The sequence below is a fragment of the Bos javanicus genome, chromosome 28 (genome assembly GCF_032452875.1).
Source record: "Bos javanicus breed banteng chromosome 28, ARS-OSU_banteng_1.0, whole genome shotgun sequence".
Lineage (NCBI taxonomy): Eukaryota > Metazoa > Chordata > Mammalia > Artiodactyla > Bovidae > Bos > Bos javanicus.
Genome location: NC_083895.1, coordinates 14645104 through 14717192, shown reverse-complemented (window position 1 = coordinate 14717192; position 72089 = coordinate 14645104). Strand labels below are relative to the sequence as shown.

The 72089-nt window shown below is 39.2% G+C and overlaps 1 protein-coding gene and 1 pseudogene across 4 annotated transcripts; both read right to left on the bottom strand.

Moving 5' to 3' along the window:
- Positions 1–16686: 16686 nt before the first annotated feature.
- Positions 16687–48805, bottom strand: BMS1 (BMS1 ribosome biogenesis factor). 4 transcript variants are annotated; one of them, XM_061404977.1, is made up of 23 exons: positions 48733–48805; positions 46970–47184; positions 45934–46124; positions 44868–44947; positions 42632–42820; positions 41875–42017; positions 41033–41154; positions 40165–40358; positions 39029–39168; positions 35225–35988; positions 34910–35011; positions 33925–34082; positions 30823–30904; positions 28906–28979; positions 28079–28255; positions 25162–25350; positions 24893–25073; positions 24636–24694; positions 21740–21862; positions 20624–20771; positions 19926–20101; positions 17757–17918; positions 16687–17225 (listed from the first exon to the last, which is right to left on the bottom strand). In XM_061404977.1, the coding sequence occupies exons 2-23, from the start codon at positions 47143–47145 to the stop codon at positions 16995–16997; spliced, it is 3861 nt and encodes a 1286-aa protein (XP_061260961.1). In that variant the 5' UTR covers positions 47146–47184; positions 48733–48805; the 3' UTR covers positions 16687–16994. The 4 variants fall into 4 exon arrangements, with proteins under 4 accessions (XP_061260961.1, XP_061260962.1, XP_061260963.1 ...); XM_061404978.1 differs by having other exon boundaries at positions 48506–48803; XM_061404979.1 differs by having other exon boundaries at positions 46970–47179; positions 48511–48803.
- Positions 48806–65197: 16392 nt separating this feature from the next.
- Positions 65198–66576, bottom strand: LOC133240352 (heterogeneous nuclear ribonucleoprotein C-like; annotated as a pseudogene).
- Positions 66577–72089: the final 5513 nt, after the last annotated feature.

Sequence of the window (72089 nt, the reverse complement as noted above, 5' to 3'; positions counted from 1 at the left end):
TCGACATTCTAGGAATCAGTGAACTGAAATGGACTGGAATGGGTGAATTTAACTCAGATAACCATTATATCTACTACTGCGGGCAGGAATCCCTCAGAAGAAATGGAGTAGCCATCATGGTCAACAAAAGATTCCGAAATGCAGTACTTGGATGCAATCTCAAAAACGACAGAATGATCTTTGTTCGTTTCCAAGGCAAACCATTCAATATCACAGTAATCCAAGTCTATGCCCCAACCAGCAATGCTGAAGAAGCTGAAGTTGAACGGTTCTATGAAGACCTACAAGACCTTTTAGAACTAACACCCAAAAAAGATGTCCTTTTCATTATAGGGGACTGGAATGCAAAAGTAGGAAGTCAAGAAACATCTGGAGTAACAGGCAAATTTGGCCTTGGAATATGGAATGAAGCAGGGCAAAGACTAATAGAGTTTTGCCAAGAAAATGCACTGGTCATAACAAACACCCTCTTCCAACAACACAAGAGAAGACTCTATACATGGACATCACCAGATGGTCAACACCGAAATCAGATTGATTATATTCTTTGCAGCCAAAGAAGGAGAAGCTCTATACAGTCAGCAAAAACAAGACCAGTAGCTGACTGTGGCTCAGACCAGAAACTCCTTATTGCCAAATTCAGACTCAAATTGAAGAAAGTAGGGAAAACCACTAGACCATTCAGGTATGACCTAAATCAAATCCCTTATGATTATACAGTGGAAGTGAGAAATAGATTGAAGGGCCTAGATCTGATAGATAGAGTGCCCGATGAACTATGGAATGAGGTTCGTGACATTCTACAGGAGACAGGGATCAAGACCATCCCCATGGAAAAGAAATGCAAAAAAGCAAAATGGCTGTCTGGGGAGGCCTTACAAACAGCTGTGAAAAGAAGAGAAGTGAAAAGCAAAGGAGAACAGGAAAGATATAAGCATCTGAATGCAGAGTTCCAAAGAATAGTAAGAAGAGATAAGAAAGCCTTCTTCAGCGATCAATGCAAAGAAATAGAGGAAATAGAGGAGTTATGACCAACAGAATGGGAAAGACTAGAGATCTCTTCAAGAAAATCAGAGATACCAAAGGAACACTTCATGCAAAGATGGGCTTGATAAAGGACAGAAATGGTATGGACCTAATAGAAGCAGAAGATATTAAGAAGAGATGGCAAGAATACACAGAAGAACTATACAAAAAAGATCTTCACGACCCAGATAATCACGATGGTGTGATCACTGACCTAGAGCCAGACATCCTGGAATGTGAAGTCAAGTGGAAAGCATCACTACAAACAAAGCTAGTGGAGGTGATAGAATTCCAGTTGAGCTATTCCAAATCCTGAAAGATGATGCTGTGAAAGTGCTGCACTCAATATGCCAGCAAATTTGGAAAACTCAGCAGTGGCCACAGGACTGGAAAAGGTCAGTTTTCATTCCAATCCCAAAGAAAGGCAATGCCAAAGAATACTCAAACTACCGCACAATTGCACTCATCTCACACGCTAGTAAAGTAATGCTCAAAATTCTCCAAGCCAGGCTTCAGCAATATGTGAACTGTGAACTTCCTGATGTTCAAGCTGGTTTTAGAAAAGGCAGAGGAACCAGAGATCAAATTGCCAACATCTGCTGGATCATGGAAAAAGCAAGAGAGTTCCAGAAAAACATCGATTTCTGCTTTATTGACTATGCCAAAGTCTTTGTGTGGATCACAATAAACTGTGGAAAATTCTAAAAGAGATGGGAATACCAGACCACCTGATCTGCCTCTTGAGAAATTTGTATGCAGGTCAGGAAGCAACAGTTAGAACTGGACATGGAACAACAGACTGGTTCCAAATAGGAAAAGGAGTACGTCAAGGCTGTATATTGTCACCCTGTTTATTTAACTTATATGCAGAGTACATCATGAGAAATGCTGGACTGGAAGAAACGCAAGCTGGAATCAAGATTGCCGGGAGAAATATCAATAACCTCAGATATGCAGATGACACCACCCTTATGGCAGAAAGTGAAGAGGAACTCAAAAGCCTCTTGATGAAAGTGAAAGTGGAGAGTGAAAAAGTTGGCTTAAAGCTCAACATTCAGAAAACGAAGATCATGGCATCCGGTCCCATCACTTCATGGGAAATAGATGGGGAAACAGTGGAAACAGTGTCTGACTTTATTTTTCTGGGCTCCAAAATCACTGCAGATGGTGACTGCAGCCAAGAAATTAAAAGACACTTACTCCTTGGAAGGAAAGTTATGACCAACCTAGATAGCATATTCAAAAGCAGAGACATTACTTTGCCAGCAAAGGTTTGTCTAGTCAAGGCTATGGTTTTTCCTGTGGTCATGTATGGATGTGAGAGTTGAACTGTGAAGAAAGCTGAGCGCCAAAGATTGATGCTTTTGAACTGTGGTGTTGGAGAAGACTCTTAAGAGTCCCTTGGACTGCAAGGAGATCCAACCAGTCCATTCTGAAGGAGATCAGCCCTGGGATTTCTTTGGAAGGAATGATACTAAAGCTGAAACTCCAGTACTTTGGCCACCTCATGCGAAGAGTTGACTCATTGGAAAAGACTCTGATGCTGGGAGGGATTGGGGGCAAGAGGAGAAGGGGACGACAGAGGATGAGATGGCTGGATGGCATCACTGACTCGATGGACGTGAGTCTCAGTGAACTCCGGGAGTTGGTGATGGACAGGGAGGCCTGGCGTGCTGTGATTCATGGGATCGCGAAGAGTCAGATACACTGAGTGGACTGATCTGATCTGAGAGCACCGTGTGGGAGTTGGTTTTCATAAACCTCATGGAAGATGTGAGTCAGTTTGGGAGAGCAGAGGATAAGCAGTGAAAGAGCAGGGCAAGACAGAGTACAAGAGAGACAGGCTGTGAGAGGGACACCCTGAAAGCCACCACAGGAAGAGGACTGCCCACTGGGGAAGAGGTATGGGGCTTCCCAGACATCCTGATATCAGAGCAGCAGCAGCCTGGGGAGACCCTGGTTCTCTCAAAGGAACCTAAGTTCTTCTCCATCCCTGCTGGGACCATGTCCACACTGTGGGCTGGCCAGGATCCCAGGCCAGGTGGGAGCCAGCTGACCAACAAGATCTATCATGAGGCAGGGGAGTGGGCAGTGTCTCAGCTGCAACAGCACAGGTGGGACTGCCCCCAACCCAAGGGAAATGCATCCCACCCGGCCACTGTGCTCACTACGCTCTGAGACAGGGGAGTGCTTACCTGGCAAGATGCAACGAGAGCAAATGAAAAGGTGCCAGTCCTGGACGACAGGCATCTGGGCCCTCTCTACTCTACCCCTTCAGCCTAAGCAGAGAAACATCCTGGATACATTAAAAGTCTCACTAGCTTGAGAGATTTCAGTAAACAAAACAAATGAGGCTATTACAAAACAAGAGAACAGATTGGAATATCTCTAATGTGCTTTTACAGAAAGATTTGAACCCAGCAGAGAACATATGTTCTTGTCAAGCTCCTGTAGAGCATTTGGAAACACTGATGCTGTGCCCGATGAGCGAGGAGCTGTCAGCATCTCTCACAGATCACATTCTGTCGCCAGGGTGCAGTACAATTACGGACAATAAGAACATTAGAAATGCATTTTGGAACCCCAATTAATTTCCACAACGGGAATTACAAAATGTTGGATCTCAATAGCCATAAGGTATTTATATAAAATATGGAGTTCAAAAAAATTGTGAAGTAGAGAGAAATCCATATCCGCAAATGAATTTGTAGTAAACAGAATAAAGGGGGGTGGGTAAGAGAAAGGCAGCTTGTGTTGAAAAGAAAATAAGAGCTAAAATGAAAAACTCTTTACAGATGGTCCCTGACTAAAAATGTTTTAACGATTTTTCAACTTCATAATATGGTGAAAGTGATACGCATTCAGTAGAACCATACTTCAGCTTTTGAGTTTTGATCTTTTCCTGGGCTAGGGAAGTGTGGTACAGTATTGTCTCGTGATGTGGAACTGAGGCTCCCAGTCAGGCACACGATCACAAGGATAAATGACTGATAACTTAGAACCATTCTGTACCCAGACAACTGTTCTGTTTTTCACTTTCAGTAAATTACATGAGCTATCAACAACTTTCTTATAAAATATGCTTTAGATGGTTTTGCCCAACTATAGCTAACCTGAGTGTCCTGAGCACATTTAAGGTAGGCCAGGCTAAGCTACAATGTTTAGTAGATTATGTGTATTAAATGCATTTTCAACTTATGATATTTTCTACTTACAATGGGTTTATCAGGATGTAACCCCATTGTAAGTGAAGAAAGATCAGTACAATAAGAGCATGATCTATCAAAACCTATAGTATATGTACAAATAAGGGGACATTTCTTAGCTTTGAGTATACATGCTTGCCTGCTAAGTCACTTCAGTCATGTCCGACTCTTTGTGACTCTATGGACTGTTGCCTGCCAGACTCCTTTGTCCATGGGACTCTCCAGACAAGAATACTGGAGTGGGTTTCCATGCCCTCCTCCAAGTGATCTTCCCTATCCAGGGATCAAACCCGTATCTCCTACAACTTCTGCATTGCAGGCAGATTCTTTACTGCTGAGCCACTGGGTAAGCCCTGAGTATCGATAGGTATTCTTAAATATAGGAAAGATATAGGCAAGCTTTAAAAAAAAAAAAAAAAAAGGCTGAAATAAGACATAAACTAATTTAATTTTAAAACAACAATAAAAGTAGATTTGATAAGTAAAACCAAAAGCCAGTTCTTTGAAAAGACCATTAAAATAGGCAGAGCTCTGAAAAATCAAAAGAAAAAGGGGAAAAAGTATGAAGCTGAAAATAAGAGGTTAAAAAAAGGGACACAACTGCAGATATGAAGGAGATGTTTTAAACCACAAGAAGATGGTAGGGACAGCTTCACTCTGATTGGTTTCAAGTGGAAGATTTTCCTGAAATATATAAATCACCAAAATAGGCCTAACAAGAGGCAGAAAACCTGAAAAGAACAATGTGGACGTGTGTGCAGGCTAGTTGGTTCAATCGTGTTCGATTCTATGAGACCCTATGGACTGTAGCCCACAAGGCTCCTCTGTTCATGGGATTCTCCAGGCAAGAACACTGGAGTGGGTTGCCATTTCCTTCTCCAGGGGATCTTCCAAACCCAGGGATCAAACTGGTGTCTCTTATTATCTCCTGCATTGGCAGGTGGGTTCATTACCAGTAGGGCCACCTGGGAAGCCCGAAAAGAACAATAAACATAACTGAAAAGGTAATGAAGGAGGGCTCCCTCAACCTCCAGAGACAAGGGATTGCTGTTACGGATGTTACCAGAACACAGGAGAGAATGGGAAGCTCCCAGTTCTCTCTACAGAATTAACAGACTGAACAAGGATCACACACACACACACACACACACACACACACACACACAGGCTGCCGTGATATAAAAGATCCTCCAGACACATACAGTAGTGAAAATAGAGAGCTTCCATGGAAGAAAATAAATATACATGAATATAAGTGTCTAAAATTAGAGATCAGGAAGATACACATCAGACAGAGTACATGGTTAACTGTGAGGCAGAGAGTTTGGAAGGAAGTTAAAGAGAAATCATTCTTTTTATGCTATTCCTATATTGTTGGAATGTTTACAATCTATGTTCATATATTACTTCAAAATAATTAAACTAAATGTAAATAAATTAGTCAAAATAAAACCAATAATCACCTGATAAATATGAAATTGAAAAGAAAAATACTTTAATAATTATTAATATTTTAAGCTAAAGAATAAAAATTAAAAATTTAGAAACATACAGAAATATTTTTTGAAAAAATAAGAGGATATTTAAAATAGAGGGTCATTTTTGTAATTAAAGAGGTAAGAATGACTCACTCAGACAGGACATAAAACCTCAAAGCCAAAAAGGAAAACACCAGATTTGATCATATCAACATTTAAAACCTCTGTACAAGGAAAGGCATCATGGACTTCTCAAAAGACAAGTGTTATACTGGAGAAAAAATATTTATAAGATTTACAAACAGCCACATGGTTTATATCCAGAATACCTGAGGAGCTTTTACAAAGTCAATATGGATCAACAGAAAAACAAGCAAAGAATATGCACAAATCACAGAAGATATGAGAATGGCTGATAAACACTTGAAGAGATGCGAAAGCCCTCTAGATATCTAATAAAAATGCAAATTTAAATGATAATGGAATATTTCTTGTACCCACCAGACTGGCAAAAATTAAAAGCATTGAGCACAAGTGTCACTGGCAGGAATCGGAAATGGGAAAATTCTGTTATTTTTCAAATATTTCCTCTTATCTGTTGATCTTTCTCTCTCCCTCTGGCACTCATATTAGTAATAGATAAATAGGAACACTTTCCCATCTCACCCCAATCCTCCCTTAACTCTCCATCTCGTTGGTTCCTCCCCGTTCGTTCATTTGTTCTTCTCCCCTTTAACCTTCCCATTAAGTTCATCATTTCTTCATTGTTTACACCCTTTATCCCCAGCTGGTTCTTCTTCATAACTGCCTCATCTAGCCTCGTCTTTCCAGTACCCTACTGAGGGTATTTATTAGTCACATGTAAATGCTTTTCCTGTCTTTTCTGTCTATCTGCTCCCTCTGGTATTCAGTTTGTGATCTTTTCCTCTTGATGTTTACTCTTCTCACATGTCTCATTTTTCCCTACAGCCATTTTTTTTCTCTTTTATTTCTGTTTGTTTTGTTTTGTCTCACTTGTTTGGTTGGGTTTTTTGTTTGTTTTTGGCTACACCATAAGACATGTAGGATCTTAGTTTCCTGACAGGGATTGAACCCACGCTCCCTTAACCACTGCTCTTGCAGTGTAGGCATGGCATCTTAACCACTGGCCCACCATGGAAGTCCAAGCCACTCACTTTCCCTGATGAAGGTCAGCCAACATAGCCGGTTGAGTACGCTTGGGAGGAGGAACCGGCAGCCTTTGCCCTAGGCCGCACCTTCCAGGTCGGTTAGGGAAGGCCGGCAGGATGCTCCTCAGGGCAGAGCACAGGGCGAGATGGGCTGGCTCAGCATCCCCTGTTTCGTTCATCCCTGCAAGGCCACTCTGGCCTTAGGGACCCTCCCTCTCTTCTAGCCTGGTTGTCGTCTTTGTCCTGGGGCTGTCAACCTGCATTGTGCCTGGGGATGGGGAGGTGCCGTGGGACAGCCAGCTGATCTGCCCAGGTGGGGTGGCACTCACTCCAGGTAGGTTCCAGGCTGCTCTGGTCTTGCCTGTGTCTGGCACAGAATCTGCTCCTCACAAGAGCAATGCTGGGCAGGCAGGGACCCCAGGGTGGTACAAGTAGGAGAGATGCTGCTCTGGCCTGGTCCTAGGTAGCTGAGCAGCAGCTTCCAAACTGGAATGTCTCCCCTCCCCCCTTACCCTGCTTGGCTCTGCCTCCTCTGGATTTGTCTTGCATTTTCACCTTTGTTCTGGGCTCTATCAGTTATTTCATTTGTGATTTCTCGAAGGTTTGGGTTCATAGACTAGAGTTAGCAGCCCATATTAATTAATCATCTAATATAGGTGTTCCTAATATAGGAACAAGAAGCAAAATTTAAAACCAAGATCTCAACATCAGATGCTTTTGCATGGATGAAGCAAATGGATGCATGCAAACATTACTGGTGGGGTTATGAACTGTTACAGCCATCCCAAGGGACAGACATTGAATGGAACACATTCCAAACACTTGAAAGATTGGGCATTCCATGACAAGATGGTATAGACTCATCTGTTCCTACTCCTTCCCTCTAAATATGACTAAATGCATTGGAAATCCCTTCAATCATAAAAGGATTTGTAAGGTGGGAAGAGGAAGGCAGACTGGCAGGAAGAAGGAGACTTGAGAGATGGCACTGTACTGAGCTCCTGGGTTTCTCCCATTGTCTTAGTCCATTTGGGCTAAATAAATGCCATTAAACTGGGTGGCTTAAACAACAGAAGCTTCTTTGTTACAGTTCTGGAGGCTGAGAAATCTGCGATCAAGGCACAGGCAGAAATAGGGGGTGGAGGGAGGAGAGACTAGACAAAGAGTTCCGAAACCTTGACACCAAAAGTACAATCCATGAAAGGAAAAGTTGATAGATTGGACCACACTTCATCAGAATTAAAATTTTTTTTTGCTCTGCAAAACATCCTGTTCAGATGATGAAAAGACAAATTACAGATGGGATAAAATACTTGCAAATTGCATACCTAACAAAGAACTTAAGATGTCTAGAATTTATTAAAAAAAATATTCTCAGAAGTCAACATTAAACAAAATTGAAAATGTACTAAAGATTTAAACAGATATTTGACCAAAGAGGCTATATAGATGGCAAATAAACACATGAACATATGGGCAACATCATTAGTCATTAAGGAAGTGCAAATTAGAACCACAATGAATTATGACTACACACCCATTAGAATGGCTTTAAAAAAGCACTAACACTAAATGCTTGCAAGAATGCAGAGAGCCAGAGTGTTCGTACATTGCTGGTGAGTCTGTAAAATGGCACCACCACTCTGGAAAATAGTTTGGAAGTTCCTTTGAAAACTAAAAACAGACTTATCATTTGGCCCAGAAAATGCAATGTTGGGCATTTTACTGGAGAAATGAAAACTTATTTTTATACAGAATCTTATGCATGTTATGTTCAGAGCAGTTTTATTTGTAATAGTAAAAAACTAGGGATTCCCTAATAGCTCAGTTGGTAAAGAATCCGCCCGCAATGCAGGGGACCTGGGTTCAATACCTGGGTTGGGAAAATCCCCTGGAGAAGGGAAAGGCTACCCACTCCAGTATTCTGTAAAGTCCATGGGGTTGCAAAGAGTCGGATATGACTGAGCGACTTGAACTTTCACTTTCACTTTTCAGAAACTATGCACATGTCCTTCAATGTGGAATGCTGAACAAACTGTAGAACATAATAAATATTATGAAATACCATGCAGCATTAAGAAGAAAGAGATTGAGCTTCCCTGGGGCTCAGTGGTAAAGAATCTGCCTGCTAATGCAGGAGACGTGGGTTTGATCCCTGGTCTGGAAAGATTCCACATGCTGTGGAGCACCTAAGCCCACGCACTGCAACTCTGAGCCCGCGTGCCTAGAACCCATGCTCTGCAATGAGAAGCCCACATATTGCAACTAGAGTAGCCCCCACTCGCTGCAGCTAGAGAAAAGTCCTGGCAGCAGTAAAGACCCAGCACAGCCAAAAATAAATAATTAAAAATGTTTTTTAAAGGATGAGACTATTGACACTTGCAACAACTTGCATGAACTCAAGGAAATTATGCTGAGTGAAATAAGCTGATTTTAAAAGGACACATATTATATGATTCCATAAAGTTGTGAAGTAACATAACTATAGAGATAGAAAACAGATTAATAGTTGTTAGAGGTTAGGGATGGGTGAGGGGTGTGTGACTTTAAAGTGGTAGCATGAGGAAGCCTTCCAGTGATGTCACAGTTATGTATGACTGTGATCATTAAAGCTACACACATGCTATCACACAGGATAACACACATAAATTAGTACATAAATGACTCATGAGATCTGAAAAACTGTGGATTTGTACCAAGGTCAGTTTTCCTGATTTTGATATTGTACTACAGTTCTGCCAGATGTTAGCACTGGAGGAAGCTGGGTAAATGCCCCAAGGAAAACTCCCTGCAAATTTTTGGGCAAATTCCTGTGAATCTATAATTATTTCAAAATAAAAAGCAATTTTTAAAGAGTAGCCTCAGAATCTTATTTATAGGAATTTGTTTTAAAGGGAAAAACAAAAGGGGACTTCAGATCAGGAAAAAACATTCAGTAAGTACATTTCACTCTTCCACAGAAATGCAAGTGTAAAAACTTGAATGGAATGCATAGAGGAGCTATTTGACATCTTGGAACGTGAAGTCAAGTGGGCCTTAGAAAGCATCACTATGAACAAAGCTAGTGGAGGTGATGGAATCCCAGCTGAGCTATTTCAAATCCTGAAAGATGATGCTGTGAAAGTGCTGCACTCAATATGCCAGCAAATTTGGAAAACTCATCAGTGGCCACAGGACTGGAAAAGGTCAGTTTTCATTCTGATCCCAAAGAAAGGCAATGCCAAAGAATGCTCAAACTACCGCACAATTGCACTCATCTCACATGCTAGTAAAGTAATGCTCAAAATTTTCCAAGCCAGGCTTCAGCAATACGTGAACCGTGATCTTCCAGATGTTCAAGCTGGTTTTAGAAAAGGCAGAGGAACCAGAGATCAAATTGCCAACATCCGCTGGATCATAGAAAAAGCAAGAGAGTTCCAGAAAAGAATCTATTTCTGCTTTATTGACTATGCCAAAGACTTTGACTGTGTGGATCACAATAAACTGTGGAAAACTCTGAAAAGAGATGGGAATACCAGACCACCTGACCTGCCTCTTGAGAAATCTGTATGTAGGTCAGGAAGCAACTGTTAGAACTGGACATGGAACAACAGACTGGTTCCAAATAGGAAAAGGAGTACGTCAAGGCTGTATACTGTCCCCTGCTTATCTAACTTATATGCAGAATACATCATGAGAAACACTGGGCTGGAAGAAGCATAAGCTGGAATCAAGATTGCCGGGAGAAATATCAATCACCTCAGATATGCAGATGACACCACCCTTATGGCAGAAAGTGAAGAGGAACTAAAAAGCCTCTTGATGAAAGTGAAAGAGGAGAGTGAAAAAGTTGGCTTAAAACTCAACATTCATAAAACGAAGATCATGGCATCTGGTCCCATCACTTCATGGCAAATAGATGGGGAAACAGTGAAAACAGTGTCAGACTTAATTTTTTTGGGCTCCAAAATCACTGCAGATGGTGACTGCAGCCAAGCTTACTCCTTGGAAGGAAAGTTATGACCAACCTAGATAGCATATTCAAAAGCAGAGACATTACTTTGCCAACAAAGGTCCGTCTAGTCAAGGCTATGGTTTTTCCAGTGGTCATGTATGGATGTGAGAGTTGGACTGTGAAGAAGGCTGAGGGCCGAAGAATTGATGCTTTTGAACTGTGATGTTGGAGAAGACTCTTGAGAGTCCCTGGACTGCAGGAAGATCCAACCAGCCCATTCTGAAGGAGATCAGCCCTGGGATTTCTTTGCAGGGAATGATGCTGAAGCTGAAACTCCAGTACTGTGGCCACCTCATGCGAAGAGCTGACTCATTGGAAAAGACTGTGATGCTGGGAGGGATTGGGGGCAGGAGGAGAAGGGGACGACAGAGGATCAGATGGCTGGATGGCATCACTGACTCGATGGACGTGAGTTTGAGTGAACTCCAGGAGTTGGTGATGGACAGGGAGGCCTGGCGTGCTGCAATTCATGGGGTCACAGAGTCGGACACGACTGAGCGACTGAATTGAACTGAAAGTCAAATAAAACAACAGCAGGAGAACTGGGACAGGAGACCATAATTCAAAGTAACACTGAGCTGGTGGTGAGTTTTACCATTTTCCCTTTCCTGGTACCTCACAGCTATCCTCACCCAAGTGAGGCAGCCTAAACCTCGAGGTGGATGTAGGCGCAAACAGAGACCACTCAAGAAAGCCTTCAGGCTGAGGAACAAGAGTCTCCTAAAACCCAGAGAGAGTGCAAGAAATCTCTCCTCTTCTCTACTCCGTTTTCTCCTGCCCAGCCCCCTGCAGCCCATAAGCACGCCCTTTTTTGATCCAGGTTGGAAGGAGTTTTGTTGGTGTTGTTTTAATCATTGTTTTCTTACTCTCTTGGTCCTTGGCTTGACTCTGGATTTGGGCACAGACGTGGTATGGAAGCTGCAGTGTTTAGACTGAGGGCTGAAAAGCAAACGGGGAAAGTACCAGGAAGTCATGGAGTGGGAAGAGTTCAGGACAGTGACCCCTCAAAGTTGTTAATGAGCTCCTGGGCTCCCTCCTGAGCTATGCACGCATAGATCTGACTCTAAGCAGCATATCATTGACTCTGAGAAGGGTCAAAGAACTAGATCAATGTCCCAGGCCCACACAGGCTATAGGTAATGCACATGTGAGACTGACCCAAATAACACTGCAAGGGCTTTGTTTGTAAATGGAACTGACACTGGCCACAACCCATAGAAGGCTGTAGCACTCTGCAGGACATGTATGCCATTAAATGCTTATTTTAGGAAAAGAGAAAAGTCTCAAATCATTCATCTAAGCTTCAATCTTAAGACATTAGGAAAAAAGAACACAATAAAATCAAAGCAAGCATAAGAAAAGAAATAATAAAGAGCAGAAACCAATGAAATTAAAAACAGGAAAAGAATAGAGAAAAATCAATGAAACCAGAAGCTCATTCTTTGAAATAAAAATTAATAAACTTCTAGGAATACTGACAAAGAACAAAAGTAGAGAAGACACAAATGACCAATATTAGGAATGAAAGAGGTGATGTCACTACAGACACAAAAGACAGTAAAAGCATAAAGAGATTCATACAGGGGGCTTCTCAGGCGGTGCTGTGGTAAAGAATCCACCTGCCAATGCAGGAGATGCGGATTTGATCCTTGGATAGGGAAGATCCCCTGGAGAAGGAAATGGCAACCCACTCCAGTATTCTTGCCTGGAGAATTCCATGGACAGCGGAGTCTGGTGGGTTACAGTCCTTGGGGTCACAAAGTCAGACACAACTGAATGAGCATACACACAAGGGACACACAAATAACTCTATACCCATAATTTTGACAATTTAGGTGAAATAAATCAATTCCATTTCATAACCTATGAAAATTCACTTAGGATGAAATAATGAGTAGTCCTATAACTATTAAATATATTAAATTCATTGTTATATAAACATTAAAATAAAATCTTTCTGGTCACAGTTCACGGCTTGCAGGATCTTAGTTCTTCAATCAGGTATTGAACCCATTTCCCCTGCCTTGGTAGCATGGAGTCTTAACTACTGGATCACTGAGGAATTCCCTCACTGACAGATTCTACCAAACATTTAAAGAAGAAATAACAATTCTACCCTCAATCCAAGAATGTAAAAGGAGAGGGAACATTTTCCAAATCATCTCATAAGGCCAGCATTATCCTGATACCATAATCAAATATACGTAAGAACTTTACAGAACCATATCCCTTACAACATTCATTCATGATAAAGATTCCCAGCTAAACCAGGCATAGAAAGGAATTTCCTCAAACTGAGAAAGTGTATCTACAATGGGACCCAAGCAAGAATGTCCACTTTCAATACTTCAATTTCACATTACCCTGAAAGTCCTAGCCACAACACATCAGTTTCACAGTTATAAAGGAAGGAATAAAAACCCTCTCTACTTGCAGAAAACACGATAGTCTAAGTATAAAATCCCAAGAAATCTGCCTTTTAAATTTTGTTAAAGATACTCTTAAGAAAATGAAAAAACAGCAGTAGATTAGAAGAAAGTATTAGCAAATCATATACGTGACAAAGGACTTCTTCCAAAATATACAAAGAACTCTCAAAATCAACAATAATGATCCAAATAAATAGTAGGCAAAAGACTTGAAAATAAAACATATCACCAGAGAGGACAGACACAGTACATGAAAGGCTAGTAAGCATATGAAAAGATGCTCCACATTATTGGTCATTAGGGAAATGCAAATTAAAACCACAGTGAGATACCACTACATATCCATTAGCTGGTGGGAATGCAAAATGGTACAACCCCTCCAGAAAACAGTTTGACAGTTCTTTTAAACCATATGACCCAGAAGTGCTTCTCCTGGGTTATTTTTTAACCCTGGAGTAATGAAAACATGTTCACACAAAAACCTCTATACAGATATTTATAGCAGCTATATTCATAATTGTCCCAAACTGGAAACCACCACAAGGCCTTTCACTGGAGAATGGATAACCAACTGTGGTCTGTCTGTACAGCTGGTAACTATTTAGTAAACAAAAAGAATACACCACTGATACACAGGACAATTGGGATGAGTCTCAAAGACATAATGCCAATTTCAAAAGATTACATACTCTGTTGTTTTACTTACATATTCTTGAAATGACAAGTTGTAGTGATGAAAAACTCATCAGCAGTTAATGGGGGTTGGAAGTGAGGAAGGCTTGGGCTACACAACATGAGGAAGTGCTCTGGAGAAGGGACTCTGGTATCTTGACAGTGGTGGTTACATGAACATATATATATAATGTGTTAAAATCTATGTAAGTGTTAAAACTCTTGGATCCTATACAACTCTTTAAAATAGGACCAGGAGAAACAAAAAATTTAAAAATCTGTTCTGTGCCAGTCATTTTGCATTAGGTCTCATTAAAGCCTCACAAACTGCAAGATTAGTTTATTACCCCCATATTACAGATAAGAAACTTGAAACTCAGAGATAACTTGGGAATTTGCCCAGTTCAGTTCAGTCACTCAGCCGTGTCTGACTCTTTGTGACCCCATGGACTGCAGCATGCCAGGCCTCCCTGTCCATCACCAACTCTCAGAGTTTACTCAAACTCATGTCCATCCAGTTGCTGATGCCATCCAACTGTCTCATCCTGTTGTCCCCTTCTCCTCCCACCTTCAACCTTTCCCAGAATCAGGGTCTTTTCAAATTAGTCAGTTCTTTGCATCAGGTGGCCAAAGTATTGGAGTTTCAGCTTCAGCATCAGTCTTTCCAATGAATATTCAGGACTGATTTCCTTTAGGATGGACTGGTTGGATCTTCTTGCAGTCCAGGGGACTCTCAAGAGTCTTCTCCAACACCACAGTTCAAAAGTATTAATTTTTCAGCGCTCAGCTTTCTTTATGGTCCAACTCTCACATCCATACATGACTACTGGAAAAAACATAGCTTTGACTAGGTTGTCTAGGTTGGTCGTAACTTTTCTTCCAAGAAGCAAGCATCTTTTAATTTCATGGCTGCAGTCACCATCTGCAGTGATTTTGGAGCACCCCCAAAATAGTCTGTCACTGTTTCCCCATCTGTTTGCCATGAAGTGATGGGACCTGATGCCATGATCTTAGTTTTCTGAATGTTGAGTTTTAAGCCAACTTTTTCACTCTCCACTTTCACTCTCATCAAGAGGCTCTTTAGTTCTTCTCCACTTTCTGTCATAAGGGTGGTGTCATCTGCATATCTGAGGTGATTGATATTTCTCCTGGCAATCTTGATTCCAGCTTATGCTTCTTCCAGCCCAGCGTTTCTCATGATGTATTCTGCATATAAGTTAGATAAGCAGGGGACAGTATACAGCCTTGACATACTCCTTTTCCTATTTGGAACCAGTCTGTTGTTCCATGTCCAGTTCTAACTGTTGCTTCCTGACCTGCATACAGATTTCTCAAGAGGCAGGTCAGGTGGTCTAGATTCCCATTTCTTAAAGAATTTTCCAGTTTATTGTGATCCACACAGTCAAAGACTTTGGTATAGTCAATAAAGCAGATGTTTTTCTGGAACTCCCTTGCTTTTTTGATGATCCAGTGGATGTTAGCAATTTGATCTCTGGTTCCTCTGGCTTTTCTAAATCCAGCTTGAACATCTGGAAGTTCACAATTCATGTACTGTTGAAGCCTGGCTTGGAGGATTTTGAGCATTACTTTACTAGTGTGTGAGATGAATGCAATCGTGTGGTAGTTTGAGGATTCTTTGGCATTGCCCTTCTTTGGGAATGGAATGAAAACTGACCTTTTCCAGTCCTGTGGCTACTGCTGAATTTTCCCAGTTTGCTGGTATATTGAGTGCAGCACTTTCACAGCATCATCTTCCAGAGTCACACCATAAAGAGTGGCAGAGCCAGGAGCCCCACCGAGCCCCTCCCTGCATCTAGCACTGTGATGGTAAAGTCTGCATGTAGCAGTCTAGGACACTGGGAAGGACAGGCTGCCCTCTTTGTTTATGTAAGTTATGTGTCTGGCTTCTGTGCACAGCCTGGCTTAGCTGGACCTGTTCAGCTTTTAGATGAGTGGATGTCTTAGCAGGATCACTTGGGCTTCTTCAGCCCTGGCCTGAACATGGGGATTGGACTTGATGATGTTCTCTGACGTATGTGGAGACGCTTAACTAATGGCAGGAAGACTGCACTGAGACCTGGCTGTTTCATCTTGATCCTTTCCTATCCCTGGATGATTCCGCTCACTCCCAGGTAGGTGGTGTTGTCTCTCAGTTATGTGCTTTAGACCTAGAGCGTTTACCAATATGAACTTCAGACAGTATACATCATCCCTGGTCTAAAACATTAAATGAGTATTTAGTGTTAACTAGCTACTATTGTCTTCCCAAGTGGCACTAGTGGTAAAGAACCTGCCTGCCAATACAGGAGACGTAAGAGATGTGGGTTTGATCCGCAAGCCAGGAAGATCCTCTGGAGGAGGGTATGGCAACCCACTCCAGTATTCTTGCCTGGAGATTCCCACGAACAGATGAGCCTTGTGGGCTACCACCCATAGGGTCACAAAGAGTTGGACACGACTGAAGTGATTGAGTATGCACAGCTAACACTAACTTGCAAAACGTGAAGACGTAAAATGTCCATTAGGATCAATGATCAAAGAACACAACATATAACAGACAAAAAACCAAAAATTACATATCCGTCTCTAGAATTTTACCTTAATGCCAAGGATTCAAGTTAACATTTTTTCCCTCCTGGAAAACGCATCATGAAGTTGCTTGAAAAAGCAATTATCAAGTATTCATCCTTAATGAAAACTACTCAGGCAAAATTAACAAGAAAATATTTTAATACTTTTGTAGCACAAAATTAAACTGAGACAGGTTAAGAGGAATGTGAGGGGATCTAGAAAACCATAAATTATGTAGCTTTATTTTGCCATAACCTAGATGTCCTATGAGCAGGATACCTAGATGTTGAGAATAAACAGGCGTCCTTTGAGCAGTCTCATTTCTCCTCTCGAAGGCACAGTCTGGGTAATGCCCCGACAAACAGGCTTGTCCAGTCCCCTGACCTGTCACTTACAATGCGAAAACATTCATCACTGCGGGTTCAAATGACAGTCTATCTGTCTGCAGCTCACTTCAACTGCTCCTCAGGCCCCTTTAGACTGGACTTCTGATTTCTTCTTTCTTTCTGACCCTGAATTCGGTAGAGCTTCTTCCTGAGGTCCTTCTGTCGCTTCAGTTTCTCTTCTTCCTCCTTCTGCTTCATTTTGAAGTGTTCTTTGTTGTGGAGATGTCGCTGCTCCTTGGCTTTCTTCATCTTCTCACTGTGTACTGTACTCAGAGCATCCAGCAGTGCAAGGATCTGACAAGGACAAAACCCACTGAGCATCAAAATATTCTTACAGTTAGAGCATGCCTTCGTTCTAAGTTTCAGGGATCTTAAACACTGCAGCTGACTGTATGAAAATGAGAATCAATTCATTATCCAAATGAATATTAATCTAGTGAAAACGGATCCTGAACTAGGGAATTATAATTTGCATGGAAATATAAGTAGGAGCATACTGACTTAGCAAAATACTTATATAACAGCCTTGACCACAAAACCACCTTTGTTAATCACTCTATGGATACTCTGTACAGCTGATAGAGTGATGTGCCAGCTGTGTGCTTCTTATTCCCCATTAAAATGCATAAGGCAGAGCATGACTAAACAAAAGAAGGGAAATGGATTCTGGCCTTTCTTCTAACTTCCAGATCTAGTGCCCTGAGTGTCTGACCCTTATCCTTTCCTCATGTAAAGTGAGAATGCAGTAAGAACGCCAAGTGTGTTACTGACAGCATGATTTTCACATCTAAATGCAAAGTACTGGAAGCCATCCATTGACAGTACCTTCCTTTCATGAGGCTCCCGTATGACGGCTGGTCTCACTCTGTCCTTTGGAGTCTTGCCTGCCTTTGCCTGGGTCTTGGGCTTGCTCTTAAATGGCAGGGCCTTCTGCAAGGCTTTTGGAATGTGCAGTGAGTTAAAATGTTTCTTTTGCCTCACAATTGGCTGAAAAAGAAAAAGAAAACAAAGACTATGACATATTTAAATTATGATCTATGCACACTTAAAATTTGCATGAAATCTTCTCAATGGATTGATTTTTCCACAAATCAATAATACCACAGTTTGCTGACCATGAGAAATGAGGACTCAATCATCCATCAAATATAAATCGCTTCTGTGAGCATGCACAGCTACAGGAAAAACAAAGGAATATATAGAATATATATAGAATACATATTTATAATTCTTCCAAGAAATCAACTGTGCAAATTTCTACAGTATGGGCAATGGGATCTTAACTGATTTGATGAAAAGATCCAACCTTTCTGTCAATGGCAAATTCAGGCCTTATCTTTGGAGCACTGAGATGGCTTTTTCTAGCCTGACAAGAATAATCTAGCTTTTCATCTTGACTATCAGCCTCTCTGGATTTAAGGACACATTTATTCCTCCAATGAAGAGCCAAAGTGCCCCCACCCCTGATTCTCATTAAGAAGTTTATTGTGTTTCTAATAAAAGGCTGATTTAAAAAAGCGAGATTTAAATGACAAATGAAGGCAAAACTCTCTCTACATTCAATTTTCAAGCTAACCAAATTCTATACTTAAATTGAGATGACAAAAATCCTTAACTGCCTCAAAAGTAGTTAGTAAGCTGACAGTTTTGCCCTAAACCTTTACTAAAGTAGACTACATAGAGAATATTTCTGCAGTATCTTTAAATTTATTGTTAAAGACATTGCCCACAATAATATTCAATATTCTCTGTTTAAAAACCAAAATATTTTAGAATGAAAGAATTCAGAGAAATATCCTTCTCAAAAATAAGTAAGCTCCACAAACTGGACAACAGGTACTGTGTCCTCAAGTATATTTTAAGAGCAATTCATGGCAACATGACTCAAATTTTATTAACTATTTTACAGAAAAACTAATGCCTGGAAAACTGTTTCTAGCAGAATGATAAACCAAAACCCTGAATTATCCACTTATTACAAAACAATTAAATATCCACGATTAACACAAACAAATCTTTTCAAATGCCTTGTTAAGCTGTGAACAAAATAATGGACATTCTCAGAGACTAAAACCTGAATGAAAATGGGAATTCAGGCAGGGACTGAGAACTTAAGATTTAAAGGGTAGGATGCGGTGGATGGGGGGAAGGTTGAAGAAGGAGGAGACATATGTATACTTAGGGTTGATTCACAATGTTGTGCAGCAGAAACCAACACAATACCGTAAAGCACTTATCCTCCAGTTTAAAAAGAAAGCAAAAAAAAAATGCATTGAGCTGTATACACTTATTATTTGTGTACCTCCTCTCTGTATGTATGTTGAAAGTGAAAGTGAAAGTCGCTCAGTTGTGTCTGACTCTTTGCGACCCCAAGGACTATAGTCCATTGAATTCTCCAGGCCAGAATACGGAAGTGGGTAGCCTTTCCCTTCTCCAGGGGATCTTCCCAACCCAGGGATCGAACCCAGGTCTCCCACGCTGCAGGCAGATTCTTTACCAGATGAGCCACAAGCGAAGCCCAAGAATACTGGAGTGGGTAGCCTATCCCTTCTCCAGTGGATCTTGTTAACCCAGGAATTGAACCTGCAATGATTTCTGCATTGCAGGCGGATTCTTTACCAACTGACCTATCAGGGAAGCTGTATGTATGTTAACACTTCAAAAAAAAGTTTATTAAAACCTTCAAAAATAACCTTCCACATTGTTTCAATGAGAATAAGTATATTAATGTTTTTAGGAGTAATATATGTGTTTAGTGCCAAGAAAAATAGTTCAAATGAGGTATATACAGTGAAAAGTTTAAGTCTCCTTTCCAATACAGAGAAAACCACTTCTACCACCTTTTCTGTGTTCCTTCCAAAATAGTCTATGAACATAAACAGATTCACTCAAGTTTAATGTTAGACTTTCTACTTGAAAATTCAAACCACAAAAAACCATTACATACAAAGCTTCTGAATGACACGCATCTACAGAACACATGCGCGACTATACCTTATAGAGAGAATCCTTGTTGGCTTTTAGTTTGATGCCATGGGCAAGCCGGAGTTGACCAGTTGTCCGCATTCCTGACCAGGTGTCTTTCTCGCCAACTGGTTTTAACAAAGATGTTACTGGGTTATAGAAGGCTGGAATGGAGACAGGATACCAAGTTCTCATGAAGACAATATCTGGAAAGAGAGTGTATTTACATTACTGTTTTGAGGAGACGATTCATATCCATGTTAGTACACACACAAAAAAACAAAATACTCCAAACTTCTCTAGCTGGTTGCATAGTATTTGAAGAGAGACTGTGCCAAGTGAACTACTTTTGAATAGTATATAAGTTCTCTGGTTGTTACTGGGCGCAGTGCGCAAGATGTTCCAAGCGGGGAGAACTACAGCTGACTCCTGTTTTTCTTTTCTTTTGATGTGTACCGTTTTAAAGTCTTAATTGAGTTTGATACAATATTACTTGTGTTTCATGTTTTGGTTTCTTGGCCATGAGGTATGTGGGATCTTAGCTAACCCACCAGGGACTGAACCCACACCCACCACATTAGAAGGCAAAGTCTCACCCACTGGACCACCAGGAAAGTCCCGACTCCTCTGTTTCTAAAGATCTAAACTCCCACCTATAATTCACACTGGCTAGAAATCAATACAGAACAGTAACATGCTGTTAAGAACACACCACAAAGGAGATTTACCACTCATCAGCAATTTATCCTCAAACGTGGCCCGGAAAGCTCCTTCTGGAGCCCGGAGCGCCTTCTTGATCTGTCCCCTTATTCCACTGACTGTTCGAATCACAGCACCTTCAAATTTGGCCACTTCCAAGGCAGAATTAAACATTCCCTATAGATATATATATAAAAATATTTAAAAAGTATATAGACACAAAGTCAGATAGATATTTTATCTCTTAGTTCATAAATATATCCTTGGTTAAAAAACAGACAATAATTCATTGAAGGGTAATAAAATAATCAAAATGTATTTCTCCTTAAAAATAGAATTACTAGGTCAACAGGAGTACAACTCTATTTTTCCTGAAATAACACTAAGACTATTGTGAGCTCATACATATGCTCATTACTGCTATCTTTGTAGAAGAAAGGAACGAATGATGTTTATTGGCTGAACTAGCCTAGATGGCCTTTGCTGTCATCTCAAGGGGCTGGACTACAGCTCATATCCTATTACTTATATGTACACAGTTCAAAAATAAAGAAAGCTAGACAAATAAATGCTGATGGTTGTATATTACCTTAAGAACATTTTATGATCATCTTAACTCTATATTTTTAATGGAAACAACCCACGAATGAAATTTTCAATAAATGTTGCTCTAACTACCCTCTCATGTTATACTTACTGCTTAACATAACATCCATTTCTCCATACCCCTGCCAATAAAGTATTTTGAGAACTGCTTTGTCTATTTTTGTACTGATCTGTTTGACAAACCCATGATTTTCCCCCTCTCTCAACACAAACCAAAAAGGTAGGAAACAAAACCTAGTGAATGAGATTACATATTTTCAATATTGGCTCTGTGACAATCTCACAGGGAAATAATAAGTAATAGCCTTAATTATTAAATATCTCTATTTTATTTCACCTTAAGATTTCTGAGCACATTTAAGTAACATAGAGAATAATATAAAGGAGTAAACTAAAAATATAAAAAACCAAGTTTAGAGAATATTTCAAATACTTTTCTGAAAGCATTAGATCTCTTAGACCTAAATGAGAAGTATTTCATGCCTCCTTTAACAATATATACATTAAAAATATTTGAATATATAAAGAGATATACAGACCTTAATGAATGAAGTGTTCTTGAAAATTTTATATGGAAAACCAGTTAGTTTTAATTTCTTTACAATTTTTATAGATTTATCCAGATCAAGGACGACTCCTGTGGCAGCTATCCGGAAATCAGGCTAAAAAGGAACCCCCAAAATTTGAATACAGGAATAATATCAACAAGAGAAAAACTACATTCTCTGTAATGCAATAAATTACTGAAGTGCAATTCACTTACAGTCACCTAAGAAAAAGAATATGTGAACATACAAACCAGTATTTTAACAAAAGTTATCTGAAATTATAATACACATAAGCCAAAACTGATGATATCTTGAGCATTTTACTCAGGGTGATTTCATAGTAATATAGTTTCACAAATATGAATAAATGAAAGGGAATATGAAAATTTGGCTACAATGGCTGAAAAATTAAATTTTTTGACATTTAGGATGGATTACATTTGCCCATTATTCTGTTTTCTTTGCTGTTAAATGAGGCCAAAAACCTGCTCTGATTGGTCAAATGAAGGCTAAACCAGCATCATTAAGTTCAGTCGCTCAGTCATGTCCGACTCTTTGCGACCTCATGAATCGCAGCACGCCAGGCCTCCCTGTCCATCACCAACTCCCAGTTTACCCAGACTCACGTCCATCAAGTTAGTGATGCCATCTAGCCATCTCATCCTCTGTCGTCCCCTTCTCCTCCTGCCCCCAATCCCTCCCAGCATCAGTCTTTTCCAATGAGTCAACTCTTCGCATGAGGTGGCCAAAGTACTGGAGTTTCAGCTTTAGAATCAGTTCTTCCAAAGAAATCCCAGGGCTGATCTCCTTCAGAATGGACTGGTTGAATCTCCTTGCAGTCCAAGGGACTCTCAAGAGTCTTCTCCAACACCACAGTTTAAAAGCATCAATTCTTCAGCGCTCAGCTTTCTTCACAGTGCAACTCTCACATCCATACATGACCACTGGAAAAACCATAGCCTTGACTAGATGGACCTTTGTTGGCAAAGTAATGTCTCTGCTTTTCAATATGCTATCAAGGTTGGTCATAACTTTTCTTCCAAGGAGTAAGCGTCTTTTAATTTCACGGCTGCAGTCACCATCTTCAGTGATTTTGGAGCCCCAAAAATAAAGCCTGACACTGTTTCCACTGTTTCCCCAACTATTTACCATGAAATGATGGGACCAGATGCCATGATCTTCGTTTTCTTAATGTTGAGCAGTAAGCCAGCTTTTTCACTCTCCACTTTCATCAAGAGGCTTTTTAGTTCCTCATTTTCTGCCATAAGGGTGGTGTCATCTGCATATCTGAGGTTATTGATATTTCTCCCAGCAATCTTGATTCCAGCTTGTGCTTCTTCCAGTCCAGCATTTCTCATGATGTACTCTGCATATAAGTTAAATAAACAGGGTGACAATATACAGCCTTGACTACTCCTTTTCCTATTTGGAACCAGTCTGTTGTTCCATGTCCAGTTCTAACTGTTGCTTCCTGACTGGCATATAGGTTTCTCAAGAGGCAGGTCAGGTGGTCTGGTATTCCTATCTCTTGAAGAATTTTCCACAGTTGATTGTGATCCACACAGTCAAAGGCTTTGGCATAGTCAATAAAGCAGAAATAGATGTTTTTCTGGAACTTTCTTGCTGTTTCTATGATCCAGCGGATGTTGGCAATTTGGTCTCTGGTTCCTCTGCCTTTTCTAAAACCAGCTTGAATATCTGGAAGTTCAGGGTTCATGTATTGCTGAAGCCTGGCTTGGAGAATTTTGAGCATTACTTTACTAGCGTGTGAGATGAGTGCAATTGTGCGGTAGTTTGAGCATTCTTTGGCATTGCCTTTCTTTGGATTGGAATGAAAACTGATCTTTTCCAGTCCTGTGGCCGCTACTGAGTTTTCCAAATTTGCTGGCATATTGAGTGCAGCACTTTCACAGCATCATCTTTCAGGATTTGAAATAGCTCAACTGGAATGCCATCACCTCCACTAGCTTTGTTCGTAGTGATGCTTTCTAAGGCCCACTTGACTTCACATTCCAGGATGTCTGGCTCTAGGTGAGTGATCACACCATCGTGATCATCTTGGTCAAGAAGATCTTTTTTTGTACAGTTCTTCTGTGTATTCCTGCCACCTCTTCTTAATATCTACTGCTTCTGTTAGGTCGATATCATTTCTGTCCTTTATCGAGCCCATCTTTGCATGAAATGTTCCCTTGGTATCTCTGATTTTCTTGAAGAGATCTCTAGTCTTTCCCATTCTGTTGTTTTCCTCTATTTCTTTGCATTGATCGCTGAGGAAGGCTTTCTTATCTCTTCTTGCTATTCTTTGGAACTCTGCATTTAGATGCTTATATCTTTCCTTTTCTCCTTTGCTTTTTGCTTCTCTTCTTTTCACAGCTATTTGTAAGGCCTCCTCAGACAGCCATTTTGCTTTTTTGCATTTCTTTTCCAGCATCATTAGGGGTAGTCTAATGTCTAGCTGGTATCCAGTGGAAGTCAGAACGCAGTAGAGTGGTTAGCTCATGGTGAGCACTGCTTAAGTAATTTTAGAAAAATATGTCCGTAAAAACATAAAAATATAAAACATTATCAGTACCATTATAATTCTACTTCCTTCTTCTCTGCTCCCACACCTTACTTATTAAAAAGACGAAGGAAAATTGAAAGTAAAGAGAAGACTGTGTTAGTCACTCAGTCATGTCCAACTCTTTGTGACCCCATAGACGATAGCCCACCAGGCTCCTCTGTCTATGGGATTTTTCCAGCAAGAATATTGGTGTGGGTTGCCATTCCCTGAAGACTATAAATACCAAAAATGAGTAATTTTCAACTTAAAGTTTCAGTACATATTCATAATCAAGACATTATTTCTCAAACACAGTCTATAAAATAAAACAACCAAGATACTTACCATACTGCCACTGACAGACTGTACTGCCAAGAACCCAGTACCCTGTGGAGTGATAGGACCTTAAAGGAAACAGAAAAAAATAAAAAACACAGTGAACCACACATTCTGGATTCTGTTTCACATATATACTCCAGCCCCAGAAAAGAGAAAAATCTTATGAATTGTGATTTCATAAAAGGAAAAAAGCAACACTACAATGATCAATCCTAAAAGGTCTAAATTAACCTATAAAGAAGTCTATTCTAATCTGTTTTTACCCCAAAAGGTTGCTCCACAATGCATGTGCTGTGGGGTATATTTTAGAAGCCTCTGTCTTCCATTGTGGTCTTCAATATAATAAAGTGGGATGGTTTGAAACCTCCTCCACCCTACAGAAAAAATGATTGGATCTCGGGACTTGAGGATTTTCTTATACCAACGGTGTTTCTTCAGACGCATCTGAGGCGAGAAGAGATTTCAGTAAGATTATTGCCTCAAGTATGACCAAAGAACCTCAGCTGTTAAGTATGCAGCAAAGGGTACCTACCTGTACATATCCAACATTGCCCTCACTATTGCCCAGACCACCCAAAATAATTGGGTAATGAGGGTCAAAGTTAAGCACAAATTCACAGGGGACATTTTCTATCTCAATTCGGACATACATCCCAGGTCGAAAACCCTCATACTGAACTCTGGCTTCATCATCTTGATCTTCAAATTCTGCTCGGTTAAGCTATATATGTGAGAGGGGGAAAAAGAAAACAATTAAAAATCCACAAGGCTGTTATCTTTACTAAATGTAAGATTAACATTAAAAAAAAAGCCAATTTCTAAATAAAGCAATCATGAACAGAATTACTTAGGCTTTATACTAGTTAAAAATAACGTATGTTTTATCTTTATAGTTTGCTGAGGATATGTCCCAACTGTCTTCTCTGGTGCTCCAAGCTATAGCACAGCAAATACAAACAACTCTGAAGGAAGCCCTTAATGTTGGTTGACACACACCCTGAACTTTTCCATCCACACATTCTCTTTTTACTCTCCAATTATTTCACAGTTCTCGTTTCATCAATCAGTATCTCCTTCCTCATCTCCATTCTCAACTGTTGACTGTCTCCTAATTCACTCAAAATTTAAGCAATCTAAAAGAACTTCCAATTAGCCCTTCTACCAGGGTTTATACCCATATTCAGCCTTGTAGCTCTGCACTATTCAATATGGTAGGAACACATGGCTATTTAAATTGAAATTAATCAAAACTAAATAAAATTTAAGTTGTCATTCACAGTAGCCATATTTCAAGAGGTCAGTATCAACATGTGGCATTCCATTATCACAGGAAGCTCTGCTAGGCAGCTGTTAAGAGACTATCCACGCCTCAATTTAATCCCAACCTTTACTTGCACCCTAGATCATGTACTCTTGTTGGACTTTATTCCAACAAATCTTGCCTGTTATTTCTCTCATCTTAAAACATTTTGACTTCACTTCCTATAACTATTGCCCCATTTCTCCACTTACCTTTGAAGCAAAATTCCACAGATGTGTTCTAAAGGCTGGTTCCAGTTATGCCACTCCTATCCTCTTAAATGCTCTAAAATTAGACTTTAACCAACACTCCATTGAAATGCTTGTCAAAGTCACTAAAGGCCTCACAATCTAGTGGTCAATTCTGTCTTCCCCCAAATTAATACATCAGCAGGATCTGAAACAATTTATCACTTCCATCTACAGTGGTTTCCAGTGTACCTCATGTCCTCTTAGAGCTCTTCTATCTCCTGAGTGCTGCTCAGTCCCCACTGCTGCTTCATCCTCTCTGCCCAGCCACACAGAGTACCTGGGGTCAGTCTCAGTCTTCTCCTTTCCTGCCCCTACACTCACTCCCCAGGTCACTCCACCCATCTCATAACTTTAAAAAGCACCCAGATGCTGAGGACAGCACATCTCAGTCCCTGGACCCCAACAGCTCTCCTCATTGACCACCTGACACCCCTCTTGTCCAAGAAGTATCTCAAACCTAACCAATCCCAACTTTATCTTCCTTGGTAGACTGACACCAGTGAAAGGCTTTTCTATCTTACTTATGACAACCCAGTCCTTATTTCCCCTTGTACATCTCACATTCAAAGTTCTTTATAAATGACCCACAATGTTCCAGGTGATTTTAAACAGAACTAGCCTTACACTTTGGAGAAGGCAATGGCACCCCACTCCAGTACTCTTGCCTGGAAAATCCCATGGACAGAGGAGCCTGGTAGGTTGCCGTCCATGGGGTTGCTAAGAGTCGGACATGACTGAGTGACTTCACTTTCACTTTTCACTTGCATCCATTGGAGAAGGAAATGGCAACCCACTCCAGTGTTCTTGCCTGGAGAATCCCAGGGACAGGGGAGCCTGGTGGGCTGCCGTCTATGGGGTCGCACAGGGTCGGACACGACTGAAGCGACTTAGCAGCAGCAGCAGCCTTACACTTCCCTAGTCACTTCTATCAAAGGTGAATACCCAGTAGGAATCACTATGTTAATGACTAACCATACTTCTTTGACTAAATAAAGGACTAGGTTGAGCAAATCCTTCAACTGCATCTTCAGAAATTGCATACTTTTAAAAATATTTATTTATATGGCTGCACTGGGTCTTAGTTGCAGCATGCAGGCTTAGTTCCCCTGTGGCATGTGGGATTTTTGATCCCTGACCAGGGAGCAAACCTGCAACCCCTGCCCTGGAAGACGGATTCTTAACCACTGGACCACCAGAAAACTCCCTAATAAATCATCATATACTTAATCTGCTTAAGACATATTAAGGTGTGCTCCAGTTTACAGGGATTCTTGGTGGCCCCATCTGTCAAAGCAAAACTTAAACACTCACCATCAACTACGTACACATCTTTGTGTCTCTAACTTTAGAGTTCATCAACTCAAACAGCCTGCTCAGCATCCCTAGACAGCAGAGAAGGACCATCTCCAGCATTCTACATCCTCCCTTTACCTCTGTATCTGACCTTACATTCAAAGTATCCTTTGAACTCTGATCAAGGAGGGTTTTCAGAAAATCTTCCCTGGAGAGCACTGGTATGTGCCTAAGCCACACAAGGCCAAGAATCACATGCCCATTCAAAATATTCAATCATCACTCCAGGGAGCAGTAATCAAAACACACTGTCTCAAATCACCACATTGTGAGATCCTCAAAAATGGAGGCCATGTCTCAGCCATTTCTGCCTCCTCAACATATAATGCTTGGTACAAAATAGATACGGATATAATTCTGGTGAACGTCTGACTGAAGACATAATTAGATGACTGCATGAATAAACACACTCATTTGCATCTCGACCTAGAAGTGCAAACAAGAGGCCCAGGTGCCGGTCACAGAGCAGAGACCTAAACAAAGTTACATATTCACATCACTACTACAACCTTGAAATGAGGCTGATAGGAACTGAGTTTTCTCACCTGTGCTTGTTTCTGCATTTCTCCTTTAAGATCATCAAAGTATGTGCTTTCTCCTTCATCATATTCTGCATCAAACATCTCCTTCAATTTTCTCTTTTTATCTAAATGCTTTTTCTTGGCACTTTCCTCTGCACTGGGATCAATTTCTTCTTTAACTTCTTCCTCCACATCTTCAATCTTAAATTTCCAGAAGAGTAAATTTTGTGAAAATTTGTGGAGACCTTTTCTTTACATATTAAATACTAAGGCAGATTTTAAGAGTTCTATTTGAGCTGCAAAAATCATAGTTATGCTCATCATGAAAACAAAATAAAACAAAGCCTTTGGCTCTAAATAACATGCACTGCAACAAGAGACATTTAGACAACTCCATTACAATGAACTGCAATTCCTTAATATGGCTGGGACTGCCAAACATGAATAAAAGTAACAGCAAGCATCCCCAACCCAAATGCTCCCAGGAACTGCTCTAAAAATACTAGGGAGAACAGGGAATTCGTTTTTTTAAAACAGCACTTAGTGTAAGAAGAGGAAAATGATGACAAATTACAGTGACCCAGGAGCTAAAACTTTCAATGACTGAAGAATCATAACAAGAAGAGATAATAAGTATCACTCAAAAAACTCAAGGAATCAAGGATAACAAATAAACCAACATTTTTTACTCTGTTCTCACCCACTTCACTTTTAGGAAGAAATTCATCCAGTCTGTAATCTACACAGATAAGCAAGATTTGTGTTTCTCAATATGGGGCCTCCTGCAGAACATACCGACCATAGATCAAGGCAGGGCCAGTGGCTGACAGCGAGCCACGGCCAAGTCATACCTGAGTATCTGGGCCTGGTTTTCCTTTGTGCACGTCCCCGGTTTCCAGGTCTTCAAAGTCACCATAGAGTTCCTCTGGGAAAAGAACATTCAAATGACTCCCCTGCGTGTGACACTCTAGCACCACCTAGCAGTAAGAGTGTTTAGTTGCTCTGCATCTCAAACTTCATTTTCATTGTTCGTATAGCTACCTACCCCTAAAGAATCCTGCATTTACACAGCCTTCTTTTTCTTGTCAAATTTTGTATTTCATCACCTATTTAGGTTAAGTAAATGAACTTAATCCACTTTTCCATATTTTACTTCAAAATCCCACTTAGCCAAGAGCTATTTTCCCAGGATTAGTGATAGATATTCTGGAGTAGAGAAGCATACAGAGGTAGCAAGCATGGCCATGTACATCAGTCTCCAAACCAAAAGTTCAAAGAGTGACTTGAAAATCCCTGTCATGATAACAACACATGTGAAGGAGTCTCAATATAAGATTAACACAGTACAACCATATGATATACCTAGGGAAAATCTTGTTGTTGTGTTATTCTTTAGTCACTAAATTGTGTCTGACTCTTCTGTGACCCCATGGACTGTAGCCCGCAAGGCTCTTCTGTCCATGGGATTTCCCAGGCAAGAATACTGGAGTGGGTTGCCATTTCCTTCTCCAGAAGATCTTCTCAACTCAGGGATCAAGACCAAATCTCCTGCATTAGCAGATGGATTCTTCACCACTGAACCACCAGGGAAAATCTCAGATTACATAAAACACAGCATTGAGAGTAACAGTAGTAACCAAAAGGATATCGAGCCCAGAAGAAGTGTTCATTCGTTCATTTTTAGAGCTCTAAGTTTAGTTATGGATCCTACCCTTAAAAGAAACAGAGAAGTTAAACTTTGGGAGGCATCATTTAGAAAGGTATCAAAATATTTTCATGTAACATAAAGGAAAAGGACCAGAAGAGATACAAAAGATGGGAAGATTTCATTTGTAATAAAAATAAAAAAGGATAAAATACTTAGGACTAATCTAAACAAGAAATGTGCTGGAACTTCATTCAAAAAATGCTGAAAGTTTTAATATGCTTTTTAAAGGACACATGGAATAACCTTATCTGATGCTTTTAAGTGCTTCACATACTAAGCACTGCTCTAAGTTCCTTAACCAACTTCTTCAACATGGCTCAATGAGAAGGTATTATCTACTGAACAAATCGACTACCATGTGTTTGGAAAGGAAGATTCAGTATCATGAAGATTTTAATTCTCTTGTTTATATAGTTACAATGAAAATAATCACCAAGGCTTTCTAATCTGGAAAAGATGGTATAGACATATTTCCTCTGTTCCTCCTGACTGTGTACAACCATCAACTCCAGAAATGATGCAAGAGCACAAGGGATAACCAAAGGAGAACTCTCAAAGGTGGAAAGACAAAGATGGGTTGGTGAGAGTCCCCAGGAGCAGAGGAATGACATAGTGGCCTGTGTCTCCCTATACCACAACCCACAGAAAAGCAACTTAATGCCAGTGTTTCCCAACTGCCAAGCAGCAAGAGAAGGCAGCCCAGACAGGCTCATTCTTGCCTCAGACTGAACTAGATCTCACCAGCAATCCAGATAAATCAGGAATCCCACTGACAGTAAGTGATGAAGGAAAGTGCTCACTTTCCCAAAGAGCTTGAATCTCCTTTCCTCCACCGAGATACAGCAGGTGCCCAGGGGTTATCAGCAAGGGGGAATTCCACTGGCCATGAGACTCTCCTCTTCCACCTTAGACACAATATGCATCCAGGCAGAACCAAGCAAAGGAGATGCCCAAAGCATTTCACAGTTGACTAGCATCTTCAACTTGACTATTAAAGACATGGACGAAAATAAGACATAGAGAAGGCAGTCTTCTCTGAAGAATACAGTACTTTACTTACCATCTTCTGCTAAGATCTTGGCTGCATCTTTATCCTCTTCCCACTTCCCAGTCACAAAGCAATCTCTGATACTGTTCATAACCTTATACAGAAAAGTCAGCACTCAGTTGACAGGCTCCAATCATTCAATAAATAACCACTTTTAGAAACAGTAGCTGACAATTTGCCTTTAAATATTTTTCAAGATACTTCTATAGATATATTCATTTTAATTCTATGGATATTTTCATTCCAAACTTTGACGTAGATAGTATAATAACAGAAATAAAAACATATATATCATAGCATTAACAGTGGATAGGGAAATACTATCTGCCTAGTGACTTCATAAGTAAACAATCAGACATTTAACAATTCATTAATCTGTACTTATCGTGGCTGTTTGAAAACCTAATTCTTCTAGCCAATACTCTAACAAAGACAAAATGTCTTGTATCAGTACAACACTGCAAAGAAGTACTGAGGCTCTCAGTCCCAGATCTGCCAGATCATCCAGTATATACATGCAGTGGATGCCAGGTGCACTTCTCAAATATAGACTAAAACTTGTACACAACTCTGTGTTTCAGAGTGCTTCCTAGGGAACCTGACCTAAGACAGCACACGGCCCTCACTGCCAAGGGCTCAAATCTTCACATAACATTTTGACCATGATTCATGTTTTTCATATATAACCCCACTCTCTAGGAGTAGCCTTGGGGGACTTCCCTGGTAGTTCAGTGGTCAAGACTCTGCACTTCTACTGCAAGGGGTACAGGTTCAATCCTTGGTCAAGTAACTAAGATCCCACATGCCACATGGAGTGGCGCCCTCCAAAAAAAAGAAAAAGTAGCCTCGAAGCTAGTATGATTACAATGGTTGCAAAAGCAAGTCTGTGCATTCACTCATCCCTTCATGTCTACACTCACTCACTAATTATTACTGAACATCTGTTCTATGCCAAGAAGCTTTGCAGGCACTGAATGACAAACTGTTCTAAGAAGATCCTTGCTGTCATGAAGCTTAACAACTGACTTATGGAAACCAGGGATCAAATAAATTTTCAAAAACAGACCCTCCATGATAAAAAACACTCAACAACTTAGACAGGAACTTCCTAAATCTGATAAAGGGCATCCTTTAAAAAACCCATAGCTAACATCATACTTAACAATGAAAGACTGAGAAAACTTTCCCTCTAAGATCAGGAGTAAGATAAGGATGTCTCCTCTCACCACTTCTATCCAACATTGTACTAGATGTTCTAGTCAGGGCCATTAGGCAAGAAATTGAAATAAAAGGAATCCAGTTCAGAAAGAATAACTATTTCTATTTGCAGGTGGTATGATTTTACAAATGGAAAACCCTGAGGAATCCACAGAAAAACTATCAGCACCGCAACCACTGAGCCCGCGTGCTCTAGAGCCTGCACACCACAACAAAGATCCCACATGCTGTAATCAAGACCAGATGCAGCCCAATAAGTAAGGATTTTTTTAAAAAAGAACACAAGGAATAAATTCAACAAAAGTGCAAAGCTGACACTCTGATAACTACAAAACATTATTGACAGAAAATATTTAAATAAATGGAAAGGCATCCTGTGTTAACACATTAGAAGACAATATTGTTAAGGTATTGATACTACCCAAAATACAGATCGAAAGCAATTCTTATCCCAGCTGGTTTCTTTGTAGAAACGGAAAAGTTGATTCTAACATACAGAAAATCCAAAGGATGCAGTAAAGAAAAAATATTCTTGAAAAAGAACGAAGTCAGGAGATTCACTTCCTAATTTCAAAACTTACAATGAAATGATAATCAAAATACTATGATACTGGCACAAGGATACATGGAATATAATTAAGAATTCACAAGTAAACCCATGTATTAAGGTCAAGTGATTTTCATCCAGGGTTTTAGGACAAGTCAATGGAAGAGAAAACAGACTTCAAAAGATGGGGCTAGGACAGCTAGATATTCACATGCAAAAGAATGAAGTTGGGCTCATCTCACACCAAATTCAAAAATTAATTCAAAATGTATCAAAGACTTAAATGTAAGAGTTAAACTATAAAACTCTAACCCAAAATCATAGGAGTCAATTTTTATGATTCTGGATTTGACAATGGTTTCCTAGATATGATACCAAACAAGAAACAACAAAAACACAGTGAGACATGTTGTCCAGAGGGTAGCTATAACATGTGGTTATTTAAATTCTAATTAAGATCAAACAAAACAAACAAAATTTTAGTTCTTCTGTCTCAGTAGCCACATTTAAAGTGCTCAATAGCCACATTTAAAGTGCTCAATAGCCACAAGTAGCCACACAGGATGGTTCTTCACAGATCATTTTATTATCCCTCTTCCATAGAGAAGAGTGGACTGTGACTAGGATGGACACATGGTGGCTACAGAGGTACTCACCCAGTCAGCCATTAAGTCAAACAATTACTTTATGTGGTTTTTCTATAATCTGTATTAAACTTTGCCCCCCCTCCAAAAAAGGATTATATAAAATAAATTAAAACAGATAACTGACAGTGACTGGCCCTCCCTGACATTTCAACTAAACTGAATGATCAAAAGAAGCCAGCCACGGAAATGTCAGAACATTCCAGAACAGAAAATAGAAGGCAAGAGGTCTAAGATGGGATTAAACCTTAAAAGTCTGAGAACTGAATGAATTCTGTGACTAGACAGTGATGAGTGGGAGATGAAAATTTACCAGTGTTATGGATATCTGTTTCCTTATAAATAGTAGAAATTCTAAATGTTAACTCAAGGATATTATACATCTCCTAGTTATAAAACACAAAATATCTCACCTGTATGAAAACCTACATGCAACACTTCAAAATAAAGATTAATAATACTATCCACACTAAGAGCTAAACATTCTCCTTTGTTCCATTAACACATGTATATGGTCTGACTAAACTCAGAACATAGTATTGCTTAGGATGCATGAAATACTCATTCCAATATCTGGAGAAATGTCCTCTGTTATGTTATAAAAATAAGCCTAATAACAGGTAGGCAATTTTGAAATTATATAATCTTTTAGAACAATTCCTGAATTCTCTGTAAGTCAAATACGCTATTCATATTCAGCCTTACCTCCTCTAAATCCCAATCATGGGGCGCCTCTACATGAAATCTGGAGCAGTCCAAAGAGTCAGCCTTGTGCTTACACTCGCTGGCAGGCTGGCTGACACGAAACAACCCTCCAAGCTCTTCTCCATTATCACCATCTTCTTCTTCGTTATCCTTTGTTACTGAAGAAATCACCATGACAGAAAGGTGAGAACAAATCTACCCACTAGAGGACCTGACACTGAGGTTCCCTCTTTGCGGTAGATATGGTGATGCCCCTAAGCACATCAGCCACAGACACAGAAAGGCCAGGAAACTTCTGCTCAGCATGTAGTCTGGAGGGAGAATACTGAGGGTTGGGGCAGGGAGGGGACGTTTAAAGACAGAGCTTTCAAATATCATAAAGAGTTTCTCTTTAAGAGCATTGAGTCTCTAATCACTAAGATTACTCAGGCAAAACTTGAACAGAAATCCTTAAACACCAACCCAATTCAAAGCTCCTAGGTCACATATACTCTTTGGCTTTGTTCTAATCATATAGTAAATAGGAACTGCAATATCAGGTTCACCACTTTGTCTTTTGCATTACTGAGTCAAGCTCTTTCCATAAAGAACATATATACAAATTAGATCAGAGAAGGGTAAAAGGAAAAAACAGAATGAGTTATACAGAGAACTCATTCTCAGAGAGCAAAAAAAACACCTTTAGAGAATTTTTTCTGATACTAAATTCTACAAAAAATTCCCATGAAGGATTTTCTACAGGGGGTACAAAATGACATAACAGAAGAGTATTCTTATCAAAAGTTTTGTTTTATGGCAAACCCGTAAATCTACTTTGTATGACTGATTTACAGTCCTCCTCAGCTGAAGATTAAAAACATCTGCCAAACATAAAATATGACACCCAGGAATATCTTATGGATGTCAAAAGTATGACAGAAATCCTCTAACCAATCTCATCTCCTTTTCAGAAAACAGTTTAAAAGATTAGAATGAGCTCTTTTACCTGTCCCATAAATAAGCTTTCGAAGGTTTGGAGTTGTTTGCTGCTGCCTCAGAAAGGCCTCAGCTGCCTTCCTGGAAAGGTCTTCCTTCCACTTGAGGGCACCTGAAAAGACAACACAGACATCCAGTTAAGTCTGTTTATCTGTCCCTATGCTTCGTGCTCATTGCTCATTCATCCTGAAAACCTTTTATGAGTTATAATATTTGAACAGTTAACAAAATCTCCAAAACAGCTGAAACTCAAATGTAGACATTCTATCTGTAGAACCCTTTCAGTGCCAAGTTTACAATGGCAGTTAAATAAATTTAAGCATACCTGAAGTTTCTGTGGAATAGTTATTTTCTTCCTTATAATCTTCTTCTTCTTTGAGTAAGTCTTCTATATCACTGGTCTCATCAATTAAGTTCCCTGATCCCAGTTTCTGACTACTGACAACTTGAGAAGGTTTTGGAAACTTTTTCCCAATAGCCTCTTCATTTTCTGAATCCTCCTCCTCTGTACTGAGAGAGGAATTTCCTTCAGGTTCATCTTCAGATGCAAATGCCTCTTCAGCTGTGCAATGACCTGAATCTGAAGTAGTGAAAGTTGCTTTTTTCCTTGTCAAAGACTTCTCCATATTCAAACTATCACTTGAATCATCAGTTTGTAACAGTTCTGGCTTACCACCTTCTCTAACAGCCTTAGATTCTAAAATATCCCTCTCTTCCTCTGCAGTGGAATCCTCTTCTTCACTGCTTTCATCAGCTTCCTCTGCTTCTTCTTCCACTGAGCTCCTCTCAAGGTCATCATCACTGTCAGCAAACGCTGGCAAATCCACCTCAAAGTCTTCTTCCGTCTCAAGTTTTTGCCGTTTTATACCTTTACCAGACATATACTGTTTATCAGTCACTTCAGCATCTTGCCCCTCTTCTGTTTCATCATCACTATAGCTATTTTCCAATCTGTCACCATCAGACATTTCATCATCTTCATCATCACTGTCTCCAGACTCATCTTCTTCTTCATCTCCAAAAATGGCTTTCCGACGCACTCGACCAGTTTTCAAATCCACCTGCTTTTCCTCTTTTGGCATCCACTGCCTATATGAACAAAAAAATGCAAAATAATTCTATTTGTACAATAATCAGCTAAGCCAGAGATGGCAGGTCAATAAATATGCAAAGAAACAGAAAAAAATGTCAAGAAATGGTTTTAATGACACAACATATAATGGAATGATTTGATAAATACTGGAATAGTTATAGTCATATGCAAACTCATGTATATTTATGTAGTACCACTCTTCAAAAGAACTCACAGAGAAAACAGAGAAATAACTTTCATTTAAAAAAAAAAAAGTCTAATTTTATAAAGAAATGGCTCAAAAGGGAAGTGGGCGCTTAATAGATCTTTTAGAAAACCCATTATTTCCAAGCTTGAAACAGATGATCCTCAGGGAAATAACTGACTCCAGGTCCAAGGTAGGGAAAGTACAAAGCAAGCCTGAAATATCCTATTAATAGAAAGCAAGATGTGCTCTGGCACTAACAGGAACATGCCAAAAGGACACAGAAGACAGACTGAAGGGGCAATAAAGGCATCACAAGCAATAATGATAGTAATCGCATAATAACAAGTAGATTTTTTATTTGGGGGGCTGCCCCCACAGGTTGAGGGATCTTAGTTTCCAAACCAGGGATCAAACCCAGGCCCCAGCAGTAAAAGCACCGAGTCCTAACCACTAGACTGCTGGGAAATTCCCCTTTGAAACCCCATTATTCAATTGTGATACTAAAATAAAAAGGTGAAAGTTCTGTGTCAAAGAATGCCAGCTAAAAAACATAGAAGCAGTAACAGATGACAAATACTGCCATTTTGAAAATACCAACACAATAATTGATAAAGAAGAATCAAGATGCCAAAATTGGGGTAAGAAATAAAAAACTATCAAGCTATTTAATGTAGCAGCATTATATAAAACTGTGAAAAAAAATCAATTAGAAAAATATTAAAAATTGTACTAAATGAAAATGGGTAAGTTAGAATACATCAATAACAAAATGATGACTATATAAAGAGAATGTATAGAAAAAGCAAGTGCTTACAATTAGATACAAGAATTCTACATGTTTTATAACTAACTGTAACTATCTTAAAGTATCCATGTACACAAGAATGATTAGAGGAATGTTCAAAAATGGTAAAAGATAATAATAATGATCATAATAGCAGGGATCTTTTAGTGATCCTTCCTAACTGTCAGGCACCATGCTAAGTAGTGCATGGGCACTACTGTGTTTAATCATCATAACTCCTATGAGATATTAGGAAACGGATTTCTCCAAACTGGCAGACACACTGAATTTAACTACCACAATATACCTGTGGTGTTGGAGAAGACTCTGAGAGTCCCTTGGACTGCAAGGAGATCCAACCAGTCCATCCTAAAGGAGATCAGTCCTGGGTGTTCATTGGAAGGACTAATGCTAAAGCTGAAACTCCAATACTTTGGCCACCTCATGTGAAGAGCTGACTCATTGGAAAAGACTCTGATGGTGGGAGGGATTGGGGGCAGGAGGAGAAGGGGACGACAGAGGAGGAGATGGCTGGATGGCATCACTGACTCGATGGACCTGAGTTTGAGTAAACTCTGGGAGTTGGTGATCGACAGGGAAGCCTGGCATGCTGCGATTCATGGGGTCACAAAGAGTCGGACATGACTGAGTGACTGAACTGAACTGAACTGAGTTAGAGGGCAGCTGACGATCTTTTTCTAAAAATGTTTTCCTGTTTTTGTATATATATATATAGTAAGTTATAAAGTAGATAATCTCAATCATTTTCAGACTAATTTTTATTAGCAGTCATAAATCACTATTACTTCAGTTCAGTTCAGTCCAGTCGCTCAGTCGTGTCTGACTCTTTGCGACCCCATGAATCGCAGCACGCCAGGCTTCTCTGTCCATCACCAACTCCCGGAGTTCACCCAAACCCACGTCTATCAAGTCAGTGATGCCATCCAGCCATCTCATCCTCTGTTGTCCCCTTCTCCTCCTGCCCCCAATCCCTCCCAGCATCACAGTCTTTTCCAATGAGTCAGCTCTTCTCATGAGGTGGCCAAAGTACTGGAGTTTCAGCTTCAGCATCATTCCCTCCAAAGAAAGCCCAGGGCTGATCTCCTTCGGAATGGGCTGGTTGGATCTCCCTGCAGTCCAAGGGACTCTCAAGAGTCTTCTCCAACACCACAGTTCAAAACCATCAATTCTTCGGCGCTCAGCCTTCTTCACAGTCCAACTCTCACATCCATACATGACCACTGGAAAAACCACAGCCTTGACTAGACGGACCTTTGTTGGCAAAGTAATATCTCTGCTTTTGAATATGCTATCTAGGTTGGTCATAACTTTCCTTCCAAGGAGTAAGCGTCTTTTAATTTCATGGCTGCAATCACCATTTTGGAGCCAAAAAAAATAAAGTCTGACACTGTTTCCATTGTTTCCCCATCTATTTCCCATGAAGTGATGGGGCCAGATACCATGATCTTAGTTTTCTGAATGTTGAGCTTTAAGCCAACTTTTTCACTCTCCACTTTCACGTTCATCAAGAGGCTTTTTAGTTCCTCTTCACTTTCTGCCTTATATACAACCAAAATACCCACTATGTATAGATATGTACAAATTCCCAACCCAGACTGAAAATAACTCACATAAGTCAGATATTAGTCCAAATTAACCCACAAGAGATATTACAACACAATCTAAGTAAAAATTTTAGAGACAAGGTATGTGATTTCTAGACAGAGACCTGAACTCTGCCTGTTATTTTGGCCAATTAAAGTCAAGTGGCTTCAAGACTCCTAAGAAATAAAAACAACCCATGGAAAAGGCTTTGTAATGTTTGAGAAGTATTCTGAGTCTGTGAAAACTGAATCCTTCATATAATTTCAAGAAAATATTTCCATGTATCGTTACATAAATGAAGAGCCCTCAGAAACAGAAGCACATACAAAGCAAAGCAGGACCAAACCACCAGGAATGATTCCCACCAAAATGTTTTATGACGGCAAAATGATGTATGATATAATCTTACATAATAAAGTTTGTTTTTTTAATATTAAGAATAGAAAAACAGCACACTTACCCTTGATTGTCTATATCCTCTGACCCCAGTGGTTTGGAATCAGAAAACAGTGTCACTCTACTTGAAGCCATCTTGGCATCAATAGTGGAATGGGTGGAAATGAGACTCTGGACCAGTTCATGAGTGGGCCTCACCTCCTCCTGTCAAGGTCACCAAGAAAGGGAAAGTGAGGAACGCACAAGGATTCTGAAGAAAAACACACTGGTTTCAATCAGTTTCTCAAAATTACCTTAAACACAGTTTCTGAGAACCTTTCTTACTGCCTCAAAGAAACAAAAAAAAGAATTTCTACAACAAAGCCTACAACTGATCTCTGTCCTCATTAAACTCTTCCAAAGTTCATGGAGTAAATAATCTAATAACCTGAATACTGTGTTGCCAATGCTACAGAAAGCAATTACAGAAAAATCTCATTTCAGAAGAGTCAAAGAAATAAAAATCTGGAGTCTAGTTTTTAAAAATATATTATCTTCTGATATAAACATTGCACTTCAAGGAATTTACTACATAACAAGATCCCTCCCAGTGACCAAAGCTGCATGTGTGAGGGCACTCACTATAGCACTCAACTGCTCAAACTAGGGGGACACTGGGACTGAGACCCATAGTCCTCCAATGATTGCTTCAGTAAACAAAGTTTATCTACACAATGAAATACAACATGGCTATGAAAAGCCTGAAGCAAATATGCGGAAAAACAGATTCACATATTCTTAGGTGCTTCCCAGAAGTTGCAAAAGCATTTACAGTCAGCATCTAACAAATACTATCTCTGTCTCTCTAACACACACATACTATGTATATGATATCTGCATATAATCATCTAGAATATAATCTAAGTAAATATGTATATGTTTAGAGAAAAACAGAAAGAAGACAATGACCAAGAGAGCTGGAGAAATGGGAAGTACAGGCACTAAACTGCTTCCAAAGCTCACACTGGGTGACATGGGATCCCTGGTGTGTCTTGGCAACAGGGATGTATGGAGAGCATGACTTTAACTTTCTGCTTGTTGTACTTACATATTCTGAACATTTACAACATGCACTGTGGCCTTTACCATAGATATGAATAAAGATAAAAAGCTTCGTTAAATAAAAGCTGACTACATTACTTCCCATGACTTCCTTCTCACCGATTCCTGGAAGCCATGGCTGCCCCCAAGGTCCACATAGACAGCATCTTTGTCATACAGCACACCACCAACTCCAGAGAGAGGTGCATACACCAACTTCTCCTTCTCATTTAAACAGCGCTTCTTCTGTTGCTCAGGCAGCGCACAAGGGTCTGGGAGGAAACTGACGTCACTCACAGCAAAATCTCCTACACCTGGAAGACAGACACAGAAAGTCGGCGTTTGCTGACAAGTGACTGGTGGCAGAAATGACACAGACAGAAGGCTTCAACCACAAGGGCGGAGCCTGACACTAGCACTGTGCCTGTCCAGCTAAACAACACCATCAAAGTAGAGGAAATGTGGTCAACTCAACACCTCTGGCGACCAATATAGACCTGAGTTACTCTTAAAACTTCAGCAAGATGGCTTTATCTTGTTTGGCCATTTTCCAGTTTTCTTGAAAACTGATTCTTTTGAACTGTGGTTCAAAAGAGAAGACTCTTGAGAGTCCCTTGGACTGCAAAGAGATCCAACCAGTCTATTCTACAGGAAATCAGTCCTGAATATTCATTGGAAGGACTGATGCTGAAGCTGAAGCTATAATATTTTGGCCTGATGTGAAGAACTGACTCACTGGAAAAGACCCTGATGCTGGGAAAGATTAAAGGCAGGAGGAAAAGGGGATGACAGAGGATGAGATGGTTGGATGGCATCACCGACTCAATGGACATGAGTTTGAACAAGCTCCAGGAGCTGGTGATGGACAGGGAGGCCTGGTGTGCTGTAGTCCATGGGGTTGCAAAGAGTTGAACATGACTGAGCCACTGAACAGAGAACTGAAGTCAGGCCAAGAGTTCTACAGATATATTTTACAGCAAAAGGATACCTGGTATGTGAACTTGGCTTTTGTTTTTCAAGTGTGCTCCCCTTAAATAACCATAAAGAGACACCTTCCGGTCACACTTGGTATTTGTTCGAATGTCTTCTGGGTTTGTCAAATCTTCCATCCTAGAAAAACAAACCCAATATTATATGTCAGAAATGAATGTCAGAGCTCTTATAACTCTCTTCACATTTCAATGATTCTCACATTCAGTAATTCACTACACATATTATTTAGAAAAGTATAGAAAATACAAAAATAAGGGAGCAGAGTTCACCATCTATCAGAGAAAAAGAAGCAACGCCTGACTATATCTCTCTTAGGCTCTACAGGATCCCCATTCCATAAGCGAGACACCAGAAATGGGAAACGACATGTACCTGGGGTTAAGGAAAAGTAGAGAACAAATCCAGAAAAACCCTATAAGGAGAAGATAAGCTTTGATCTGGGTTTTGTAGTGTGGCTTAGACTTTGGTAGGTGGAGAAAGGGTATTCCAGGTTGATAAAAAAATATGAAAAAAGCATAAAGAAAGGAGAGTGCACAGCACATCAGAGTGACCGGAGCACCACAGTCCAAAAACAGCATCACTGAGAATTAAGGCTCAAACAGCAGGACGGGGCTCACATCCTATAGCCTTCAAAATCCTCACATTTTTTTGAACATTTCATACTTTTTTTTTACTCCTGAAGCCATAGTATCTATAAGTAATGGTACAAAAACAGTAGATATTTTCCATCAACTATACTTCTCTCCATACTTTCAATAATTAAGACAAAATAAGCTAACCTTTTTTAGCTTTGAAACACATGAGTCAGGAAGGAAAAAGTTTACATTCACTTTTTACCTGTCTGCCAGGATATAAGGGTGAGAAGTTTGCCACGTAAGAGGTCTAAACTTCATAACTGTAATAAAACGGCCCAGATTGTGAATTTCTTGGTTTTGGTATTCTCCGTGTACCATTCCAGAAAGGTAAAATAGCTTCGCACCCTAAATATTACGAAAAACAAAAAATCAAATTCTTGTCAATACAGCACCAAAATAAAGGCCTTTAAAGAAGCAATTCTAAGAAAGGGAGACTTATAGCAACCCACTGTGCCAACACTTCCAGAACTTTTCTGGCTTCTCTCAGGATTCATATTGTTAGGGCTTTGTAGGGACAGAACTGCAAATATATTTAGTTTCAAGTTAAGCAGTGGCATGTGTCTGGAGTACGGTACATAAGGAACACAGGCTCCCTGGCACAGAAAAAATTCTATGACGGATGGGACACAGTGGTATGGGGGAGAGGAACGAGGGGCAGTGTGTGTGCACTGTAGTTCCTGGTCCCGCAACAAGGAAAAACTTTGGATAAATTCTCTTAAATCACAAATTCAAAATACCTAAGAGCGAGACACTGCCTGGTGCAGGAGGGATGCAGAGACAAATGACACAGAAAGAGGTCCAGAACAAAGACTATCTAAAGGCGATATTTCAGGGACTATGAACAGATATATTAAGGAAACTAAGGAGGTGATCCTGTAGAGATGCTCGTTAATCTCTCCTACTTATTCTATTTTCAAAGGATTACAGTGTTAGTATTCAATAATTAATTCTTTTCCTACCGGGTAGACTTCTGTCCAGAACCTATGTTTTAGTCGCTTCTTCGTTTTCTTCAGTTGCTTATTATGCTTGAAGGAATCCAGGTGAGTAAGAACACCCATAATTTTAGGAAAGCCATGTACTTGGCAGATGTTTAGAAATTCAAATGTTTCCATTTCAAACCCAAAGCTGGCATCTATAAGCATCAAAACCTAAAAACAGAAGACACAATTTCTTAAGGAGGCTACCCAAAATAGACCACCACCAAACTATGGCTCATGAGCCAAATCTGGCCTATCACTTGTTTTATCACTGAAGTTCTACTGGAGCGCAGGCAGGTTGATTGGTTTATATAGTCTATACTGCACTTGCACTACAACCGCCAACTCAGTGACTACAACAGAAACTGGGACCCACAAAGCCTAAGATGTCTACTGTGTCGTCCTTTATAGAAAAAGCTTGCCAATTCCTGCTCTAGACTAAATCAAATGATTATTTCAGGAATCACCGTGGTAGAGAAGAGCACTACCCTTTGTCAACTCAAGATAAATGAAGCCACTATTACTCCTTCAATGTTCATACACGTGCACACAAATCCATATACCATTGTGCCTTCACTGTGACTTCAGAGGCTCTGTGACAACCCAGAACAGAGCAATCAAATTAAGCTGGAATAAATAAATCAATAAATATTTTAAGTATCTACATAACTGGATATTTAAAGAATGAGGTTGAACTATGGTACTTATTTTACACATTCAAGGCATACTAAGTGAAAAAAAAGCAAAGCACAGACAGCATGTATGATAAACAGTATTAGCTTTAAAAGGGTTTTATGTGTGTTTATATACATATCTGGAAAGATATTGGAGGGCGACTGAGAATGAGGGGTCAGAGAAAGGAAAGCAAAAATCCTGCGCTGTGCATACCCTGTAGCAATGTGAATATCTCATCAAAGGCATGTGTGCCTTTTAAAAGCTTGTATGTATATGAAAGGCACTTTTCTTAATATGTGTATGCTTTTAAAGTTAGTATATGGTGTACATTACATAAAAGAGAAACTAATGACATGCTGAACTATTTCAATCACTTTAAGTATACAAGATTTAATAAGTTTATACTATTTTGTATTGGCAATAACACATTTTTATTAATGGTAGCATTACATATTCAAAATTTGAATGGTATTTATTTCTCTAATATTAAGATGGCATAACTGTAACACCTATATTAAATTACTTTTTATGTTTTAGGAGAGTTCCTGGGCCAAAGGATAAAATCTGCAGCTCTTTGTCCCAAATAGCTCTTCAGAGGTGCTAAACAAAAAAAATTTTTTTTTAAAAAGGTATCTGTCAACCCACACTTACTAATCAATATGGTTTAATTTTTTTTCTCTTTGGCTTTATTTTTGCTAGTTTTAAAGGTAATTAACAGAAATTAACATTTCTATAAATGCAATCAAGGCTATAAAATTTCCCTATGCTAAGTAAAACACAGATTTTTCTATTGTAAATACTCAGAAGTTGTCATGAGATTTTTTTGCCCAATATGGTAAAAAGATCCATATTTGATCATAATTTAAGAACAGAGTTTCTGATACAACCAAGAACAGAGGTTCCATCCTGAGACAAGTTGCTTAGTTTCTGGGAGCCTCAATTTCATCATATGTAAACTACAGTTAATACCTACTTACTGCAAAGGCATACTGGTGGATTAGCTGAGCTAAATTTGTAGAAACGGTTAGCACAGTGCCTAGTAAAGGTCCAAGAAGTGGTATTATTATAAACTTGTATGTATGTATGTATGTATATCTTAATGAGCTTTAAAAATATATATATTTATTTATTTGGTTGTGCCAGGTTTTAGCTGCAACACGCAAGATCTTCAGTTGCAGCATGGAGGAATCTAATTCTCTGACCAGGGATTGAATCTGAACCCCCTGCATTGGGAGCATGGAGTTTCAGCCACTGGACAACCAAGGAAGTTCCATCAATGTGCTTTTATTAGCTACGTTCATTAAACGTTTTCTCTGACCTTTCTTTGCCTTTAGATTTCCGAATATGTTTCATTACGCAAATTCTATTTTTATTATAACAATTATCATTATCATCACCAATTCAAACACATCTTTTGTATTCCTGATGATACTCATCATTCTTTCTATAATCTTAAACCTTTCTTTCCTTCAACATGGGATAAATAACCTATCTCATTGCTGTAAGTCCCCATCAGAAACCCATGCTGTCCCCAGTGACTTACCAAATCTGCTACTTTAGCCAGGTCAATCATCATGTTAATGTCACAGCCACATTCAATAATGGTGAGTCTGCGCTTTTTACCTATAAATGAAAAAATGAAAATTTTACTTTTAAAAAATCTTGGAAAAAATCTGTTAACTCTAATTGTTATTCTTTTTTAATTGCATCTGGTAAATCACCTTATACATTCACAAGAGTATATCAGAAATTCATTTTTATGGGAGAAAACTAATCAAACAAATTCCATCTTAGTTTTCTTGCTATGTTCTCTAACTTTAAAAGAGTGTCAAAAGTCCATCCTATGAATTAAGTGCTCAAACAGGTAAAATTCCAACTGGATGGGCAGATAAGTAGGCTTCATGATGGCCATGATCATGCTATTTAGAAGTGGATTAACACTTCTATCTCTATAAAAGTTTTCCCTGTTCTCATAACAGCGGAAAAAACCCTCAAACATAGTGCAACAGAAAGTTCCTGTAGCAATCATTATTTTTAAATTAAACTAAAAGAAATCAGTCATAATCATGGGAATGCCTTAAAGAAAAAGAAAAGCCTTAATCCAAATATATTATTGCTATCAGAAGAGACTTCACATTTTACCACTGTCACATGGGAATTTGTTTCATCTTCCCTCAGACTTTATAGAAAGGTCACCATTTCCCAGAGCAGATGAGTTCTCACAGGAAAAAGAAATGAAAAACTCACTTCCACAAGAATGTGGCTTCATGAGGGCAAGCAGCTGTGCCTGGTGCAAAGCAGGTACTCATTATCTGTTAAATGAAGGTGCTCACCATGACCAAGTCAGCCCACCCAGGTCAGCCAAGCCTTTCAGAGGAGCACAGCTTGCAAATCCATATAGCAGTCAGAATAAGGTATAAATCTACATTATTATTACCTTGGGGAATCTATCCTTTTCTGAAGCTACAGCCACAATAAAAGTACAAGAGCAGTAACATGAAGCGACAGTATTACTTTAACATTTACCAGTCAAGAAAGTGTTCAACAAAGACAGGCACGTTCCCTAGATGACAACACTTGCCATGCCAGTCTGTGATAGCACCTCTTACCTGACACGATTGTTACTGGGCCTCTGATCTCTGTCAGCTTCTGTCTGGTAAAGTTCCGAATGAGGCACTGAATCAAAGTGCTCTTTCCAACTTTTGGAGGCCCCATCACTACCACCACTATTGGTGGGGGCTCTAGTGGAGTTCGATCAACCACTGGAATGTGATGCTTTTTTGTCTTCAAATCCTGAGTCCTATTTGTTTTTTTAAAAAAATAAATAAATTCACTTTCAATATAGACAGCATTATTCCTAGAAGCAAAGACTTTAAAGCGAGCAGAACAGACAATATGTGAATACAATTATACATTGTTAACTTCTGGTCCCAATCCAAATAACCACTTCAGTAAATATACTTATATCAGGCTGACTTCAATAGTACAGATTTGAAAACTATACACACCTTAAATCTGTTTGCTTTATTAGTTGACTTCAATAGTTTAAAAAGAAAACAAGAGACAAACATGGAGGCAGTGTACCATAATAAATAAAAGAGGAGGCTTTGGGGTTAAATTTGGCTCTCCTACTAGAAGAATTTAATTCAATAATGTTTAACATACCTATAATAAGGACTCATTAATGAAAGCTATTTAATACTACACACTGTAACTTTATGAAAGATATCCAGAAAGTAACACAAGTGTACCCGTTATCATAGAAATTGTTTAAAATTTACAAATTCTATAAATTCTTAAGCTTTTCTCTTGGACAAAAGAAGCCAATCTGTATGCAAATGCTGGAGGCTAAGTGGCTTCCACAGGAAAGACTTCTTAAATTTCAGTAAAAGAAACACAGCTTGCACCTCCATGTCCTTCAGAGTTGGAACAGACTCATGAACTGAAATAACTGGAGAGGCTCCTACTATTTAAAAAAAATAAATGGAAGAACCACTGCTGCTGCTGCCGCTAAGTCGCTTCAGTCGTGTCCAACTCTGTGTGACCCCATAGACGGCAGCCCAGCAGGCTCCCCCATCCCTGGGATTCTCCAGGCAAGTACACTGGAGTGGGTTGCCATTTCCTTCAGATTCCAGTTAAACATACCTGTGAAAGGATCTCGCCATCCGCACAGCAGACTGGACTGCAAATGCTTTGGGGTTTCTCTTCCGGGCATCTTCCTCATCACCAAGTTGGAGATCTTGCAGATGCCGTTTCTTCTTCTTTTCAGCTTTGGGCCCACTGTTTTTCTTTCTGTGTTTCTTCTGGTCCTTAGTCTCCATAGTGGCTTTTTACCAATTCATAAGTAACTCTAACCTACACTGAGTGGGATGAAGGCAAGAGAAGCATTTTACAATCAAAAAAAGTAAAAATAAAACCCCAGAGAAACATAGTAAATTTCATTTGAATCTTTATGAAGGGATACATATTTCCCACCCCTGTTACTCAACGGGGGTGGGGAGGGGGGACTGCTTAATATTATCCCCAATTTCACTTTTTTCTATTTTGCTATAAATTGGTTACCTCTGCTTAGGTTACTTTTGTCTTAAATATCCTGTATTTTTCAACACAGTAGCTGCCAGGCACATGTAGGTATTGAGAACTAGTGAAATTGAATTTTAAATTTTATTTAACTTTACTTAATTCAACTCTAAATTTAAATAGCCACATGTGACTAGTGGTTACCCTATAAACTCAGCCTTAAAAATCAACTGGATTAATGAAATGGCTTTCATACTTACATATTTTTAAGATATTTTATTTTGAAAAATAAAATCATTTTATAATCTTCCACGACTGAGCGACTGATCTGATCTGATCTGATCATCTTCCAACATATTAGCAGTATTACTTTTAGCAACTGTTGAATATGCAACATTTCTAAGTTCTAATACATGTGTATATATATATTTAAAAAAATGGCAATATCTCCCTGCTGAGATGTGACTGACTCTGGATGTTGCCTGGATACCACATGGGTTTGCAGAAACCCTTACAATGATTTCTGAGTCCCAGGAATTCATGGCCCATAAATTAGGAACCACTAGACTGGAGAGTTTTTTTAGGAAAACAGGTCGCATACAATCTGGTGCTTGCTTGGGGGGCGGGGGGTGAGGTTACTTAATTCAATTAAGGTACTAAATTTCTTTCAGTTCAATACATATTTGCATCGGCCTATAATAAGCTAGACATTGTTCACGGAGACGACTACAGCTAAGATCTAGTGGAGGAAACCCAAACCCATGTTCTGTGATACTCTATAGGGACATCAGAAGTCTGCACAATTGTTGGCAAAGACTTCCCACAGACACTCACCAGAGGCAACAGAAAGACCACATATACCAGCATAATGTAAAAAATAAAGACAAATACCCAGAAAAACACTAGCAGGGAGTTGGGAGTGCTGGGTTCTAGGAACGCTTTGACTAAACACGTGTAGAATTTCAGAGACATTATTTTTCCTCTTTACTATGAATATATTTTGGTTCCGAACTTGTACTGATGACTTTCTCCTTCTTACGGCTGGGTGGGGCGTGGTGGCGTGGGGGTGGGGGTGATGAGAAAAGCACAATTTACAGTCAACAGATCTGGCTCAGGTCTAAGTCACTGCTAGGATTACCCAGCTATGAAACGACCTCTCACCTCACCTTGTCACCTTCCCTCCTGGTCCTGGCTCTCTTGAGTGAATTTCATTCAACACTTCTCTGGCAGGTACGAAATATGTCTGCCCGCGGAAGAGACGCTCCTCAGGAGCAGACTGTCCAGGAGAACCGAGGGAGGACCTTAACACGCGCGCGACTCGCGACTCTCTTGGAGCCCCAGCCCGGAAGACCCCACTGCCGCCGATTCCCCCAGCCCGCGGCCGTTACCGGGTTCACAACTGCTACTCTTCCTCAGGCCCGCATGGACAGCGCCGGAAGCGGAAATGTAACCTACCAGCGGACTCTAAACGCCGGCGGGAAACAAGGAGGCAAAAGAAAAAGAGCAGTGGGAGGAAGACTTTCAGAGGAAAGCCAGAAGGAAGGCTTGTGATTGGCTGAGGGCAGATGTTGCACCGACTACGCTGTGCGCTCTACCCGGAGCCCCACCCCGCCCCGGCCCACAGCCCAGTCCCACCCGCGCTGCTACGATGGGTTTGGGAGCCCCCCCTACGCACCCCATCCCGGCGTCGCACACGCTCAGGTTCGTCCCGAAGCCGTGGTGATGGTGCGACATGGTACCCGTTCCCTGGTTCGGGACAAAAGCTAGAAATGACACATTTGTCCTAGTCACACCGGAGTCACTAAGCCCATCCACTTCAAAAGCCCCAGGTACTGCATCCTCCAACTGGCCAAATGGAGTAGCACTCCACTGAGAGTCGCGCTGATTGGTCCGTGTGCACATGTTTAATTCAGGATTTTGACAGAAGTCTATACTCTTGTGTCAGTTCACCAGTATACAATGTGTACAGACCTCTCAATGGAAGTCAACTACCTTCCTACCTCACAGAGAACAGAGAACATGAAGGACTGCCATGGAGCCCGGAGGTGAATGACATAATTATGTTCACATCCCATTCGCCAGATCTCATTCACATTGTCCCATATGGATGTGAGAGAGGCTGAGAAATATAGATGAGCAATGTGTCTAGCAGCAAAGGGAAATGCATTTTTGCATATAAAAACACTGCCAGGATTCCTTCCATGTGGTTTTCTGATGTAAACTGAACGCTGACTTCGGGTGCAAGGACTTCCCACATTCATTACATGCATAAAGTTTCTTTCCCAGATACAGTTTCTATCATACCAAAGGCTCTGAATTATGGGAGGAATGTTTTGTACACCCATCTTTACATCGTATCTCTTCTGCATGTATTCTCTGATGTGTGACAAGAGTTGGTTTGTACCTGAAGGTCTTCCCACACTCTTTACCGTTATAAGGTTTCTCCCCTGAGTGAATTTTCTTATGTTTAAGGTGGGTTGAACGGTCATAGAATGATTTTCCACACTCTTCACAATCAAAGGGCTTCTCTCCTGTGTGTGTTCTCTGATGTACCTAGAGGGATGCCTTCTGGCAAAATGTTCTCCCACATTCTTGACGTTCATAGGGTTTCTCCCCTGTATGAATTCTCTGATGTTGAAAGAATTGTGGCTTTTGGCAGAAAGCTTTGCCACACTTGTTACATTCATAGGATTTCTCCCCAAACATCCTCTGATGTTTGGTAAGTGTTGACTATTTTTCTACATACAACACATTCACAAAGTTTCTCTCCTGTATGAGGTCTCTGATGTTTAAGAAGTGACTTCCCACAGAAGGTCTTCCTACATTCAGTGCATTCATATATTTTCTCCCCTGTGTGAAGTCTTTGATGTTTACCAAGGGTTGACTTCATTTAATAAATTTTCCACATTAACTATATTTGTAGGCTTCTCCCCTGAGTGTATTCTCTCGTGTACTGTGAGTTTTGACCTTATACTGAAGGATTTCTCACAGTCATCACATTTATAAGATTTTTCTCCCATGTGAGACCTCTGATGCACAGTCAAATTTGACTTTTGGGAGAAAGATTTTCCACACTCACTATATTTATAAGGCCTCTCCCCATGTGTGTTCTTTGATGTTGATGGATGGCTGAGTTCTGATAGAAGGTTTTCCCACACTTAGTACATTCTTAGGGTCTCTCTCCTGTATGAATTCTTTGATGTACAGTGAGGGCTGGCTTATGGTAAAAAGATTTCCCACTTCATTACACTGATAGGGTTTTTCTCCTGTGTGTGCCTTCTGGTGTACTGTGAGGTTTGGCTTCTGGAAGAAGACTTTTTCCACATATGTTACACTCATGGTATTTCTCACCCGTCTAAAGTGGACAACATTTCCTCTAGAAGACTGACTTATCACAGGTTTCCTTAGATGCATTGTTTATAGTGAGTCTTCCTTGAGTAAATTATCTGAAGTAACATAAGATTTGACTCATCCCTGATGGTTTTCTCACAATCATCATAATCACAGAGTTTCTCTCTAGTGTGAGTTCCCTCTTGAGTAATGAAAAGAGCATTACTTTGGAAGGCTTTAATGCACTAATTATATTCAAATAGTTGCTCCACACTGTGCCTCTCTCTTGTTGAATAAAATCCTCATTAAGATAGAAAGTGCTCCCATTTTTATTAAATTCATTATGTTTCTCCCCAGTATGAGTTTTCTCATGATTAATTTCAGGAAGTAATTTCACACATCCATTGGCATCACCAGATTTCTTTCTTGAATAGTTTCTATTATTAGTGGTTAACTCTGACTTATTTTCTAAACTGATTTCTTCTAGGTTATGTTTATTCCACATTTTTCTGGAAGGAACAGTCTATGTAAAAATAAAATGACTTTCTTAATATATTCTCTTTCTCTGTAATTACTTTTTTATTAATAATAAATGTACCTTGCCATATATGTTTATCTTGGTTTTCTTTGCTCTTTATCATGCCATCAACTTTCAACTCTTCTAAAGACAAGAAAAATTAAACATATGTTATGAATGAAAATAATTCTTAAATTGGACTAATACACAAATACACTCTATTTATCTCTTTGGTTTCAGAACCATCTTTTTGAGATAAAATTCCCAAATAAATTTTCCCATTTCCTCCACTTTTCTGAGGATTTGAGGGGAAGGGGTGACAATGAACCAACTAATCAAAGCTACTTTGGGGTAGAAAAGGGGAGAGGAAAGTTGGCAATGAATGTACATATATTTATGTGGCCCTTCACATACATACCTTTCAAAATGGATAGAAGAGGTGAAAGAAACACCAGGAATAGAGAATAAAAGGTTGAGTAAGAATGGATGAATTACCAAGAATGGAATTCACCATAAAACATGCTCAATCAGAGAATTATGCAGTAAATGTGACATTGAACACAAGCAGACAAGGATGTTGTCCCAAGAATTTATCAGAGGAATGAAAGTGTTTCAAGAAATGATCAGAGGAGGTATATTAGAGTCTGCATGCTAATTTTGTTAACCTCACTGTCATCATATAGAACTCCATCACTATATATACTCTGTCCTCCTAGGCCTGGTCCATGGCCCTATCACTTTTCCCGACTGATCTCCTTGCTTCTACTCTTGCCACTCTTCTAAACCATTTTTTGCAGTCACCTTCCTGTGTCTGTTTCCTTCAAATATGTAAATTCCCTAATAGCAAAAGACTTAGTTCATCCACTGTGGTAGCTCTTTCACTTAGAACATGATTGGAATGGATCAAATACTCAATTTAGTATTGGTTAATTAATTAACTCCTGAAAACAAAAGAAGTCCTTGATAGGAGGGAATGTGGGCAACGGAGAATGCTAGAGGAAAGAGAACTAATGAAGATAAAATACTTATTACAAGACAGAAATGAAACTCAAGGTACAGGTAATAGGGACTAAACTCCTAAAAAAGCCAAGCCAGAAAGAAAACATTTATGTGTGAGACTATATCTTGTGGTGAATTCAGGAATCTGAGGCAAGTAAGCTAAATATCCTTAGTCATTTCCAAATAGATTGAGCTTCTAAAGGATTTGTTGAAAATGCTCCAAAGATTTTTTGTTGTTGAAGCTCCAAAGATGCCTGTACCTAAAACAACCACCAAGGATCTAGCTTCCCTTGTATTACTCACGTGGGTAACACTAACTTGTAAATTCTTCCTCTGATATCCATGGTGCTTCTTGCTCTAACTTGATGATCTCCTCTGGTTTGGTAATGCAATACCCTGAGTAGAAAGTGATATAGGACATAGAGAAAGCTGTCTGACTTCAGGAATTTAGAAGAAAAACCAAGATCCAGCTTCAGGAGCTGCACAATGAAAAAATCCACTGGAATCTTTCAATGGGCAGGTGAAAACACAAACAATATTCCTGGTCCATGCAGCCACTAAGTCGTGTCTGACTCTTCGCGACACTTTTGACAGCAGCCCAGCGGGCTCCTTTGTCCATGGGATTTTCCAGCCAAGAATACTGGAGTCGGTTGCCATTTCCTCCTCCAGGGGATCTTCCTGACTCAGGGATCAAAATCACATCTCCTGCACTGGCAGGCAAATTCTTTACCATTGAGCCACCTTATATTCCTGGTATCCAAAATCAAATATCATTAAACTCTACAAATGATCCATATGTTCTGGTAACAAAGAGAGGATAGGCTGATGCTGTTACTCTGCTTGCCCAGTGAGATGAGGATGCTGTAGTTCTCTAGCATTATGTCCCTGTACAAGACCCTCTGAGCAGGTGAAGTTCACAGTCGCATCCTCAAATGAAGTTGATCCTTATAACAGGAAATATCTGATTAATCTGAAATAATCACAATTGTAAGATAGAGAAAAGACATTTAGGAACTAATTCTTCATCAAGTTCACTGTTGAGTTAATTAGAAAAAGTTTACATAAGATGTTTAGTACACTACCTGTTTTGTGTTATTTGTGGTGAGAGAAAGAAAAACATAGTGAAAATTCCCAATTAATTTATTAATTCATGTATTAATGTTGTCAGGGAGGAAGAAATTTTCCTCTTTCATTCTAGATTCTTCTGACTGGTCTAAGAATTAAATTGACATGAGAGTTTTACCTCTTCCTTTTAAATTTTGAAATCACAAAGATATAAAAAAATTACAAGAGAATACTATAAAACAGTTATGTGCCAACAAATTGGAAAATCTAGAAGAAATGGACACATTTCTAGAAACATGTAGCCTGCCAAGACTGAGTCAAGAAGAAACAGACAATTTGAACAGACCAATCACTAGAAGTGAAGTTGAATATGTAATTTTAAAACACCCTGGACAAAAAGTTCAGGACCAAGAGGCTTCACAGGGGTATTCTACCATACACCTATCTCAAACTATTACAAAAAACTGAAGAGATTTCCATGCGCAAAACTGACAGCTAGTGGGAAGTTGCTGTATAACACAGGGAGTTCAACTAGTACTCTGTGACAGCCTAGAGGGATGGGTGGGAAGGGGGATGGGAGGAAGGTTCAAGAGGGAGAGAACATATGTATACTTGCATGATGTCTATCATTCATGTTGATGATATGCTGCTGTATGACAGAAACCAACACAACATTGTTAAACAATATCTTCCAATTAAAAATAAATTCTAAAAAAATTTAAAAAAAAAGAAACTTGAGGATCAAAAATAAATAAATAAACTGAAGAGGACAGACACTTCTAAATTCATTCTATGAGGCTACCATTACCTTGATAGCAAAACCAGACAAAGACACTACAAAAAATAAAATTATATGCCAGGTTGTTTGATGAATACAAATGTAAAAATCCTCTACAAAATATTAGCAAACCAAATCCAACAATATATAAAAAGGATCATACAGTGTGACCAAGTTGGATTTATTCTAGGGTCACAAGAATGGTTCAACATTTGCAAATCAATCAATGTGATACACCACATTAACAAAAGATAATACTCTCTACGTCAAGCTTGTTTTCTGTATCTGTTAATCTGTTTCAGTTTTGCATATGCATCATTCGTATTATTTTTTAGATTCCACATATAAATGATATCATATAGTTTTGTCTTTCTCTGTCTGACTTATTTCACTAAGCAAATATTTTCTAGGTCCATCTGTGCTGTAGCAAATGGCAAAGTTTCATTCTTTTCTATGACTGCGTAACACACATCCTATTCAGTCTTCTGTTGGGCTCATGCGTTGCTTCAATGTCTTGGCTGTTAAAAATACTGCTGCTATAAACACTGGGTGCATATACCTTTTCTGAATTAGTGTTTTCATTTTTTTTCTGGGTATACAGCCAGGTGCAGAACTGCTGGATAGTATGGGAGTTCTATTTTTAGGTTTTTGAAGAAACTCCATACTGTTTTACATGATGGGTAAATTTACAATTTACAATTTACAATTCTACTAAGGGGAGAGGGAAAAGGAGAGCAACAAATTAGGGTATGGGATTATCATATACAAGGTACTATGCATAAAACAGATAAGTAACAAGTATATACTGTATAGCACAAAGACTTATAGCCATTATCTTGTAATAACTGGTAATGGAGTATAATCTGCAAAAATACTGAATCATTATTCTGTACATCTGAAACTAACACAATATTGTGAATCAATTATACTTAAATAAAAATAAAATAAATTAACATGGAACAGATTAACAAAAGAAAATCAAACAAAAATTTAATAAAATGTATACAGAGGCGAGACCCAGGAAAACTAAGTAACTTGTCAAAATGGCCCCATACCCTCACTTTAGACACCATCTTCAGCAAAAGACAAAAGAGGATGTTGGTGGCAGGGATTTGGGATTTCAAAAGGGAGGAAAGCAATTTACCTGGAGATGGAAAAGCAAACGTTTGATGAACAAATGTTTGCTGGGCTCTGCAGAGACAATGGGACACAGAGTAGGCTGGGATCTCTAGACTGCAGTTTCCCCCACCATGCCTAGACTTCATTTTTTGCAGATTCTCTGGTGGCAGCTCTACTCCAGGAACTGGCCCTGTATCTAAATTCTTTATGTAAAAAGATAGACGTCCTGAGTCTTCTGTTTCTTAAAAATAATCAGCTTAAGTTAATCCTCATACCAAAGGACACATTTTGTGGTTGCAAATTTTGCTCCCTTACACTATATACGTATAGATAAGTACACACAAACATAAAATACATTGTAGGCATGAAAGCATCCTAGTTTCTGTGGATATATAAAATACATAAAACACTGTTTCTACTCTCAGGAAGCTTAGAATCTGGTATGGATGCAAACTGGATTAACAAATAGCATAAAGTCAGGAGAGAACTGAATTTGGGTCTTTAATGATATAGAATGCCCTGGTCTGTTCAGGGCATAGATAATGTGTAATCTTGGGAACACTCCTTTACATAAGAGTTCTCCTAAGTATCTGAAGACCCACTCTGCCAGGAAAAACTTTTAAGCATCTACAAATTTTTGTTGATAGGTATGCATGAAAATCTATGTCTACACAGATTGTCCAACTTTGCATGGCTTTGATATGCACGAATTTCAGTCACCACTGTTTAGTTGAGTAACACCAGCCAAACAACAGGTCAGATTTTTAGTTATTATGAAATAGTGGAGCTCATATTTAGCACCAAGTTCCCCTTCACTAAGTTCCTCTGGCTACAGATCTCAAATGTCTCCAGTGGCAGCAAGTATCAACATTCCCACAGTCAGCTATTTCTTCTCAAACTCCATATATATTCAATTTGAATTTCACGTCTAATATAGTCACTTTGCATTTCTTTACTGCTCTTTCATCTTTGTTGGCCTTGTTGCAGTTAACTGTTCTTGCAAATGTCTTATTGCTGAGAGATAAGGAGGCAATATAACTACATGCTTTGCTGTCTGTATGATGTATGCATGAATGATTGGCAGATAGACCTTGAAGATGACATGACTGATCATTGTTCTTGATGTATGTCTGTTATTTTGTAGTGATTTGTGAACTGAAAAACAAGCAGTGAAGTTTGTACTTTATGTAATGCAAATCAGATTTCTGATAAAAGACCTGTAACTAGAAAATGTAGGCATATATCTAAAAGCAAGTAAAACAAATCAATTCAAAAAGGTGCAAAAGACTTGCATGAGACATCTCACCAGAGAAGATATACAAATGGTTAGTCATTTGTAGGGCTAACCATCATTAGTTACTGGGGAAATTCAAATTAAAACTATGAGATACCATTTCACACTCACTAGAATGACTATTATAAAAAGACAATACTAAATGGTAGTCAGGATATAGAGAAATTGGATCTCCATAAGATGAAAAAACCTAAGGATTAGACAAATCTAGATTAGAAAATTTTTGTCTAATAAAAGAAATTGGATGAAAAGGGTCATATATTTGTTTGAAACATTCAGAAAAGTCATCTATTTACAGAGACAAAAAGCAAATCAATGGTTGGCTGTGGGTGGATACTGAGAGCGTATTTACTCAAGGGAATATTTCTGGATGATAGAAATGTCCCTAATTTGGATTACAGTGATATTTGCACAACAGAAAATTTCCTGAAAATCACTGAATTGTACACTTAGTGAGTGAATGTTATGGTATGCAAATTATACCTCAATAAAGCTGTTTAAAAAGCCAGTGGAGGGACTTGCCTAGCAGTCCAGGGGCTAAGACCACGAGCTCCCAATGCGGGGGGCCTGGGTTTGATCCCTTGGGAATTAGATCCCATTTGCCACAACTGTTAGCATGACTCAACTAAAGTTCCTGCTTGCCAAAACTAAAAGAAAAAAAAAAAAAAGATCCCGGGTGCCACAACTAAGACCAGGTGCAGCCAAAAAAGGAAAAAGGCCAAAGGAAGCTTCTTCTAGGAACAATATTTTCCCTACAGATTAGTTTTTCAGGCTCTATAAGCTCACTATTAGGTGGAGAGAGCAAACACTTCAAAGGGGATTCAAACAGAAGGTATCTACTAAATACTGTTATCAGTTAAGATGACACTTTATGGTAACCCAGAAAGACAAACCCCTTAGAAGCATGTCTTTTTTTGATATCAGCTTCTTAGTAGGTGTCCTTCCTTGCAAGGGACAGGACAGTGAAGATTTCTCTCTCTCTCTCAACTAAGATGTAAATATAGTTACATATAAGAACACCAGGTAATTTATTAGGCTATTTATTTCTTGCACTAGAGCATTAAAAGAGGAAAATACAAAATAGGACTTCCTTTTTCTCAACATTCTCATATACATATCACAATATTGGCTTATATACTATAAAGTATTTCATATTACATCTTATATTAAAACTGTGATGATATGCTATTTCTTTGTAATATACTTTTCCATCTTAAGAGTCCTCTAAATGATTCTCTGATGTGAACTTTTTTGAAATCTTATTAAAGGCTAAAACATATTCAAACTGTCTACAAAGTTTTAATCATAGACTAACATTCTGATGTATAATTAGTTATACCTACTTATGGAAGTGGATTTTGAAGAATGTATTGCATTATTCTGATTCCTTCATGCTCAGTGTTTCATCTCATCCATTCTTTGACATACAATGAGTTTGATTTATGAATTTGATTTTTATTTATTTTTCTCCCAGGTGTGCTATCTGATGTACCATGGGGTTTCCCTTCTACCAAAAAAGATTTCTTACATAGATTATACTTACAGTTCTTCTTTCCTTTTGGAATTCCCTGGTATTTCAGTTCAGTTCAGTCGCTCAGTCATGTCCAACCCTTTGCAACCCCATGAATTGCAGCATGCCAGGCCTCCCTGTCCATCACCAACTCCCGGAATTCACTCAGACTCATGTCCATCGAGTCAGTGATGCCATCCAGCCATCTCATCCTCTGTCATCCCCTTCTCCTCCTGCCCCCAATCCCTCCCAGCGTCAGAGTCTTTTCCAATGAGTCAACTCTTCACATGAAGTGGCCAAAGTACTGGAGTTTCAGCTTTAGCATCATTCCTTCCAAAGAACACCCAGGGCTGATCTCCTTCAGAATGGACTGGTTGGATCTCTTTGCAGTCCAAGGGACTCTCAAGAGTCTTCTCCAACACCACAGTTCAAAAGCATCAATCCTTCCGTGCTCAGCCTTCTTCATAGTCCAACTCTCACATCCATACATGACCACAGGAAAAACCATAGCCTTGATTAGACGGACCTTTGTTAGCAAAGTAATGTCTCTGCTTTTGAATATGCTATCTAGGTTGGTCATAACTTTCCTTCCAAGGAGGGAACAAACTGGTAGAACGATGTGTCCCATTTATCATATTCACAGGGCTTCTGCCTTGTATGTGTTCCACAATGATAATTAAGACTTAATTTGTGACTGTAGGCTTTCCCACAGTCAGTACATTCATAGGGCTTCTCTCCTGTGTGTGTACTCTGATGCAGTTTGAGATTTGAATTGCTGCTGAAGGTTCTCCCACACTCACTACATTCAAAGGGTTTCTCCCCAGTGTGTGTTCTCTGATGCTCAACAAGAGAAGACTTTGACTGAATGTTTTCCCACATGCTATATATTCATAGGACTTCTCTCCTGTGTGTTTTATCTGACATCCAACGAGGTGTGAGTTACCACTAAGGTTTTCCTACATTCCGTACATTCATAACATTTCTCTTCAGTGTGTGTTCTCTGATGTATAATCAGTTTTGACTTTCCATAGAGGGTTTTCCCACATTCAGAACACACAAAGGGTCTCTCCTGTGTGTTATCTCTGATGTTCAGTCAGTGTCCACTTGTCACTGAGTTATCCCACATTCAGTACATTCATAAGGTTTCTCTCCTGTGTGTGTTCTCTGATGCACAGTAAGTGCTGACTTCACACTGAAAGTTCCAATGTTTTTGGAACATTCATAGGGATTCTTCCCTGTGTGTATCCTCTGATGTGTTGTGAAGTATGTATGTTTTTTGTTGAAGAGTCTGAAACATCGATTACATTCATAGAATTTCTCTCCTATGTGCGTTCTCTGAGTATGGGTGAGGTGAGTCTTGTTGTATAAGGCATCCTACACTCAGTGAACTCATAACGATTCTCCACTGTGTCATTGTTCTTATATTTAAAGTTTGAAATCTTAAATGCTTCTTCACATTCATTACATTCACTGGGTTCCTGTCCTGTATGAGCTCTCTGATGTTCAGTGGGCTGTGCTGTCTGAATTATGGCATTCACATTTTGAGGCTACTCGTGGGGTGTCTCCTTTGTTTGATTTATGCAATGTACAATAATGGTTGATGAGTAACTGAATGAATCACACCCAAAGGGATTCTCTCCTATATGTGTTCTCTGATTTAAATTTTTTGATACTCTGCAGGATTCCTCAGGTTCACTGCTTCCAAAGGGCTTTTGTCTATGAGTTTTCTCATATATGATGACTGAATTTTGGATGAAAGTTCTTTCATATTCATTACTTTTCCAGCATTGGATTTCTTTTAGCTATCAGAGCCTGCCTTGTAAAAATGTTTTTGAGATTCATTAAATCCAGAGTCTGGCTCCAAAGTTTGAAGATGAGCAAGGTATTCATAATGACTGTTATCCTTCCTATTTTTATTATATTCATTAAGTTCAGCAGACAATTCTCTAAGCTTGGTATTGAAAAGTGACTTTCCACATACAATACCTTCATCAATCATTTCTTAAACAGTTTCTATTACTGATCATTAATTCTGAAATATATTTCAAATTTTCTCACATGAATCACATTTATAGTGTCTTTTTCTTGAACCTACAGGATTTATACCCATAGTAAGTGTTTTTTCAACATGAAGTATTTCTCTCTTTAATCAGTGTTTTGTTTTTGATGAATATAAGCTGCCTGGATTGTTGATCGTGAATGTTCTGGCCTCTTCAGACTTTTTCTAGAACAGAGGAAGATTGAAAACATCTGATGAATTTAACATTGGTTTTGAATTGGCTTTCTAATTGTATTTAAATGTAGTTAACTTTTGGCTTCAGACATGGTTGTCCAGGAAGAAAATGTATATTCCTCTTAATTAGTTGTGTTCTATTTAATTATTGATTAATCTATCTCTCTATGTCAAAGACCCTTTTGTAGTCTTAGAAAGGGGGAGACTGGCCTGTAGTTTTCTTTTTTGTGGCATCTTTGTCAGGTTTTGGTATTAGGGTGATGGTGGCCTCATAGAATGAGTTTGGAAGTTTACATTCCTCTGCAATTTTCTGGAAGAGTTTGAGTAGGATAGGTGTTAGCTCTTCTCTAAATTTTTGGTAAAATTTAGCTGTGAAGCCATCGGGACCTGGGCTTTTGTTTGCTGGAAGATTTCTGATTACAGTTTCAATTTCTGTGCTTGTGATGGGTCTGTTAAGATTTTCTATTTCTTCCTGGTTCAGTTTTGGAAAGTTGTACTTTTCTAAGAATTTGTCCATTTCTTCCACGTTGTCCATTTTATTGGCATATAATTGCTGATAGTAGTCTCTTATGATCCTTTGTATTTCTGTGTTTGTTGTGATCTCTCCATTTTCATTTCTAATTTTATTGATTTGATTTTTCTTCCTTTGTTTCTTGATGAGTCTGGCTAATGGTTTGTCAGTATGGTACTGGTACAAAGACAGAAATATAGACCAATGGAACAAAATAGAAAGCCCAGAGATAAATCCACACACCTATGGACACCTTATCTTTGACAAAGGAGGCAAGAATATACAATGGAGAAAAGACAATCTCTTTAACAAATGGTGCTGGGAAAACTGGTCAACCACTTGTAAAAGAATGAAACCAGAACACTTTCTAACACCATACACAAAAATAAACTCAAAATGGATTAAAGATCTAAACGTAAGACCAGAAACTATAAAATTCCTAGAGGAGGACATAGACAAAACACTCTCCAACATAAGTCACAGCAGTATCCTCTATGACCCATCTCCCAGAATATTGGAAATAAAAGCAAAAATAAACAAATGGGACCTAATTAAAATTAAAAGCTTCTGCACAACAAAGGAAACTATAAGCAAGGTGAAAAGACAGCCTTCAGAATGGGAGAAAATAATAGCAAATGAAGCAACTGACAAAGGACTAATCTCAAAAATATACAAGCAACTCCTGCAGCTCAATTCCAGAAAAATAAACGACCCAATCAAAAAATGGGCCAAAGAACTAAACAGACATTTCTCCAAAGAAGACATACAGATGGCTAACAAACACATGAAAAGATGCTCAACATCAGTCATTATCAGAGAAATGCAAATCAAAACCACAATGAGGTACCATTTCACACCAGTCAGAATGGCTGCTATTCAAAAGTCTACAAGCAATAAATGCTGGAGAGGGTGTGGAGAAAAGGGGACCCTCTTACACTGTTGGTGGGAGTGCAAACTAGTACAGCCACTATGGAGAACAGTGTGGAGATTCCTTAAAAAACTGGAAATAGAACTGCCTTATGACCCAGCAATCCCACTGCTTGGCATATACACCGAGGAAACCAGAATTGAAAGAGACATGTGTACCCCAATGTTCATCGCAGCACTGTTTATAATAGCCAGGACATGGAAGCAACCTAGATGTCCATCAGCAGATGAAAGGATAAGAAAGCTGTGGTACATATACACAATAGAGTATTACTCAGCCATTAAAAAGAATACATTTGAATCAGTTCTAATGAGGTGGATGAAACTGGAGCCTATTATACAGAGTGAAGTAAGCCAGAAAGAAAAACACCAATACAGTATACTAATGCATATATATGGAATTTAGAAAGATGGTAACAATAACCCTGTATGTGAGACAGCAAAAGAGACACAGATGTATGGAACAGTATTTTGGACTCTGTGGGAGAGGGAGAGGGTGGGATGATTTGGGAGAATGGCATTGAAACATGTATAATATCATATATGAAATGAATCGCCAGTCCAGGTTCGATGCATGGGACAGGGTGCTCAGGGCTGGTGCACTGGGATGACCCAGGGGGATGGTATGGGGAGAGAGGTGGGAGGGGGGTTCAGGATGGGGAACATGTGTATACCCATGGCAGATTCATGTTGATGTATGGCAAAACCAATACAATATTGTAAAGTAATTAACCTCCAATTAAAATAAATAAATTTATATTTAAAAAAAATTAAAAAAGAGAGGGGGAGAAAACAGGCAGTTTGATACATGTCTTTGGTTTCTCCAAATGTAATCTTTAATGCTAGGTAAGAAATAAGTTGGAGAAGGCAATGTCACCCCACTCCAGTACTCTTGCCTGGAAAATCCCATGGATGGAGGAGCCTGGTGGGCTGCAGTCCATGGGGTCGCTAAGAGTCGGACCTGACTGAGCGACTTCACTTTCACTTTTCACTTTTATGCATTGGAGAAGGAAATGGCAACCCACTCCAGTGTTCTTGCCTGGAGAATCCCAGGGATGGGGGAGCCTGGTGGGCTGCCGTCTATGGGGTTGCACAGAGTCGGACACAACTGAAGCTACTTAGCAGCAGCAGCAGCAGCAAGAAATAAGTAGGCCAGGTGGTGATCCTTGCATCAAGATCAAATATTTAAGAGCTTCATTTTGAATGCTGATACAGCCATTTTGGTCTATCAGAGTGGTTTAATACTAAATCTATGCTAATAATGAATTCCTAGTTTTTCCCAAATCAATATTCTAAACTTACCTCATTTTGCAAAGAAGTCTTACTCTTGCAATAGTCATACTTCTTAACTGAATTTTACATTCTGGCTAACACATCTCTGATTTTTATTAATTTTAGGATCACAGAAAAAGGTTTATTTCTCAAGTAACTCCTCTATCAATCAGTTAATCACTGAATATATTGTTCTCTTACACATGAACATTAGGAAGGGAAAAATTAATGCACTTATCTAACAGGATTATAAACAAGTGAGAAAAAGAAACTCACAAATCAACATATGTAATTGTTAGTAGAGCTCCTAGGAGCAAATGGAAGACAAGAAAGATCAACAATAACATTTAATATGAATTAACACTTAGCTGATTTAATCCTCACAACCTTTGAGACTGGTTCTATTTCATCCCCATTTCACAAAGGGGACACTAAGGCATATAAAGATTAAGAACTCATCTAAAGTCATATAGCTAGAGCAGTAAAGAATAGTTTCTTGAAAGCAATTACAACTTGAGCTTACAATTAAAGATTTAACAAAACTACAATGACGTTACACTTACATTGGTCAGAATGGCCATCATTAAAATGTCTACAAATAACCAATGCTGGAGAGGGTATGAAGAAAAGGGAACCCTCCTACACTGTTGGTGGGAATGTAAACTGGGGCAGCCACTATGGAAAACAGTATGGAGGTTCCTCAAAAAACTAAAAAATAGAGTTGCCTTACGATCCAGCAAACCCACTCCTGGGCATATCACCAGACAAAACTATAATTGAAAGAGATACATGCACCCCTATATTTATACCAGCACTATTGACAAAGTCAAGACCAGGAAACAACCCAATTGTCCATCAACATATGAATGGAAAAAGAAGATGAATACAAATGTATACAGCCATAAAAATGAATGAAATAATGCCATTTGCAGCAACATGAATGGACCTAGAGATTATCATACTAAATGAAGTAAGTCAGACAGAGAAAAACAAATACCATATGATATTACTTATAGGTGGAATCTAAAATATGACACAAATTAACTTATCTACAAAAAAGAAACAGACTCATAGACATAGAGAACAGACTTGTGGTTACCATGGTAGAGAGGAGGTAGGGGAGGGATGGATTGGGAGTTTGGGATTATCAGATGGATACTATTGTGTATAGAACGGATAAATGACAAGTATATATCACGGGGAACTATAATCAAAGTCCTGTGATAATCTATAATGGAAAAGAATATGAAAAAGGGTGTACGTATATTATGATAATGAATCGCCATGCTATACAGCAGAAATTAACACAAGATTGTCAATCAACTATACTTCAATAACATTTTTTTTTCCTGGCTTAATAAGGACTTGTTTATTTTGAGAAAAAATGTCCCAAACATCAGGCTGTTCACAAAAATAACACACAGTATCAAATTTAGAAGACAAATCTCAAGACAATTACACTAGTTATTTTTCTAGAAGATGCATTTAACATGCCAACTCTTATTCACAAAAATACATTATTACATTTGTGTTGAAGAGCCTCACATAGCACTCTTACGTGGGGTATAACACACATACCTGTAACTCAAAGCTGCTCTCAGGGGCTACTCAACTAATGAGAAGTTAGGGAAGCAATTACTATATGAATGGAAAGAACTGTACTCCCTTTATCAGATCAGATCAGTCGCTCAGTCGTGTCTGACTATTTGCGACCCCATGAATCGCAGCATGCCAGGCCTCCCTGTCCATCACCAACTCCCAGAGTTCACTCAGACTCACGTCCATAGAGTCAGTGATGCCATCCAGCCATCTCATCCTCTGTCGTCCCCTTCTCCTCCTGCCCCCAATCCCTCCCAGCATCAGAGTCTTTTCCAATGAGTCAACTCTTCTCATGAGGTGGCCAAAGTACTGGAGTTTCAGCTTTAGCATCATTCCTTCCAAAGAAATCCCAGGGCTGATCTCCTTCAGAATGGACTGGTTGGATCTCCTTGCAGTCCAAGGGACTCTCCAGAGTCTTCTCCAACACCACAGTTCAAAAGCATCAATTCTTTGGCGCTCAGCCTTCTTCACAGTCCAACTCTCACATCCATACATGACCACAGGAAAAACCATAGCCTTGACTAGACGAACCTTTGTTGGCAAAGTAATGTCTCTGCTTTTGAACGAGACGAGAACGAGAACGAGAACGAGACAAGAGGAGTACTCCCTTTATAACAAGATATTATTTTGGAGACAGTTGATAACCATACATCCTTTTTATTGTTAGGTCATAATGAGGTATCAAAATTAAAAGCAAAAATTACATGGTAAGACAACATAACTACTAGGAGGGTTAGTAAGGTAAGACAACATAACTACTACTTCCTTTTACTTCAAAGGAAGTGAAAATGGGATTAGGCACAGGGAAATGTGAATTAATGAATATGGAAAGGACAAGGATGGGGAAAACAATGAGCATGTGCTAAAGATACTAGGGGAGAGGATCTGGTGAAAATTTTGATCTTAGACAAGCGCCTAGGTAAAGAAATAATGGGACAAGATTTCTAAAGTCTGCTATGTGCTTAAGAGTCATCCTCGCCATTGGTGCTCTGTCATCCTCTCCTTCCTCAGCCTCTTTTTCATCGTCCTTGATCAACTCCAGTTGGTCATCCCCCCAATCTTCATTATCATCATCATCCAGTAGGTTCCCCTCCTCAGCAGAATCTGACCCCTCTGCCTCCCCCTCAGACTACATCTTCACATTAGTCTCATCTTTCTTAAGGGAGTTTCTGCTCTGCTCCTCTTCTGATTTATCATTCTTCATCTCTATTCCGTGTTTGCTATGTTCCTTTTCAATTTTTTTCCAGGCTTTCCAGTAAAGAATCCACTTTTTGTTTTATCTGGGTTAATTCCTTCTTAATAGTCTGAAGGTCATCTCCTTTCAACTTTTCAGACTTAGAAGAAGCTCCCCGCTGTCTGTTCTTAGAATTGAAGCCACTTTTGCCCCTTCATGAGGTGTTTCCTGATACACGCTGGCATTTTGAGGGCACTACAGCCCAGACAATAGGAGGAGGATGAGGAACATGTGCTGGGTAACTGTACACCCTGTCCTAATAGTCCCGTTCAAAGTCATAGTCCAAGTTAAAAGATGAGCCTGATATCTCTGCTGTACATCATTTCACACCTGCTTTTTCTCGGTTCACTTTTGGCTCTGCAGCCAGATTAGTATCTAAAAACCTGGCCAGCAATCATTCTGCCATTCTCTCCTACCACAGCATCCTGGGCCTTTCTCTCATTAACATACTGAATGAAGGCAAAGCCCTTATGAACAGAGCAACCCACGATTTTGCTGTATTTTGAGAAGATTGCCTCCACACCAGATTTCTTGACCACAAAGGTATTGAGATTCCCAATGAATACATGAGAGTTCATGGAGTGAGGATCCGTCTTGTTGGTAACATTGCTGGCCATTGTCTTTGATGATAAGGTGCCTCACAAAGCTGAAAAATGTAGCTGAAGATAAAAAGAATCTCCCAGGATGGGGAAAGAAGAGATTCCATTCTGAATCGCCTACCCCTGGGTTCTACGTGGAGAAGCTGATTGCTGTTCGAGGTCAGCAACGTGGTGGCAACTGCTCAGTCTTCACCTCTTCACAAAAAAATCCAATAACATTTTTTTAAATTAAAGATTTAAGGTTTCTTATGAGGCAAAATAAACTTTAATAAAAGATCTATATATGTTTCAGGATATTTAAGAATATGGATCTAGATGAAATTAAGCCTAAGTTTAGGACAAATAGAGAAAAGTAAAATTTGATTAGGAAACACAGGGCCATAATGATAGTCCTTATAAAAAACAGAATTATAAATTTGGAAATTATAGTACATATAGACTTATCTTCTTAGGCTAGTATCAACATATATTTTACAATTTTGGTACCAGATCTGTCAAATGCAATAAGAATCCAGATATGTGATAATATGGTTCTGGTTCTAGTTAAAACTCATGACAACTGAGCACACTAAAGGAACTTAGGCATAATAATAACAGATAACCGATACTGAGAGAAAATTTATAAGAAAGAATGATAGAGATGGCAGTTTAAGATGACTCCATACATGCTAACAGGAAAAAAAGGAGGACCTTGGGCATGTTACTTAGTCTCTTTGGACTTCAGTGTGTTAATCCAGTAAAATAGTAAGCCTATTTATACTGTTATATCATGGGGTAATTGTGGGAAGTAGATGAATTAATATACATAACCTGCTTAGAATGGTGCCCAGTACACCGTGGGCTATAATGCAAGTGTTGATTATGGTTATTATGAGATTGCCACCAATTTCGAAGTCATAAAGAAAGCTTAAGCCCTGAATATGGGTTAATAATCACTTAAAAACATCTGAGAAGAGCAGAAGGTAAAAACAGAGCCTTTACAGACATCTCAGATTGAACAAATGACTACATAAATTAAAATTTATTGATTTAATTAACTGGTGCTGGTTGGTAAAGTAGACAGACAACAGAAGGATAAATATTTAGGAAAGGTGAGTGTGATCGAATTAGTTCTACTTGCCAAAGGCAAATTTAAGTGTATTTTAGAAAGGATTTTGAGTGCTATCAAATAAAGTACAGGGACTTCCCTGGTGGTCCAGTGGTGAAGAATCCTCCTGCCAATGCAGGGGCCATGGGTTCTATCTCTGACCCAGGAAGATCCCACATGCCTCGAGGCAACTAAATCTTTGCCTGCAACTACTAAAGCCTGTGTGACTGGAAGCTTGTGCTCTACAACAAAAGAAAGCCCCAGTACAGCATCAAAGATCCAGTGCAGCCAAAGATAAAAGTAAATTTAAAAATAATAAATATATAAAAACAAAAATAAATCACAAAGGTACAGAAGGTAATTATCAATTTGGGCAAAAAAATGGTAATGAAATCTTTAACAGCAGGGATAACCGAGAAAGTGAGTCAGGATACAGAAAAAAAATATGAGGCATTTTACCACAAAAGGAAAGAAGGAATGAGCAGAGAAGCTTGAAGGCACACAAGAATCACAGATGTTTATAATAATTTCTAAAGAAGATATCTAAAAATGATGATGGTCAAAGGATTATGTGAAAATAAGAGGAAATTTGGCAACTGAATGTGCTACTGAAAGAGAGGAATTATGAAGAAATAAATATTCAAGAAGCAGTAACCAAGAATTAGATTTGAGTAATGTCAGAGCACGAAGTTTCTCTATAAACACTAAGCATAGAGGGAGCACTTCCTGTGAGGAGGTGACATTTCAAGGTGTTAATTTAAGTATTTGAGGAATGGTGGTTGGAAAATCCTCAAACTTTGAAAAGGTATGAAGTCTCTAAAAAGAGATTTCCAAAAAGGTTTCAAAGATCTTATACTGGGTTGACTAATGTCTACTCCAAGTTCATGTCCACCCAGGATCTTAGAATGTGACCTTATTTGAAATGAGGGTCTTTGCAGATGTAATGAATTAGGATGAGGTCATAATGGATTAGGGTGGGCCCTAAACTCAGTAGGACTGCTGTCGCTACAAGAAGATGACACACAGAGAAGGTCATGAGAGAATGGAAGCAGGGACTGGAGTAATACAGCTGTATGTCAAGGACGGACAAGTGCTGTCGCAACCACCAAAATTTAGGAAGAAGCAGAAAGGACTCCCTCTTAGAGTCTGTGGAGGGAGTGTGGTCCGGCTGACACTTTGATTTTTCACTTGTAGCTTCCAGGACTGTGAGAGAATAAATTTTGTGTTGTTTTAAGCCTCCCAGCTTGTGTTACTTTGTTACAGCAGCCAAAGAAACTGTGTAAGTGTCAAGCAACTCATTGTCCACTTGAGATCTAATTTCCACTAGCTTCCACTCTTTTGGTACACAATGACTCTCCTGGAAGGCTCTGGCTTGAGAACTCTACCTCTGTTATCCATGGCTCTTTTCCCAGCTTAACTGGGAGATTACATCAGGTTTGGTTATGAGACACCCTGTCAATGGGAAGTGACACAGGGCTCATATTCAGACACTTGTGACTCATGGCACCTAAAGACTGTCATGCATGACGACAGTGCTTATATCAGCCTCAGCAGAGTAGGACTTCTCACAAGGGGCAAAGACACTGACATCCTTCCTAGAGCCTCAAAGTAATTAAGTAATTCTGAGGGCTTCCCTGGTGGCTCAGTGGGTAAAAAATCTACCTGCAATGCAGGAGACATAGAAGACACTGATTTGATCCCTAGGTGGGAAGATCCCCTGGAGGAGGAAAATTGCAACCCATTCCAGTATTTTTGCCTGAAAAAATCCCATAGACAGAAGAGCCTGGCGGGCTACAGTCCAAATAGTGGCAAAGAGTCAGATACATCTAAGTTACTGAGCACACAGCAATGGTGGTCCAGTGATTAAGAATCCTCCTGCCAATGCAGAGGACACAGGTTTGATTACTGGTCTGCGAAGATCTTACATGCTGTGTAACAACTAAGCCTGTGTGCCACAATTACTAAGCCCCCACTCTAGAGCCTGCAAGTCGCAACTACTGAGCCCATGTGCTGCAACTTTGCCTAGATCCTGTGCTCTGAAACAAGAAAGGCCATCACAATGAGAAGCAATGAAGAGTAGCCCCCACTCACTCCAACTAGAGAAAGCCATAAAATAAATGTTTTATGAAAAGAATTTTTGAACCCAAAACTTTAACACTAAAAACAATTCAACTCTTCAGAGGTTTGATGTTTCATCAATTGAAAGTGGAAATCAGGTTCCAGAAGTAATGTGGGAAGCTCGGCTTACTCACTGAGACCAGGTTGCTATAGTTTTCCAGCATCACATCCCTATACAAAGTCTTCTGAGTTGAGTCTAGCCACTGCCACTCTGCCTGGATGAAGTTGGTTGACACATCCTTGAATGATACTAGTCCCTGTAAGAGTACATTTTATTTAATCTGAATTGTTAACAATTGGAGAATGTGAAAAATATGTATAAGAAATGGACCTTATTGCATGCACTGATATAAAAATTATAAAAGTTATAAAAATTTGATTTGATGCATACAGTATATGATGTTTTCATTTTTATAGGAGAAATAGGTATTAGAAATAGCTTGTCAACAAGCTTAGTGATTAATTACTGAATTAAAAAATCCTTCGGTTGGACTTCTCTGGTGGTGTGGTGGTTAAGATTGCCAGTGCAGGTGACATGGGTTTGATCTCTGGTCTGGGAAGGTTCCACGTGCCACAGGGCAACTAAGCCTGTGCTCTGCAACTATTAAGCCTTGTGCTCTAGAGCCCAAGAGCTGCAGCTACTGAACTACTGAACCTGTGCTGTAGTTCAATAAGGGAAGCCTCTGTGATGAGAAGCCCATGCAGTGCAACTAGGGAGGAGCTCCCACTTGCTGCAACTTGAAAAAGACTGTGCCCACCCATGAAGACCCAGTGCAGTTGAAAATAAAATACATAAATAATAAAGAAAAGAAGCTTTAGGAAAGCTTCTATTGAGCTCACTACTCTGTACATGGAAACATTCTAATTGCCCAGAAAAATCAAGATCAATAAGCTTAAATTCTAGTAGCAAAATAGATATACAAGCATCTGTTTACAATAAGGTATTATAGGAACTATGTAGAAATGCTTACAAGATTGTTTAGTCATGTCCAACTCTTTGCAACCCCATGGACTGTAGCTTGCCAGGCTCCTCTGTCCATGGGGTTTCCCAGACAAGCATATGGGAGTGGGTTGCCATTTCCTTCTCCAGGGGATCTTCCTAACCCAGGGATCAAACCCACATGCCCTGCACTGGCAGGTGGATTCTTTACAGCTGAGCCATCAGGGAAGCCTGTACAAGGTATATAATGTAGACATAAGGAAGGAAAAATTAGTTCCATTCTATTATTTTGTGGCTGTTATGAGGCTGAAAGTCTTTGAGTAGTTGTATTACGTAAAAATATGCATTAGCATATTTTTCCACATGGTCATGTGGAAAATTTTTCCACATGACCATTCCACATGGTCAAATGCATTTTGTAGGCATTTAAAATGTATTCTAGAAGTTAAGTTCAGAGGAGAGCAACTAGAGTATGTGTTACATCAACAGAGTAAAGGGGTATGGTAAGATAAAGAACTAAACTAGGCCAGACATGGAATAATTCAGAACCAGTTTCTATAAATCAGTGGTCTCCAAACATCCTTTGATCATCGCTCCATCATTTGAAGTATATACTATTTGTATATATTGTACATACGTACATGTAATTACTACTCAAGGATTATTTAATGAAAATCACTTTCTCAATTTTAGATAAAAATTTAATACAAATTGTAATATCTTATTCAGAGATTCTGATGGACAGTCTTACACATATCCTGGAATGCCCATCTCCCATTCTGAAAGCCCCCACTCCAGAAAATGTGGAATCAGTAAAAAGATGTGAATAAGTCCTGGACTTACATAATTTCAGATTTAACATTCTGGAATGGTGGTTCCCAATTCTGCCTGCACATCTGAGTCACCTTGGAAAGTATATAGACCAGACTCTATAATGTTAGTTTTTAAAAAAGTGTTCAAAAGTGGTCAAACCCACAGAAATACTGCAAAAATAAAATGTGTACAAGGAATACTCACATACCTAGATTCACTTTTTGCTAACATTTAACCCATTTTGTCATTTGTAGGTGTTCCCTCTTCTTCTTTACCTATAAACACATATCTGCTAACATACACTCACACTTTTTCCTGTACTATTTGAAGCTAAGTTACATATATCATGGCCATAAATATTTCAGTGTGTATTGCTAAGAATAGGGATATTCTCCTATATAACCAAGGTATAGTTATCAAATTCAGTACATATCACATCGACATAGTACTTTTTTTTTAAAGTTTCTTAAATTTATTGAGAACTCTGCATCTGTCTTACATTACATATATTGTTTGAGAAGTTGGAGTTTAACTTGTTACTCATTCAATGTAAATAATGGGGTTTTTTTTTGGGGGTTCTGGCATAAAGCATTGCTGGCAAAAATCTGATAATCTAATTTTCTTTCCTTTGTAAGTCACTTGCAGTTTTCATCTAGTTATTGCTCCTATTTTTTTTTCTTTTTTAAAGTCAAGTAATTGTATGAATATGTCTTGCTTGAGTTGATATGCTCAGATATAAGTTGTGCTTTTTCTTTTTTAAAATTAATTAATTAATTTTAATTGGGGGCTAATTACTTTAC

What these genes read in the sequence shown, in the direction of transcription:
- BMS1 (XM_061404977.1), bottom strand. Translation starts at nt 47,145, where the DNA reads ATGGAGACTAAGGACCAGAAGAAACACAGAAAGAAAAACAGTGGGCCC. An exon ending in GAGGATATAGACAATCAAGG is followed by an intron (nt 35,989 to 39,028) that starts GTAAGTGTGCTG and finishes TTGTTCATATAG; the next exon opens with GCAGTGGATGCCAAAAGAGG. An exon ending in GCAATGTTGGATATGTACAG is followed by an intron (nt 25,074 to 25,161) that starts GTAGGTACCCTT and finishes TTCTCGCCTCAG; the next exon opens with ATGCGTCTGAAGAAACACCG.